Source organism: Pyrus communis, chromosome 17 (genome assembly GCF_041283825.1).
Source record: "Pyrus communis isolate YQ-2024b chromosome 17, ASM4128382v1, whole genome shotgun sequence".
NCBI lineage: Eukaryota > Viridiplantae > Streptophyta > Magnoliopsida > Rosales > Rosaceae > Pyrus > Pyrus communis.
In genome coordinates, this window is record NC_142581.1 from 14225459 (window position 1) to 14297547 (window position 72089).

General features: G+C 37.7%; 3 protein-coding genes, 1 long non-coding RNA gene and 2 pseudogenes across 15 annotated transcripts in view; 3 read left to right on the top strand and 3 right to left on the bottom strand.

The window, feature by feature from the left end:
* The first annotated feature begins 15336 nt into the window (after window positions 1-15336).
* On the top strand, window positions 15337-17508 carry LOC148689516 (multiple organellar RNA editing factor 6, mitochondrial-like). Its single transcript, XM_088688717.1, has 3 exons — window positions 15337-15550; window positions 15651-15716; window positions 16964-17508. Exons 1-3 carry the CDS (start codon window positions 15352-15354, stop codon window positions 17065-17067), a joined length of 369 nt encoding a protein of 122 aa, XP_088544843.1. The 5' UTR covers window positions 15337-15351; the 3' UTR covers window positions 17068-17508.
* Window positions 17509-20802: 3294 nt separating this feature from the next.
* On the bottom strand, window positions 20803-21624 carry LOC148689517 (uncharacterized; annotated as a pseudogene).
* Window positions 21625-23795: 2171 nt separating this feature from the next.
* LOC137708146 (uncharacterized) lies at window positions 23796-32712 on the top strand. Of its 12 annotated transcripts, none has more exons than XM_088688904.1 (11): window positions 23796-24267; window positions 25007-25062; window positions 25846-26059; window positions 28514-28649; window positions 28966-29336; window positions 29424-29540; window positions 30060-30426; window positions 30536-30803; window positions 31017-31109; window positions 31546-31992; window positions 32213-32712. In XM_088688904.1, the coding sequence occupies exons 1-11, from the start codon at window positions 24093-24095 to the stop codon at window positions 32546-32548; spliced, it is 2580 nt and encodes an 859-aa protein (XP_088545030.1). In that variant the 5' UTR covers window positions 23796-24092; the 3' UTR covers window positions 32549-32712. The 12 variants fall into 12 exon arrangements, with proteins under 12 accessions (XP_088545030.1, XP_088545031.1, XP_068303251.2 ...); XM_088688905.1 differs by having other exon boundaries at window positions 30060-30396; XM_068447150.2 differs by having other exon boundaries at window positions 30060-30396; window positions 31020-31109.
* Window positions 32713-55323: 22611 nt separating this feature from the next.
* On the bottom strand, window positions 55324-58541 carry LOC148689518 (uncharacterized; annotated as a pseudogene).
* Window positions 58542-62999: 4458 nt separating this feature from the next.
* On the bottom strand, window positions 63000-63836 carry LOC148689519 (uncharacterized). The gene is made up of 2 exons (XR_015958810.1): window positions 63445-63836; window positions 63000-63179 (listed from the first exon to the last, which is right to left on the bottom strand). It is a non-coding gene; the product is annotated as an uncharacterized LOC148689519 (long non-coding RNA).
* A 7659-nt stretch (window positions 63837-71495) lies between these two features.
* LOC137749268 (protein BIG GRAIN 1-like A) overlaps window positions 71496-72089 on the top strand; it is a 1862-nt gene continuing 1268 nt past the window's right edge. The window contains exon 1 of the mRNA XM_088688769.1: window positions 71496-72089. This exon is cut by the window's right edge and continues 1268 nt beyond it. Within this exon, the coding sequence (XP_088544895.1) occupies window positions 71891-72089 (199 nt within the window). The 5' untranslated portion in view covers window positions 71496-71890.

A 72089-nucleotide genomic window follows, 5' to 3' on the forward strand; every position in this document is an offset into this window, starting at 1 on the left:
AGAGTAGGGCACAGTCCTTCACGTGTTGTTCACCTCCCGCACCATACGCTCAGCTTGGATCAAAGTTAGGTGCATAGGCCTGTCGTACAGACCACTTTAGGTGGTTCCGACTCGTAGGTGACCCGCGATTATTCGCACAGCCTTCACGTGATCGTAGCACTAGAGCGTATATACATGTTACACCCAGGCCTGTCGTACAGACCCCTTTAGGTGGTTCCGACTCGTGGGCAGGTTTAGTTATTGAGATTGAGATTTGAGCTCTATATACAGCCGTACAGGTCACGTTAGGTGACTCCGGCTGCCAGAGGATTATGTGATGGATATGACTCATACCTGAGCACTTGCATATCATTATGAGATTTTGACATGGCATATATTGAGCATGATTGGCATACCCTTAAGCATGTTTGGTATATCTATACATACGTTTATATGTTTATTTTCTGGGAAGTATACAGGTTTTATGGCGAGGGGTTAGATTGTATTTTGCTAAATGGTTTTCAAAGAGCTTTGTTTTTGCCCACTCACGCTTTTGTTTTGCGCCCCTCCAGGTTCTAGTTGCTTAGCCGTTGCGGTGGTTTCCCTTGAGAGCTTTTCGGCGTTCTGACAGACACTCCACATTGTAGGGTCGCCTTCGGGCGTACTACTGTTGTCGTTTTATTTGGACTGCTATAGACCTGCTCTGAATTTGTATCGCACTAACTAGCACTTATTCTAGTACTTGTATGCTAGTTTTTAATTATTCGTACTTTTATATTACTACTTACTAGCTTCCGCACGTGCACATGGCTACGTCACCTTTGTGTGACGGCCAGCACGCTCCGATCTCGGTCGGGGTGTGTCACATAGGCCCATAATGTATATGTATATATTGTATATTAAATATATGTTGTTGTATTATTATTCTATATAAATGTAAAAAGATTTAAGTTTTTTTTTATTTTTTTTTATAGTATACTATAGGCAAAAAGTGAGATTACAAAATTATAAAACACATTAAAAATAAAAGTATCAAGTAATTTAAAAATACCAAACACATTAAAATAATTATAATAATTAAGGAGGGTGTATTCAATTGGAAATTTGAGAGATTTTAATGGATCTACAGATTTTTGTGGAGTTTAACTGCTTTGTAGAGATTCCATTTAAAATTTTGATTCAATTCCCTTGAAATCTCATGGGAAGAGGTGAGATTTGTGGATGCTTAAAATACACTACAAAATCTCTCTAATTCCCTCTAATTCCTCAACTTTTCCAAATTCTTTAAATTCAAATTCTAATTGAATACACCTGAAATGTTACAAACTTCTTTAAAATTCTAATTAATACACCTGGATTTCTAAGGATTTTAATAAACTATCTTAAAATCCTGATTGAATACACATTGAATTTCAAAGAATCACTTAAAATCCTGATTGAATACCTCTAGATTCATTAAAAGAATTAAAATTCCTCAAAATCCCAATTGAATACACTCCACTAATTAACAGTGCAAAAAATGTGAAAAAAAATATGCAAGGCTCTTGATCGCATCCTCTACACTATGAGTATGTGTACATTGTCATTTGAATTTTTAAAACCATACAAACCCTCATGAATAGTATTTCTAAGGGAATTCAAAATAAATAAATTTATAATCATTAATGTACAAATCTAAAAAATGTGAAAGCATATATAAACATGCAAGGTTCCTCAACCTTGAAGCACAACTTCTTTTATTTTGCATATCCTTGATCATTTGGTATTTAATAATGATGTACTAATGTTTCTTCATTAGGCTCTTATTTTGGAGTATGTAATACTTGAAAGACAAGTGATTTTTTTTTTTTTTTTTTTATGTTTTGAAGTAATATTTCTGTAATAATGTGGTATGCATATACTAATTTAGTATTATGTTTTCTATTTTTTTGGTCAAATTATGTTTTTCATTTTCATTATTTATTGATTTAAAATATATTTTCTTTAACAGTAATAGGTCAGGTCATATTACCTGATAATACTAACGGGTCAATTTCAGGTCGGGTCATATTACCCGTTTACTTTAACGAGTGTTACACGACACAACCCGTTAAGATATTGGGTATGACACGATCACAACACGAATGCATACCTTTCATGAGTTTTTAATGATTCCAAGAGAGTTTCTTCATTACTTACTTGGTCATTTGAGTCATATTTTCGAGTTGCATTGAAGGAGGTTCTGAATCCACCATAAAGATTAGTAGGAGTTTATTGAGATGCCACCATGGATAGTTGAGGCAGAGTTAATTCACCAACAACGTCCTTCAAATCAATTATAATTAATTATTACAAAAATTGAAACATAATCCATAGAAAAAGTATAGAGAAAGTATAGAGATGACAACTTACTTGCAATGGAGTAGAAGCAGATGAGTTTGGTTTTTCATGAGAGCTATTTGATCTCATTGAGTTTGAGTTTGAGTTTGAGCTTGAGGTCTTTGACTTCAATACATTTGACTTCATCACATTTGACTTCATTTAATTAAAATAAAAACATATAATAAGATCAACTCAAAATAGAAGTAGAAAAGTCATCAAACTATCAAAGTAGCACTCTATTGCAGTACACGAGCTAAACCTTACAAGAAACTATAACTAGTATCACTCTACTGCAGTATAAATGAATCACAACGCTAAAGCAAATACCAATATCAACTCATAATTGAATTGCCAAATACTGTATATCTGGAGCTCCAAACATTTTGTAACAGCTATAACATTACATAAAAGATGAGGGAGACAAAACAGAATCAAATCCTGGAGAAAAGATGGACATGACAAGTCAAAATCGAGCTTTGAAACCCTCGGGCTTGAGGCTTCGATACTGGAAGCCTTTGAGATTTCACAAAAACATACCTCTAGGATCATGTTGATATACAAATATAATATGATTGTTTTTTTCATGAGAATATCACAACAACTAAATCCTAAAGGATGCAATCATGCAAGTTCCAACTTCTTACAGGCCATTCATGCCTTCCAAATTGTATAAATATCTACTATCCTTTTAACATATTTATATATTGATGGCTAGCAATTGGATTGCACAATGATCAATGGGAAAGGCCTATTAGTTCTAAATCTCGGATGCAACTTTTTCGTTGTAGTCATGTTGAAACCAATTGTCCCACATCGGACAGAGGGAAGGAGAAAAAGTACTGTAAATAGAATTATCTCACTCTAACTAACATTGAGGCCTTTTCTGATAAAACCCCACACCTAATAGATTAGGCAAGTGGTAAAGTGGGGACAATATCGGTGTTGTTGGAGTAGCGCCTCGACTCGTTGACCTGAAAAATTCTACATGGTATCAAAGCCAGGGGACGAGCTCGTATTGCCACGTGATTGGGTGGGTCCCTATTTGGTCTCGCACGATGGGTGAGTCCCAACATGGCTCCACGTAGGCCAAATATGCCACGTGATTAGGTCCCATTTGGCCCCGCGCGATGGGTGAGCCTTGACATGGCTCCTCATGGTTGCCGATGTGTGGATCTCCATGTATGACCCATAAAATGGGGTCTCATGTGCGGGGGAGTGTTGAAACCAATTGTCCCACATCGGACAGAGAAAAGGAGAAAGAGTACTTTAAATAGAATTACCCCACTCTAACTAACACCAAGCCTTTTGTGATAAAACTCCACACCTGATGGATTGGGCAGGTGGTAAAGTAGGGATAGTATCGGTGTTGTTGGAATAGACCCTTGGCCCGTCGACCTGAAAAATTCTACAAGTCCCAACAACTAGTCATTCTATGACCTCTTGCGGGATACAGAGTATAACTTAAAAAAATATAAGAAATTAAAGTGCATAAATAGGCATAATTTTGACCAAAACATATTATATGCAATAAAATGCCTGATTAAAGTGTACAAGAAACATATCTTCTCTCAGAATTCGCAGAAAGCTAGAAATTAAAATTAAATAACTTAAAAAATTATGACAAAATTAAGGGTGGCCTCTATGAATGTGATAAGAAATTAAGTGACTTTAAAAAACAAAGATCTTGAGATTGGGAGAAAAGGATCGCATATTTTTACCTTTGCAATGGATGTCAAGTGTCGAGTCTGATTGTCAAGACGGAGAGGCGGGCATGTGCTTGACGGTGAGGCTATGAGAGGGAGACAGCGGGAGAAACACAGACAAAGAAGTAATAGTGAGGGAGATGGAGAGGGAGGCAGGGAGAAACATAGGCGGAGAAGTGAAGAAACGCCTAGGGTTAGTAACACAAACCAAAATGACATAAACTTATGAGTAAAAAATGACATCACCTATCTAAGGTGTAAAACGAAGTTGTTTAACACTAACTTCGGTTTGGTTCAATTTTTTTTTTTTTTGTTCGGTTTTTTCTTTCGATTCTGTTTTTTTTTTTGTTACAATTTCAATTTTGGTCTCCTTTTTTTAGGTTTTCGGTTTTTTCAACCTACCCCTAGTTGGAATGATGGCATGTATATGGTTATGATGAAAATATACAAATATACAAGCTAATTCTACTAAAAAGTATACAAAATTGATAATGCATGTATTTGAAATTAATTCTACAAAAATGGTCGATGACGAGTTAGATTAATAACATGTATGCAAAAATGATTCTACTAGAAGTATACAAACTGATTCTATGAAAAAGTATACAAAAATGACTCTACATGTATATGTTGATTCTGCAAAAATAGTTGAGAACGGGTTGAACTGATGGCATGTATGTAGTTTTGTTAAAAATATACAAACTGATTCTGGTAAAATTTATATAAAACTAATCCTACGTGTATTTGAAATTGATTCTGCGAAAATGGTCCATGACGGGTTGTACTAATGGCATGTATGTAGTTTTGTTGAAAATGTATAACCTGATACTACTAAAATTATACAAACTGATTCTAATAACATTATACAAATTGATTCTACTAAAAATTATATAAAACTGATTTTACATGTATTTAAAACTGATTCTGCGAAAATGGTCGAGGATGGGTCGAACTGATATCATGTATGTAGTTGTATTGAAAATTTACAAATTGATTCTACTAAAATTATACAAACTGATTATACTAAAAAAATATACAAAACTGATTCTACATGTATTTGAAAGTGAATCTGCAAAAATGGTTAAGGACAAGTTTGACCGATGGCATGTATTTTAGTAATGAAGGATAGAGATAATGACACATTAATTTTATTAAATTATGTGGAAAATGTAAAAAGGATGGACTAATTCTAATAATAAAGGATACAAGTGGAATCTGCATATAGTTTTGAAAGTGATTCCACAAAAGTGCTCGGATGAAGGGTAGAGATGATGACACATTAATTTTATTAAGTTATGTGGGCTAGGCTTTGTTAATAAATAGAATCGTTAGGAGTATGGCTATTATTTTAAAAAATTGTTTCAATGTTTCAATGTTTTTTGTTTTTTTGGTTTTTGAGTGAAAGTACGATATTCATTGATAACGAAGGAATACGTACATAACAAGGGGGTAAGGTTCTTATAATAGGCCTCGATAAAAACCTTGCCGGGGATTTCAACCCAGAGTAAGGGAAAAAGAGCATCGCGCACCAATTAGTTAGATAATATAGCTATCCTCAAATAGTAGATCAGAAATTACATTGGGGAATCCTCAAGCCAAATGCCCCGGTTAACTGAAACCATACCCATTCTCGCCAACCGATGAGCACTTTATTGGATTCTCTTGGACCATATTCAAACTTCCAATAAGGAAATGGATGCAGCATAAGATGAATATCATGCAAAAGGTGCCCAAATGGGCCATTGTTGGCAACCACATCCTGCTGCAAAGCCTTAATAACCAACAAAGCATCACTTTCAAAAATCAAATGCGTTGCCTCCAATTGTCTGCCTACTTCCACAGTTGCACAAGCTGCAAGAATCTCTACCAACATAGGTGAACCCCAGAAAACTGCACTAATTTGGCTACCACAAACTTCCCATTCTCGTCACGAACCACCACCGTACTTCCTCCGAGAGCTCTGTTTTCATCCTAAGCACCATCAAAGTTGCATTCAATCCAACCATGGCCAGGTTGATGCCATTTATGCATGGTTAGGAACCCTGCTAGACTTTTTAACTTTATGCCACCTTTTATGTTCATTCAACTAAGTATGTGTTTTGGTATGAACATCCACTGGATCCATGGTTGCACCCCTCCATAAAAGGGAGTTACTTTCTTTCCAGATATTCCATATGATAGCTAATACCATATCAAAGCTCTCCCTTAACATCGAAGTAGCTAGCTCCTTTAGCTATTCCCTCACCCCCCACATGTCTCTCCCCTCTTATACGTAGACCCAAAACACTTGAAACCATATGGATACAGACCTTGGGTAGTCCAGTAATCCATGTTCCACAGTTTTTGGGGTCCCTGCCACATAATATGCATATTTCTTCCCTTACAACCTTCCCTTTTCGCAAGTTTACCTTAGTTGGTATCACATTCCAACAACACTGCCAAACATAAATTTTTATTTTCCCCAGAACGCGGGCTCTCCAAAGTGCCTGTCATAAATATTTGATATCCACATTCATAGTACACCCACTAGGTTCATCTTTAGAAATAACTCCGCAAAACCGAGCCACATGATAAGCACTTTTTGTTGTGAAAATGCCATTTTTCTCCCTATCCAAATCAAGGTATCGAGTTGTTTAAACAAACTTAGAGGGATGCATATGATCAGAGCAGCCTCTTCCTCATAGAAAATAATATGAATTAACTCTAAATTCCAATCGGTGTTCTCATCCTCATTGAAGAGACAATTAACAGTTGTATCACGCTCCACACCTATCGAAATAGGACTTAGCACTTTATAAAAATGGTCTTTAGGCAACCAACTATCACCCCAGATTTTGATTGAAGTCATATCACTTACCCTTCATCTTGCTCCCCTACGAATAATAATTCGAGTTTCCACAATACTTCTCCAGCAATAAGAGGAACTAGCTTTCACAGGGGCTAAAAGAAAATCATGCTTGGGAAAATACCTTGCTTTAAATAATTGGGCAGCAAGGGACTTAGGCTGAGAGAGCATTCTCTAACCTTGTTTCACCAGTAGAGTGAGATTAAAAGCATAAAAGTCTTTGAAACAGAGACCTCATTCGCTTTTGGGTTTGCATAATTTGCGCCACTTCAACCAATGAATCTTCTGTTTGTCTTGTTCCCGTCCCTACCAAAATTGAGCAACCATTTGATTTAATTAATTGCAAAACGTTTTGGGCAATAAAAACGTCTGCATTGTGTATAATGGTATGGCCTAGGCCAAAGTCTTGATTAGGATCTCTTTCCCTGCATTGTTAAGCAAACTACCTTTCCACCCATTAAGCTTCTTCCATAATCGATCCTTAATATATGCAAAAGTGGCTTTCTTAGCTTTACCAATAAAGATGGGAATCCCAAGATCTCGATCATGATAGTTCACCCGTGGCATACCCAAACAATCTACTAGCAATTATCTGTTGTACTTAGTTAGATTTCCAATAAAGGCCACACAACTTTTTTGGAAATTAATCTCTTGCCAGAGGCCAATTCATAGATTTTCAGTAAGTTTTTCACTTGTACGCACGCATGAAGTGTGCTTCTAGTGAAAATAAAACTATCATTTGTGAATAACAAATGGTGCACACTTGGTGCCTCTTTGCGCACCTTTACTCCTTCAATTTGTCCTTGTCTTTCCCATGCCTCAAACATGGCTGATAATCCCTCGGCACAAATGACAAAATGGAAGGGTGAAAGGGGATCCCCTTGCCTTGTACCGCACTTTGGATGAATGTAACCTACGGGATCACCGTTTAGTTTGAACGAATAAGTAACTGTGGTAACACATATCACCAATTGAATCCATGCCTCCACAAAACCCAACTTCCTCGTCATTTGCTCAAGAAAATTCCATTCAATATGGTCATAGGCTTTACTAATATCCAATTTGAATGCCATCATCCAGTTCCACCCGCTTTTTTTCTTATGCATATAATGTGCAATCTCCAAAGCAACTAAGTTATTATCGGAAATTAATCTTCTTGGGACAAAAGCACTCTATGCTGGAGAAATAATATATGGAAGAATTATCTTTAACTTGTTGGTAAGAACCTTTGAGCAAATCTTGTAAATGATGTTACATAAGCTAATCGGCCTGAGTTAGGTCATTAACGTTGGATCTTTGTTCTTTAGGATGAGAGTAACATGAGTGAAGTTAATTTTTTGCAGTATACAACCTGAAGACAGTAGTGATCAAACCCCATTTCAAACATCTTGTCCCACAATCTCCCAATGTTTCTGATAAAAGCCAGAGGACATACCATCAGGACCCGGAGCCTTAGTCGAATGCATCTGAACCAGGACATGTTTGATTTCCTCATTCAAAAAAGGTAGGAGCAGTTCGGCATTCATCTCAGCCGACACCTTTGGTTCAACATAGCTTAAGATTTCTGAAGCATCGGTAGGTTCCGGAGAATAAAAAGATTCATAAAGTAATCCACAATCATTCTCTCCATACCATTTTTATCTTCATGCCAAGCGCCATGTTCATCAAACAACCCAACTAAACCATTTATCCATTGTCTTCTATTTGCACGTTGGTGAAAGTACTTCGTGTTTTTGTCCCCAAGCTGAATCCAATTTTCTCGTGATCTTTGCCTCCAAAATGCTTTTTCCTAAGCTAGTAAGGAATGGAGTTTAGAATATAATTCATGGCGTTGAGCAATGGTTGTTTCAATGAACAGTTGACCGAATAGACAATTTAATTTGTCCTTTGTTGCCGCTATCTCACCCAGAACGGACCTTTCAATATTTTTCACCCACTTTAACAACTGGATTCTTGTAGCCTTGATCTTTTCAGTTACTAATATTTTTCAATGTTTTTTGCTAGGCTTTAGTTGTTTTTGGATTTTGTCTCTTCATAAATGTTTAAAAACTAGTAAAGTTCCTTGAAATATACTGTATGTTTTTGTCTAATGGTAAATATTTGATATTAATTTGTGGGACGATCATAATAGTAACAAATAACTATGGTAAGTTTTTTTAAAAAAAAAATAGCATTATTTAAGTGTGAAACCCAAACCAACAAAAATTGACCGGTTTGGTTTTCTTTAGTCCAAAGTTATTATGTATATAGTAAAAATTTAACTATCCAAGTTGATATAAACGTGGCATGATTCAATGGTTCATACAATTGACTTTCATCCACCACTAAACATAAGGGACAAGTTCAAAACATGGAGACTTTCATAAAACTTATAAACCCCCACAATAACCACTCATTATTGTTGTAGGCCTATTTCATTGAACGATCTAGGGTTTGGAGAGAGAAAGGTTCGGCAATATTAAGAGAGAAGAGAGATTGATTTAATTGTGAAGTATGTTTGATTCATCTCATTGTGCATTTATTTATAGTAGTGGAAAGGGTAAAACCTTTCCCTTTAGGATTACAACATTTAATAGGTAATCTAATCCTTATAGGAATATATAATACTTTCCTAGATTCCCTAGGATTTACACAATCACATTCCTATTCTAAATATGACTGCAACACTCCCCCACGAGTGTGTCAATACTCAACAAACTATCGCATCAGATCTTCAACAGATAAGGTAGAATAGTTGATGAAGTCATCGACACAACGGGTGATCGCGAGTCTCAATTTTACTTTGAAGTATGCATTTGTAAAAACTCACAAAAACTTTGCTATGGTAAAACCCAAGGAATGGGGAAAACCCATAGACTAAGGGGAAAAGTAAGAAAATATGCATAATGTCTAAAACGCTCGTCAAACTGGACGAAGGTAGTGAACTCAACGGAGTATGATCATCCTGGGATGGGTGCCTCATTTAAATCTAGATAGGTAGCAAAAACCCAGTGGGAAAAATGCTCCTAATCGTAGGGAAAAAGAGTACATTAAGATCATGTGAGTATGTAAGATACTCCCCCTAAGTTAGACATAACTTCTAAATAAGAGAACTACAAGCGATTCAACTCAGATAATTTACGCATACCAATTCCTTGGACGAGCTTTTGAAATGTAGACTTGGGTAATGACTTGGTAAAGAGATCAGCTAAGTTATCTTGGGAACGGATTTGCTTAACTTCAATGTTCTGATGCTGCTGCTGCTGGTGTGAGTAAAAGAACTTCGACGCTATGTGCTTGGTGTTGTCTCCTTTGATGTATCCCTTCTTCAGCTACTCGATACATGTTGCATTGTCTTCAAAGATCGTCGTAGAAAGGTCAATGATGTGATAAATAATAACACTCAAATTAAACCCTCTTTTTGACAATTGTAGTAAAGATATAAGTAGGGATCGTTCTAGGCCGGAGATTAGGAGGGATTGCTAATCTAATGAAAACTTTGACTCAAAGATACAAAAATATGTTTGAGAACACTTAAACAAACTCAAAGACTCTTAACTAAACTTATATGACTCAAAACAAACTTAAAAGACTCAAAACAACACAAAACAATCCAAAAGACTCAATTTAGACTCTAGGACATAATTTGGACGAAAATAGAATTAGTTTTGACTCAAAAGACTCAAAAACACACTTTTGGACAGATTTGAAACAAGTAAGTAAAGAGGATTGGGTTTTGGACGAATTTAAGAGAAAAACAAGTAAATAAAAGACTTAAAACAGATTTTGACGAATTTGGGAAAACCAATGGATGATTAGATAGCTAAGGGATGCTTTTCCACACATGATACATTCAAACATAAATTGATTTCCAGTTGCTTTTTCGATAAACCATGAACCTCAACACCCCAGATTAACCGTGACATCACTAATTAACCCTCAGAATTTCCTTAAGTTATTGGATTGGATGACATCATACGACAACCCAAAGCATTCTTCAAAAGTTCCCTACATGACATCATAATAGAGAAACAATCAAAGATCATTACATTCAATGAAAATCATAAGTATTGACAAAGCACTCGTAACTATGACATCATGATACTCATGTTAGGAATTTACTTAACATGATTGTGAAAACAACCTTAACTACTTGTGAATATAAGTTTGTGACGATTATGTGAAACTCCCTTATATTCTAGCACCAAATTCAAGCATGAAAATTAAGTAGGCCTCCCTAATCAACATACAAGAATAAGTTATCCATCAAACGGTTAAGTAAATTGCATTCACAATTTATGAAATCACAACTGGAATTAATCAACTCATATTATAAACGTAATCATGGTTTCAAAGCCTCCCCTAGCTAAAACGAGTTTAGCCTCTCATGTTCACAACAAAACAATGGGAAATTGAATTAAACATTGAAAACAAAAGATAGATTACACCTAAAAACGCTTCAACACTCCAACTTGAATGCACAAACGTCCAAGGCTTCTTTTTCTTCTCTTCTTCCTTGCAAGGTTGCGGCACAAGAGGTCTAGGGTGATTTGTGGACAGATTTCTGGGTTTTGAATGGATTTAGGATGGTAGGGTGGTGCGGCTTCTTTTTCTTCTCTTCTTCCTTGTTATGTTGCAAGGAGAGTTTGGTTTATGTCCTAGAATGTATAGAAGTCTTTAATGTTGCTGAAACATGGAGTCTTTTAGGATTAAGAAAGGTTAAACCAAAATAGGAAACCTTGGCTTAACTTTCCTACTTCAAGTAGGAAACCTTCTTTGACTAGGAATCCTCTTGTGATTAGGAATCTTAACATCTTTAGGTCTTCAAATTCGTCCATTCCTTTTGCTCCAAGCATAAGCTATCCATTCCAAGTCCAATTTTGCTCCAAAATGCTCCAAAATGCACCTTTTTGCTTCCTTAGCCATGTGAACCTAAAAACACACGAAAATAGCTTAAACTACTAAAATAACTATGAACTAACAACATAAATGCACGAAAACAAGCTAACTAAGTCGCCTAAATATGCTTCTATCAGTCAACGACTGATGTAAGACCACTAGTGCTTCGAATATGTCCCATAACTTCTCTCAGCCAAAAACACTCACGCGATGCTTCATACAGGATGAGAATCTTAGCATAGTTAGACGAAGTTGCAACTAGCGTTTGCTTGGTAGACCTCCAAGATATAGCGGTGTCTCCAACAGTAAAGACATAGCCCGTTTGAGAACGTGCTCTATGTGGGTTAGACAGATATCCAGCATTCACGTAACCAACAAGGTAAGAATCAATCTAAGAGCTATAGAGGGCAGCAACACTCGGAGATTCGCAGGTATAGAACAAACCCAAATCCGTAGTACCTTTGAGGTAGCGGAAAATGTCTTTAACACCATTCTAGTGTTTGCATGTGGGCGCATTGCTGTATCTAGCCAATAGATTCACAGCGAAGGATATGTCTGGTCTAGTGCACTAAGCCAAGTACAATAAAGCCCCAATTGCACTTAGGTAAGGAACTTCGGGTTCCAAAATCTCTTCCTCATCCTATTTAGACGAAAGGGACCTCGTTTAGCATTTAGAGTTCGAACGACCATGGGTGCACTTGAAGGCTTCGCTTTATCCTAATTAAAACGACGCAACACCTTTTGGGTGTAGTTCGATTGATGTACTAGGATTTCATCCGAACAATGCTCGATCTTCAGGCCAAGACAATATTGAGTTTTCCCAAGATCCTTTATCTCAAATTCCGATTTCAAGTGTGTAGCAATTTCCTCAAGCTCTGCGGGAGTCCCAATAAGATTCATGTCATCGACATCAACTGCAATGAATGCAAATCTGGAATGTGACTTCTTTATGAACACGCATGGGCATAGTTCGTTGTTCACATAACCCTGACTTGTCAAATATTCACTCAGACGGTTATACCACATCCGCCCAGATTGTTTCAATCCGTAGAATGACCTCCTCAACCTAATTGAGAGAGTGTTCCATGGTCTAGAATTATTTGAACTGATCAATGGAAGTCCTTCTGGAACTTTCATATAGATTTCCGTATCTAGATCCTCATAGAGATACGCAGTTACCACGTCCATAAGCTGCATATTCAGTTTTTCGGAAACTACCAAACTGATTAGGTAGCGGAATGTTATAACGTCCATTGCGGGGGAATACGTCTCCTCGTGATCAATCCCAGGGCGCTGAGAGAAGCCTTGCGCTACGAGGCGTGCTTTGTATCGCATTATTTCATTCTTCTCATTACGCTTCCTCATGAAAATCCACTTGTAGACAACAGGCTTTACACGTGGTGGTGTAGGAACGATAGGTTCAAACACTTTATGTTTCATGAGTGAATTGAGTTCTACCTGGATTGCTTGTTTCCAGTTTGACCAATCGGTTCTACATCGACATTTATCGACGGAACGTGGTTCAATGTCATCACTAAGCATGATGTCAATAGCTACTGAGTACGTAAATGCATCGTCGACGATCATCTCATTCTTATTCCAAACCTCATCCAATACTGTGTAGTGGACCAAAATCTGGAATAACCTCATGCGTTGGAATGGATGAGTGAGCGATGGTTGGATTCAAACTAGGGTCACTAGTTGGTGCCATTTTCCTTTTTCCGGGGTTATGAATCCTTTGAACCAGAGGGCTTACCACACTTCAGGGTCGAAGAAGATGATTGGCTAGCCGCCAATGTACCTTATCGTGTGAAGGGTGCGGCCTCCCCACATTCGGGGACGATCCGGCCTTCCCAGACGGGCAATTGACGTACGTAGGGTACATTTAACCTTGTAGGTGTGTTTGTAGCGGGTATATGTGATCTTGTCACCTTTGCTAGATCATTAAAAGCATCCGGCATGCTTTGAGCAATGCTTTGAAGATTTATAATTCGTCGCACCTCATTTTCAGACTGGGCAGTGCATGGATCTAAATGAGACATGGTGGGAGCATACCGCGACAATTCGAGGCGTTCTACAGGAATGTTAGCATGCTTATCTCCCCCTAATGATAGGAAAACTGTCACATCAAAGTGATAATCCGTAAAATGTGCGATAAAGAGATCTCCTGTCAAGGGTTCTAAGTAGCAAACAATTGATGGCGAATCATAACCGACATAGATTCTCATTTTTCTCTGAAGACCCATTTTGGTACGTAGTGGCGATGATGTGAAAATTAACTTGACACACAAATTAAACCCTATTGTTGACAATTCTAGTATATATGTAAGTAGGGATCGTTCTAGACCGGGGATTAACTAGGGATGCTAATCAACACAAATAAGATTTAAAAACACTAAATTAGACTCTATAGACTCAAAACTAACTTAAAACACTCAAAACAGCAACAAACAATAAAAAAGACTCAATTCTAGACCTAACAAGTGATTTTGACGAAAATAAGACTTAACTTGACTCAAAAGACTAAAAGAAAATAGATTTTGACTCAAGTAACAAGACTAAATGAAAGGGGGATAGTTTTTGACGAATTTAAAACTTAAAATAGAAACTTTGCAAAAAATACTTTATGAAAACGAATTTGGTGAATGAAAAATGGTGAAAGGCTAGTTAGAGGGTCCTTCTCCACACATGATATATGCATACAAACATATTTCCAGTTATTATTCCTTTAGGCTATGAATGACAATGCCCCAAATTAACTTTCAGATTTTCCTTAACTCATTGAATTTGATGGAATACGCATCGTAACCAAATTATCCGTATCAAGTTCCTTAACTATGAAAAGCATGATAAAAAGACATATCAAAGGTCATTAAGTTCTTTGAAAACCATAAGTATTGACAAGTATTCGTAACTATGAAAAGCATGATACTCATACCAAGGATTTACTTAACACAATCATGACTAGTGACTTCCACTATTTGTGAATATAAGTTCATAACGATTAGGTGAAACTCCCTTATACTCTAGCATCAAATTCATGCATGCAAATTAAGGGCCTGTTTGGGATTGAGGTGCTTAAAAAAAAAGCTACTATGAAAAAAAGCTATGAAAATTTTTGGTGTTTGGTAAACTTTGAAAAGCAGCTTTGTTTTAAAGTTGAGGGTGAAAAAAAGCCCAAAACCAAGAGATGACAAGAAGCTGCAATTTGCAGCTTCCAAAAGCAGCTTATTTTCACCCACACACGGGTGAACAGTGTCCAGTTTAATGAAATATACCATAACCCAAAACTGCCCTCGGCTTTCCCTTCACCGACGCTCTCGCCTTTCTCCAGAACTCTCTCGCACGCTCTTCACCTCAGAGCTCTCTCGCATAACCCGAACCTCAGGCTCTCTCTCGTTCTCTCGTTCTCTCGTTCCGTCGTTCCAAAAACTAGCGAACTCGTTCTCTCGTTCTCCAGGTTTCTCCAGGTAAGCTTCTCATTTATTTGTTTGGATTTTTCAAATTAGGGATGGGGAGATTAGGGAAAGAGGGGTGGGAAGAGCAAAGGGATGAGGGTATGGGTGTCGGGAAAAACAATTGGGGATGGAGGGTGGGGAAAAATTAATTGGGGAAGGGCGATATGGTTTGTGGAAAAAATTAATTGGGAAAAAATTAATTGGGGAAAAAATTAGGGTTTGTGGCAGTGAGGAAGAAGCAAAGAAGAAGATATACAATGTGTCATGCGAGAGGTATTTCGGTTTTGGTTGTGAGATTGATGAGGAGACCTCAAATAAGCTTGAAGGTTTGTGCTGTTAAATTGCAGCTATGTTATAATTTCTAAGTATAATTAGTAGATTATGCATACTGTTTATGCATGTTTATGATTCTTTTCTTGTTATCAGGCTTGCCCGGTGTTCTTTTTATTCTTCCAAATTCTTATGTTGATCCTAAATACAAAGACTATGGTGGTAAGTGTTTAAGGATCTAAAGTTTAAGCACTGTGATTTCAGATCTCGTGTGTTCTAATTTTAATCCGCATGCACCCACATTTCAACATAGAAGTTGCTTGAAGAGACATGGTGTCGGTTTTGAGCTCAAAGCTGTAGTTTTACTTTTTCAACTATCCAATTGAATGATGGAAGACTATCTGTTTTCCTTTTTTATTTGTATAGGTTACTATAGGTTACAGTTCGCCTGCATTCTTTTCAAGATTCGTCATCCATCTTGGAGAAGTTAAATAGGCCATATAGGCATTATTTAACTTTGAATCCTAATGGACTTATATCAAATGTCTCTCTCGACTCTCCTGTACTTCTTATACTATGTGGAAATGCAGATCAGTGGAGATGAAACATTCTATAAGATTTTTTTAGTGTCGTGCAATTTTGATGCCATTCATCTTTCTTTGGGTTTGTGTTTATGAAGTTGCAGCCTCCAATATGTTGGTTATTGACTAACATTAATTTTTCAAAAATTGGAAAGACATCGTTTTTAGAAGTTTGTTTAGTTAACATTTATATTTCTTTTTGTTTAACTCCCAGTCCATCTTGGCAAAGCTAGTAGCCCTCAGTTGGCGATGCCTAGCTTTGAATGCTAATGGACTTATAATGATTCACTTCATCCTGTTCTGTTGCTTCGTGAGTGTTGTGGAGTTTCGGAATCATTGGAGTTGATACATTTCATGACCTTTATCCTTGAAAAGACAACCTTGCTGATACTGTAACTTGCAGTCCATCTTGGCAAAGCTAATAGCCCTCAGTTGGCAATGCCTAGCTTTGAATGCTAATGGACTTATAATGATTCACTTCATCCTGTTCTGTTGCTTCTTGAACGTTGTGGTGTTTCGGAATCATTGGAGTAGATACATTTTATTAGAATTTGTCACGTGAAAGTTCATTCACCTCAGACTTGTAACTCCTGTGCGGTTCCATTTTCTCTCATTCATTCGTGTTATTTCGGAGCTGTTAACTTTGATTTCTTTTAGATTATACAAAATTCCTTGTTAAAAAAAGGTATAACTTTTTATTTAGAAACAAGTATGTACATATCTACATTGTATACTGTTCTCCTGCTAAAAGGTTTGCCACTATTGCATGTTCACCGCTGTTTTAAATGGATGCTTGTTCTGCAATTTGTTCATTCTCTCTCAATTATTTTCAAACTTCTAAATGCAACCTATTCTTGTAACTCATGATTGTAACTTTCTTTAATGCAGCTGAGTTGTTTGTGAATGGAGAAATTGTTCAAAGGTCGCCTGAAAGGCAAGAGGAGGGTGGAGCCACAGCCGTCAAGAGCTCAGGACAGACCAAGGTACAATGATAGAACCCGTTACGTGCGCCGGAGGGAAAATGCCCGGTGAAATAAATGGAAGGCTAGCTATGTAAATATCTTGGTGAAAATGGGAGCTAGCTTTCTGAAAGCTTGTGGAGCCTAAAATCCTATGCTCATCTGGGTCACGATTAGTCCAAAGTTTGCTTAGTAGTTGAACGATTGAAGTTGTAACTGCGGATTTGTTGATCGTTGTCCGCTCTTGTTAAACCCTTGAGTTCACGGTGAACTTGCACCGAACCTTCAAAGCCATGAGCTATTCTATAAGTTGAACAACATTAGTAGTTTTGTGCGATTTGAGACTTTGTTAGTGGCCTCAGGCCATTTTCTTGACTGCGTTTTGGATGATTCAATTTGAGGCTCAAGGCCCTCTCCTAGGGCAACCGTCCTCTTGAGCCCGGCGTACGAGCCGGGTTCTCTTTCATGTCTTTATATTGCCGTGTTTTGGAGAAGAGAAGGAGATTAAGGTGATTCCACTAAAAAATTGAGCTAGAATGCTGCTGCCTTGGGCTTTGTCCAGCAAGGGAGCAATTGAATCTCATCATATCTAGGGTAAGAGTTCAATTCTTAGCCCTAAAGGAGAAAGGACAATCGTGTTTTGCACCCATGTGGTTTCGTAGGGGTGCCGAACCAACGGGTCACAAAGAGGTATTCAACCACAGGCATTCTTCTCTTAGGAGCATCATTGAACGAACTTTTGGGGTATGGAAGAAAAGATGGGCAATTTTAAGGGATATGCCTAATTACCCGTTCAATAAGCAAGTGAAGATTGTCATCGCTACAATGGCTCTTCATAACTACATACAGAGGTATTCTGAACGTGATCGTCATTTTGATGACCCCAGGGACTTTTGTGAAGAAAGCGATAGTAGTGATGATGATGATGATGAATATCAAAATTATCAAGTTGAAGGATCACATGAGATAGAGGCATTAAGAAATAGAATAGCAACAAGTTTGATGAATGCATCTAATTAGACTACTTTCAAGTACATTAACAATATTGTACTAATGAATCCTAGCTATTCACTCTAAAATATTTCTATTAAAGTAGTTTGTCATACTAATTAATATTTAAGATAAAGTTTATAAATATTTTTCTTCTAAAAATAAAATATATTTAGTAATTCACTTTTATTTGTTAAGAAAATTAAATTAATAGCACATCTAGTAATATACCCTTTTTGGTCATTTCACACAGTCACAGCTGTTTTACAAAAAAGTTTACCAAACACTATGATACTGCTTTTTGTTTCCAAAAGCACTTTTACAAAAACGTTTACCAAACACTTTGCTGGCTTTATTTCACAGCCGCTTATTCTCAAAGCACAGCCGCTTATTCTCACAGCAGCTTTTTTTCAAAGCACAGCAATACCAAACCAGCCCTAAGTGTCGACCCTCAACCAACATACATAAACAAGTTTTTATAACTCAGATAAGCAAATCACATTCAAGACTTAAGAAACAATAACTAGATGTAATCAATTCATATAAAGCATATAATCATGGCTTTGAATTCACCTCCAACTATAAAGAAATTAGTTCCATATGTTCATCATAATTGAAAACCAAATTAACACAAACATTGAACTAAAACTAAGGATAGAAAGAACCCAGAAACACTCCACACTCCAATGGCAAGCTTGCGGCACTCCCTTTGGATGGTGGCAGATTGCACAAGTCCTCTTCTCATTCCTTCTTTGCTTGTGGCACTAGGGTGATGTGGTGTGAATTATGGTGTTTGATGGCTGAATGTATGAATGAATGAATGAGTGAATGGATGGATGATTTCTGCAGCATAAGGATGTATATATATATGTAATGCACGGTTGAAACCATAGGGAAATCAGATTAGGGTGTCGTAGAAATCAGGTGGGAAAATGTTTGCACAACCCTAGAGGAAAATGACTAGGGTTCCAAGGCAAAGACCAAGGAGGAAAGAGAAAAAGATTGCAGGTTCTAGAGCTTCTAGAAGAGGGAAAGGCACCACCTTTCTAGGGATTTTAGAAACAATGTGCTTTGTGGCAGAAATTGGACTTCTAGAAGGGATAAAGGGTGCGGCACCTATGTAGGAGTAGATAGGGTGTTCTAGAACCATATATCTAGTTGTTCTAATGTGAAATTAAGTCCTTTTTGCAGTTGGAATTAAGGTAGCAAAAGATTAGGATAGGATAAGATAGGATAAGGTTTGGATAAGATAAGGTTGTTTGGATAATGTTCTATGTTTCTTGCTCTTTCCTTATCTCCTTTGTCTTGAACTTGTTTCTCCAGATTTGTAGCATGTTCCTAGCCTTTTTTGACTTGAAATTCATCCATCCACCTTGCTCCATATGCAAGCTATCCATTCCATGCCCAAAACTGCTCCAAATGGCTCCAAAATGCACTTTCTTGCCTACGTTCCACATCAATCCCTACTGACATGCAATAATCGTCAAAAGTCTGTGACGTAAACTCTCAAGTGTTATCTAGTTGAATCGACTTAATCAGATAATCAGGGTGGTGAACCCTTCGCTTAATGATTTGAGCTAGGAGTTTAGTAAATGCGGTGTTGCGTGTGGACAACAAGCAAACATGTGACCATCTTGTCGATGCATTAACCAACACCATAAAATATTTAAATGGTCCGTAAGTTGGTTGGATAGGTCCACAAATGCCCCCTTGAATCCTCTGAAGAAATTTAGGGGGGTCCTGAATAATCTTTGTATGGGAAGGTTGAGTATTCAATTTCTATAAAGAACACGCTTTGCATGACGAAAATCCAACATAGGGATGTAACTTATGCTCGTGAGAAGATTTGAGGATACGGCGCATCATGTCACGTCCAGGATGTCCAAAACGATCATTCTAAAGTAACAAAGTGTCCTGGAACTCAGGCATAGGGCCGGCCACATCGTGGGCTTCTGTGTCGCGAATGGTTGTGATGCACAACCCACTCGGCAGACGTTCTAACTTCTTGTGAATATGTTTCTGGGCATATTCATATGAAATGATACAAAGAAATTCAGAATCATGATCTTCAGTGGCTTTAAGATGATATTTATTATCTCGAATATCTCTAAAACTTAGTAACGTTCTGCTGGAACGTGGATAATAGATTGCCTCTTTAATGGTCAAGATTGTACCATTAGACAACATGATACGTGCCTTTCCGTATCCTTCAATCTGGTTGGATGGGCCTGAGACAGTTGTCAAATAAGCTTTCTTGGGTATTAAGTTAGTAAAATAGTGTCGTTCACGCAAGATGGTGTGCGTGGTTGCACTATCTGCGAGACAACTAGCTTCCCCACTAGCCATACCTAGAAATAAATTGATTGAATTGGTCAAATGCAAAAATATAAGTCCATTCATTCAATTAAGCAAATCGAGAGAATAATATCCATTCAAATAACAATCCATAATTCAAAACAAACCAAAACCAAACAAATTATTCCAAATACATAGAAAAGTTGTTCAAAATTAAACCATAAACCTAACAAAAAGGGGGGTAGGGCCAACCACTCCTAGTGGGTTCGGCCATTAGGGGTAAAACACCCTAAAAACATGTCTAATTTATTCATCCATAGGTGCTGATGCCTCTTGAAAGTCCGATATCTCCATGGATGTAGTTGCATCTTCCGGATGATCCACATGTGCAAAGTTAGACTCACGACGGGAATGATACTTGGCAATAGCCTCAGGGGAAGCTCGACATACGTGTGACCAATGATCCTTGGATCCACAATGATATCAGATGTCCAGTTCAGTACAAGCAGCCTGAAAGGTAGCTTTGCCCTTGTTCTTGAAGTTTGGGGCCTTAGGGGCGAGTGGTGGACGCTGTTGGATCACATTTTTTCCCTTAGGTGAGGCACTCTGTTGACCTTGAGCCTGTGGTTGGGCTTGCCACCCATTGCCACGGCCAGGACGATTTTTTCGTCGTCTATGGCTATTAGAATTGGTCGCATGCGCTTCAAGCGCGGCGTTCGAGCCAATTGGTCAAGCTTGATGATTCTTCATCAAAAGTTGGTTCTGATTTTCAACGAGAAGTAAAACAGAGATCAAATTCAAGAACTTGGTGAATTTCTGTGCCCGATATTGTTGCTGCAGGATAATATTGGTGGCATGGAAGGTCGAATAGATCTTCTCCAGGAGATCTGATTCGGTTAGTTCCACTTTGCAGAATTTCAACAAAGAACGGATTCTACAAACTTCAGAATTGTATTCATTCACGGACTTAAAGTCTTAGAATCGAAGATGCTACCAGTCGTGTCTTGCTTCAGGCAAGTATTTGTCTTTCTGGTGATTGAAACGATCAGCCAGAGCAAGCCAGAGAGTGCGTGGGTCCTCCTCAGTGAGATACTCAGTTTGCAGTGCATCATGGATGTGTCTTCGAATGAAGATCATTGCAGTAGCCTTCTGAGCTTCGTCAATAGGTTTGTTGGCGATAGGTGCCTCAATGGTGGCTATAATGCCCTTTGCAGTGAGATGGAGCTTCACGTCTTGAACCCACTTCAGATAGTTTCTTCCAGATACTTCTAGAGTGGAGAAATCGAGCTTGTTCAAGTTCGACATGTCCCTAAAATGGAGGGAGAAAACGTGATTAATCATATGGTAAGCCATATACATATATCGTAGAACATACAGGTTCTATAGACATGTAGTGGTTTAATTTATGCATGAAAACTACGGGTTTCATGTGGTATGTTTTGAATGAAAACTTCAAGTTTCAAAGACACTAAATTTGAAACTACAGGTTCAATTTAGTTTTTATGAACAATTAGTTCATAATGAAAGGTTCCTGCAAGAAACACAGAATGCAATATGCTGATTTAAGTATAGTGGATTTGAGTTTCTTCGGGAACTCAAGTGTGAGAGCTTCATTACTACGAAAGTATGTGATGGTTCAAAGTATAAAAATAAATTATTGAATCCTTAATGTCCAAAAGTGATCTTCAGGTCAATAATTTTGGATTCATTATCAGATTAATGGACTGCAGGTCACTTTTAATTAATTCAATAAATCGGGCCATACCGGGTCGATTGTAGAAACAAAATAATATTATTGGATCGAAAATGTAGCCCTAAAATAATATTGGGCTTGGTGTTGTGGGTTAAGTGGCACGGGTTTGGGTGCCTTAAGTATAAGGCAAGGCCGAAAAGACCTCGGGGGTGGGCTACATGCACATAGGTGAGGGAGAAGCCCCAGCCGCAGTTGGGTTTCAGTTTGGGCTGAAGGGGGTGCATGAGACAAGGCCCAGTAGGTGCTGGCCTTGTAGGTGATGCATGGGGGAACAAAACCCAACCCTAGGGGCTGGCGTGTGGGTTCAAATGGGAGCCCAGCCACATAGGCTGGCTTCTTGTGATGTGAGCCGCAAGGAAACAAGGCCCAATCGAGTGGGCTGGCACCAAAGAGAGCAGGTTTGCGGGCCTGGATGCACACGGGACAAGGACCTAGTAATCAAGGCTTGCCCCATGAAGGCTGCAGGCCTCCTCAGTGATAAAACTAGGGCTGCAGGCCTATTCTAATCAATCAGGCTGAAGGCCTGGGGGTCCAAGTAGGTGCAGCAAAGCCCAGATGGCTGCTATCGATGTTGTGTCGCAAGGGTGATGCCATCCAATGTCCAATTTCCTTTTTTTTTTTTTTTTCAAAAAAATACCCTTAGGGTTTAGGAAACCCTAAATATGCTTCTAATTTATTTTATATAATTTGACTCATAAATTCCACATAACAATTTAATTGTGCGATGCATGAAACAAATATATATATATATATATATATATATATATATTGAAAAATATATGAACATATACAATATATATATCGGAAGGAAAATGTAAACATAGGGGGATTCATGCATCATAGGGAATGTTTTCATGCTTCGTGGACGTTTCAAATATCTTTCTTTATTTTAAGCGTACCAGATTAGCAGAAAACGAATAAGCCTTTTAATGTGGTGGATGATAGCCTCCTCGTACGATGCGTAAATTCCTTAGCTTTTGGCAAGAACGTGCTGATAACGTGTTGTAGGCCTATTTGATTGAACGATCTAAGGTTTAGAGGGAGAGAGAGGGTTCGGCAATATTGAGAGAGAAGAGAGATTGATTTAATTGCAAAGTATGTTTGATTCACCCCACTGTGCCTTTATTTATAGTAGTGGAAATGGTAAAACCTTTCCCTTTAGGATTACAACATTTAATATGTAATCTAATCCTAATAGGAATATATAATACTTTCCCAGATTCCCTAGGATTTACACAATCACATTCCTATTCTAAATATGACTGCAATAATTACTACGTTTTGGTGATATTTCTCCTTATTTAAAAGTGAGAGGTTTTAGGTTCGAATCTCGTGCATGACGAATTTGATACCAAGTTAAGCTGTCCATTGTGTGGTTTAGTCGAACTCCCATCTCCTTAGTGTAAAAATATTAATGTACTGCAGAAAAAACCCAAAATAATAGTGAATTAATTAATGCAAAATAAAATTTTAAAATTAGTTAGGCTTTTTTTGTTGAAAAAACGATTGTATCAACACTAAAAGGATAGAGGAGTGGATTAAGCCTTATAATAAGCTTACCATAATAATATGATTCAACTTCGTTTTTGGCATTATTATTGAATTATTAAATTAAATTTTAAATTATGCTAGAAAACTAAAATTTTAAATTAAATTTACAAACTAAATAATGTGATTGATAATTGAATTATTATTTAATATTTGATTAACATTATTATTTTCTATTGCGAAACCGAAATGGCCAAATAATTTCCCGAATTCTGAAACCGAGGTCCATGAGTGGTAAAACGTTTTCAAAACCCTTTCTCTCTCTCTCTTTCGTGCCTTTCTCTCACCGGATGCTCGCAAAACCCTAGCCCTCGCTCCCTCTCTCCCGCCCTCTGCAACATTAGGGCTTTGATTCCGCTATATATATAAATATTGCCCTAGAACGTCTATCTATCGTATAATATTTGGGTTTTTCCGTTATCTTTTATTGTTTTTGAATTTTGAATTCGAGGCCGAAGGTAGAGTGAGAGAGATGGTCGCCGGGTCGCGAATTGAAGGTGGGACTCAGATAATCTCAGCAGGAGTGAGAAAAACGATTCAATCCATTAAAGAAATAGTGGGTAATTACTCGGATTTTGATATCTATTATGCTCTCAAAGAAACCGACATGGATCCTAATGAAACCGCCCAGAAATTGCTCAACCAAGGTCTCTGCCTTTCCCTCTGTTTTGCATAGTTCTGTGGTTCTATAGCTTTGTTTGGTGATTTTTTTTGTTGTTATTCTGTTTTGGGTAATGAATGTTTCTTTTTAATTTTCGATTTGGGGTTATCTTTGTGGTTACTGAGTCCATTGTTCGGTGTTCTAATTGTTATTGCGTTTGGTTATTTTAGTTAGTTATTGATTTTAGGGTTGTTTTGTGGAATGTGGCACGCGTGCTTTTATTATTGAGGTTTTGTCATTGTAAAGATTCTGTCCTTGGTTCGTTTTTAGGAGCTAATTGATTGAACTTGTTTTCGGGTGAGTTTGTGACTGTGAGTGGTGAACCAAGTTTGATTGTGTTAGAGTAGTATTTTATGGTTGCCTTGGCGATTATTCCCTCATTGTACTTACCTCTAAGTAGTTGAACTTTTGGGAGTTGGTACATGGGTTTGGTGAAACCCTATAGATAGAACTGATATTTTGATTTTTGGTAACCTCGTGTTGTTTTACTTTTTTGTGTATCTCCTTCCATTAGAATTTCCTTTTTGAGCAATATTTTCACATATGTACATATTACATGCTTCCGTAGAACTTTTGAAGCTATATTAGGGAAATTGTATTTGCTTTATTTTCTCGAGACCTATCAACACAATTTCTCATTGTAGATTGTGTAATACCATTATCTGTCATTTTTCATGTACCAGTTCAGTTTCTTACTGTGAATATTCTCGTTTGTTTTTACCCAGAACCATTTCATATTGTGAAGAGAAAAAGAGACAAAAGGAAGGAGGTATCCTCTAATGTAAGTTTTGGTTTGCCTTTGAATTACTCTTCATTTTTCTTGTGGCTTAATTTCCCACCTTTAGCTTTATATATTTTAGCATGGTACATGTGACTAAGATCAAGTGAACAGTAGTTCATATGCAGAATTTATGTTCTGCATGAAGATCTTAACTCTTTTATGAACTGGTGTAATGATGCATGGTTAAATACTTTTGAGGTTGTGGCTTCCTGTACCGTACAAGTCATTGGTCAATACTCAATAGTGACAGGCATACTTTAGTGTACCGCTAATCTACCGGTTCTTGTTTGACCAATCAAATTCATGATCTTTTTGGCAAAGTGACCCAGAAAAGTGGTAATTAACATTGTGCTGCTACCAAGGATTTTATGTTTCTATGAAATGAATGCCTCCCATGAAAATGAATACTGCTATCAATTAGTCTATTTGGATATGAAAGGCCTTTGGCACTCAATTAATGATCTGCAGAGTAATTCTGTGTCATGTGTTTCATTTCGTCAGTAATTGGTGGCTCTTCTAACTAAGCTTGTTACGACTTCTGTCAACTTTGAAGACATTGTAACTGCTTTCGAATGACCACATTGTGAAATTGTTATTATTATTTATTATTGGTTAGTTGTTTGGGAGATAGTCGTGGTGTTGAGGGTCTCACTAAGTTTATATTTATTTACCACAATCGTAATTTTTTTATTTTTATTTTTATGTTGAATCACATTTCAAATAGTTCTAAAGGGAATTTGTTGCAATGCAAAAGTTTTACTGGTTTACTGTTCGTGGCTTTAGAGTAATGGGCTGGTTCCTGTGGATGCAAGGAGACATTTTGAGAGTGCAGGCCAAGGACCCAAATCAAATACATCCTCTGATCGTCCCCCTTCTCAAAATACAACTTCTGATCGTCCTTCATCTCACAGTACATTTTCTGAGCGTCCCTCATCTCACAATACATTTTCTGATCGTAATGTTAGAAGAGGAGGTTATGCTCGTGGCGGTTCAACTGGTAATTCATATATGTCCTGATTTATTACAAGCTTTTTAATTCTTCTTCTGGAATATTCCTTTTGGTTAATTTTACTGTAAACAAAGCCTCATGATTCTTAATTATTGTCTTTTTTCAACTAGCTCTTTTGTTCGTGTGCCTAGTTGTTGAAATCATGAAAGGAATAGAGATTTTTCAAATGTCTCTGATAAATACCTTCTTAGTGTTAACTAGGTTGACTGCATAGAAAAAGATATATGTAGGCTTATGTTTCATTGTTCATTGAGAAACATTGTAGTGGTTGCTTGATTTGCTAATTTGCTCTAGTTGGATTTTTTTTTTTTTTTTTTTTTTTGCAAAACCACCGTATCACTTTTATTGTATATTTAATTAATCTAGTACTACGATGTTTAGGGATTTCCTGTACAAAAAAAAAGTAGTATTGATGAAAGTGGATGCATTATAGATGAGTGCTCTTTTATATTGCTGAAAGGAAACCAGTATCTAGATTTAGGAAGTGCAGGGTATATTTCACTCGGGTTCATGCTTCTTTGTTACCAAAGTTTAGGGGATGAGGGAACCACAGACTATACAGAGACTGACACAAATGTTTTATGATAAAACATAAGGTTTTCATGTTGCAAATGGATCAAGAATCGTTAGGAGTGGGTGATGAGATTAGTGAATAAGTGGATTGCACATTTTTCAAGCAAGGGTAGATTTAAGAAGGGTTACAGGTTAATGGGAAGGGTAGATTTAAGGACGGCTTACTGATTAATGGGAAGTTGGAGATAAGTGGTGTGATGGATTAAAAGAGCTTCAAGTCAAATTTGACAATATGACTGAGAATAGACTTTAGTAAAAGAGGTCCTGTGCCTGGAACCAGTGATGAGTGGTCAGACAACTTAGTAGCTTTGAAACTAATGAATGAAATCCTCTGCCGGTGAATATAATACATTATGACAATCTCAGGGTAACATATTCAAAGATATTACCAAGAAAAGAAGGTAAACTAGAAAAATTTGAGAACTATTGTGCTGTCTCCTATTCAACGTTAGTTGGTCAAGGCTTGAAAACGGAGCATATAAAAGATGTCCTGTATGATATGGCAGTGGTTTCGTTGAATCTTTCAAAGCTGGAGAAAGTGTTCATGGGAGCGTGACATATGGAACTGTATGCTGGTCTCTGAGAATTAAGACATGGTTCATGACAAAGAATTTGGAGGTTCCTTCGGACATAACTGAGGGAAGCTAATCCTTTATCCCTTCTAATAGTTCAAGCACTGTTATTCTGTAAGAGCAAGCTGGAGCTAACTGAGATCGGTGAATGTGGTGTTGCTTTATTGAACACCCTGCTCGCAATCTCTCAAGTTGGAGTCTATTTATATATGTAATGAATGCTAAGATGTCAACTATGGTGGCTAGATTGTGATTTTTGTGCTCCTCAATTTCTAGTGATTCAGAACATTTGAGAAAATAGGCGATGCTTGTTTAGAATATTTAATACCAGTAGAGAACAATACCTTTTTTCATTTTCAACTGAAGCTAGGATTAAGGTATAGAGGTGTGAAACAGGTTACGGTCAGTTTCAATCAATGTGGTGATAAGAGAAAACTACTTTCTAGTTAATATTAGACTTCTGTTGGTGGCAAGAAATTTAGCTATAAAGCTGAAGTGGGTAGCACTGCAGCATGGGGAAGTATGTCGGTGTCATGAAGTTGGTGCTATAAGCTCAAGATGATGAAGAAAGTGGTGGAAGAGGATAATGAGGAACCTGAACTGTTGATTCTGGTAAGAGCTCCATAAAGTCCAACTTTGTAATACTTGCTGCACCCGAAGGAGTTGTTGGAAGAAAAAAGTGCTTTTCCTTTTACGGAAAAGCATTTGAAATGGCACTTTGGGCACTTGTGTGATTGTGCAATTCGGATCTTTAGGCCTAGAGGGTTAAAGGCAATTAGAGGGCCAATCTGAAACTGATTTTGTTTTCAAGTCAATGACAAGGGCAAATACATGTCTTTTGTCAACCTGGCTGCTGTTTTGTTAATATAATATCTTCTAAAGAAAGATTCTGAAAATTGTTTCTAATAGAAGCATTGAACTGGTGTTTTGGTAATTTAATACAAAAGCTACTGAAAATAAGGGGTGGTTGAGTGGTAGGGAAATTATATAGTTTTGTAGTTTTTATAATAGAAGTGTTGCCAAATTAACAAAGGTAATTTAGAAATGGAAGATGATTATTTTGTTGTATTATAAAGAAGTTGAGGGTAAATATCCAATAAAGATCAAAACCATCAATAGCTTTTAAAAAGAATCTCCCAGGCCTAGATCAGGCTTTGTATGGCCATGTTCTACTGCCATGTTCATTTAGATAACCTTTTGCAACTTGTGTTTTCAAGGAAATTTTTCTGTAGTGTTTCTGGCTACTTTACCTCTGTAATGTTCCTTTGAATTACAGCTAATGATAGACACTGACTAGGTACAGGAATCAGCAGAGAATTCCGTGTTGTGAGAGACAACCGAATTAACGGTAATGTCAATAAAGAAATGAAGCCTGCTTCACCACAGTGTACAACTTCCACCAATGAGCAAGCATCAAATGATTCTGAAAAGGGGTATTTTTTTTATCCTTTTATCTTGTGTGTCTTTATGTGTGTAGCCACGTATTGTTCTTGGCTATATGTCTATGCCTTGCCATAGAATGCCACAAGTTATTGTTGTATAAACCTAGAGGAAACTGAGTTTTGTTAAGTAACATTTGGGGTTGCTGTTTATGAAGACCCTTAGTTTCAGGGTTATTTGTATTTAGGACTTTTGGTATTTATACAAATTTTCCTGCTTTTATTTTTCTATAGTGTTGAAAGGTATGTATTTGTCTTTGCTGTGTTATTGCTGCATTAACTTATGATGATTGTTGTACTGTGCTTTCAGCCAAACAGCAAGTTCAAATAGTCAAAAGCCATCTAGCAGACAAAATTCGTCTCATGGATTGAATGGGCAAACTCGAATTAGAAGCAGTGGTGCTAATTCAACTGGTAATGTTAGAACAGAGACATTAGTGGAGAAGCGAGTCACTCTTCCAAATGCAGCTTCCCGGGTGCAAGCTGGGAAGCCAAACAATTCCCAACCACACTCTCCAGTGGTGGTATCGAGCAACTCTGTTGTTGGGGTGTATTCATCTTCCACAGATCCTGTTCACGTGCCATCTCCTGATTCCAGACCAGCTGCTTCTGTTGGTGCTATTAAACGAGAAGTTGGTATTAGGAGGCAAGCTTCTGGCAACTCCAAGCCATCTGCTCCAGGTATCTCTGTGACTTCTGTCTCAAATTCACTTTTGGGAAAAGAGGGTTCTACTGAGTCATTTCGACCTTTCACTGGAATCTCTAAAGCTGATCAAGTGAGCCAAACTTCTGAGTCTGTGATACCTAGCATGTTGGGCAACAGACCGTTGTTAAGTAATCAGCACAACGTCAGGCCACACCCACCACCTGTGGGACATCAGAAAGGTAATACTTGCTTTAATTATGGACTTTAAATTCACTCCTCTTAAAATAAAATAATCTGCATACAAATTCTATAATAACAGAGTTAAAGCATATATTGTCTGTTCATGTTAGAAAAGCTCACTAATTGGAATGGTCTGTTAGTTTGTTTTGTGGAGTTTTCATTTAGATTCTAAGTTTCAGGGTGATTTTTCTGTTTATCCTGTTTCTGTTTTTACTTTGTGGACGTCTTGTCCACCCTTGTATTTTTATTGTTCTGTGCAAAGTGCAATAAAAATTTGTCTCTCTTTTCAAATAAATAAATTAAATATTTTTGTGCTTTTGTTTGAAATGTTTTGTCTTCACTTCCTTGTATTTTTATTGTTCTGTGCAAAGTGCAATAAAAATTTGTCTCTCTTTTCAAATAAATAAATTAAATATTTTTGTGCTTTTGTTTGAAATGTTTTGTCTTCACTTTTGAAGCCTGTGAGTCATGTGTTATTGAAAATTTTGCAAGTGTAATAATCATGTTTCCGGATGCAGCTTCCCAGACTAATAAGGAGTGGAAACCTAAATCAAGCCAAAAGCCAAGTTCTAGCAGTCCTGGAGTCATCGGAACACCAACAATGTCTATTTCACCTGCTTCTGGTGATTCTAAGGTTTCAGAGTCAGAAGCTGCTAAGTTGCAAGATAAGCTCGCGCTAGTAAATGTATATGATAACTGTAATGTTGTCATAGCACAGAGTATTAGGGTCCCAGACAGTGATCGTTTTCAATTAACGTTTGGAAGCTTGGGGACAGAGCTTGATTCAACAGGGAATATAGTTAATGGATTTCAAGCTGGAGATACAGAGGAGTCAAACAGGGAAGCTGCAGCAAGGTGGTGTTATCTAATTATAACAAGTGATGAGTTAACTTTGCTGTGACATACCCCTCATGCAGTTTTTGAGAAATTTGTTTGCAGTTAACATCTGTTGGCATCCTAGCTTGTCTGACTTATAAATGATTCTATTATGCAGTTTGTCAGTATCAGCTCCAGAGTTGTGCAGTGATGAGGCTTCTGGCATCAAGCCGGTGGATTTATTAGATCACCAAGTTCAAAGTTCTGGCTCTGAATCCCCAGTATCAGGTGCAATTGCTGAGCATCAATTGCCTGAGAAAAAAGAAACTTCTAGTCCCCAGAATTTGGGCAATTATGCAGATATTGGTTTGGTTCAAGACAACAGTTCATCCTATGCACCTTCTGATTCACAGCAGCAAGATCCATCAGAGTTACAAGGTTTTTCGGTGAGTACACTAGTCAGACTACTGTCGCCTTTGTTGGATGCAATTTCATTTGCCAACCATTGTTTCTGATAGTTTTTTAATGTGATTAATGGAGTTTTCTGGAGCTTTATTTTTTTATATAATAATAAAAGCCCTTCATTGGGTAGAAGTGATTGCATGTTGTGACATATATTGACATGTTCTTGAATGTTCATTCTGTCTTCTGTTTGGAAGCAGGCATTTGATTCTCAGACTGGTTATGACATACCTTATTTCAGACCAAATATGGAGGAAAGTCATGGACAGGGTCTACCTCCTCCTCAAGAGGTAAAGTTAAGTGCTTGCGGTATTGTAATGTGTTACAGTTACTGTCTACATAACTAGGCATGTCATAGGATGCATAGAACTGCTGCGTGGTAATGTTGGATGCCCTGAACCTGCTGCTTTATACCTTTGTGAGCATTTTGTGTGCACAATCTATCTATGTTTTCCACGATAAAAAATGATATTCCTGCCATTTTTAAGACAAATACTGCAACTTTTTCTTTTTCCTAACTTGTAGATTATCTTTAGAACTTCTATGCATCATTCAATCAGTTTTTGCTTTCATAAACTGCTTTTAAAAATATTCTGTGTTAGACATTATGGGTGTAATTGAGGCCATCTCTCTCTCTCTCTCTCTCAAGTTTACAATATGTACTACCTTAATTAAACCCATTTATAGTGAATTGGATTTAACAGATGCTATCTTCTCTGGTTACAGGCCTTGAGCTCGCATACCGTCAACAGCATGGCTGCATCAACAGTTGCCATGGTACAACAGCAACCACCCCCAGTGGCACAGATGTACCCACAAGTTCATGTTTCACATTATGCTAATCTCATGCCATATCGCCAGTTTCTCTCACCAGTTTATGTTCCACCAATGGCTGTTCCCGGCTATTCTAACAACCCTGCGTATCCTCACCTGTCTAATGGCAACAGCTACTTGCTGATGCCTGGAGGCGGTTCGCACCTAAATGCAAACAGCCTCAAGTATGGAGTGCAGCAGTTTAAGCCTGTCCCTGCTGGAAGTCCGACAGGGTTTGGGAATTTTACTAATCCTAACGGGTATGCAATCAACTCCCCTGGTGTTGGAGGTGCCACCGGGCTAGAAGATTCATCTCGAATCAAGTACAAAGATGGCAATCTATACGTCCCAAATCCTCAGGTAAAGTCTACCGTTTTATGTAGGTACTTACATTGCTAAAATTATAATGCTCTCCAGTGGGCGATTTGCTGATAAAGAAGTTGATTTTAATCGTTGAAACAAATTGCCTTGTATGAATGTGGGAGAGACGGACAGGCTTTGATGATCTCGTTTTTACTATCCACTATTAATTACAATAACACGTGGTGTTAATTTATGTTTTTAATGATTGACATGGCAGGCTGAGACATCAGAGATTTGGATTCAGAGTGCAAGGGAGCACCCAGGCATGCAATCCACTCCGTACTACAACATGCCTGCACAATCGCCGCACGGTGCTTATATGCCATCTCACGGTGCTCATGCTTCGTTCAATGCTGCAGCTCAATCTTCTCACATGCAGTTCCCAGGTTTGTACCATCCTCCTCAGCCCAGTACAATTCCGAACCCGCACCATATGGGCCCTGCTATGGGCGGTAATGTCGGTGTTGGGGTGGGCGCAGTGGCTCCTGGGGCACAAGTTGGTGCATATCAGCAACCCCAACTGAACCACCTGAATTGGCAATCGAACTTCTGAATAAAAGAAAAGGAAAAAGAAAAATGTGAATCTAACTCCTTGGTTGTAAGGGCTGAAGCAGTGGAGGGTATAGAGAAGGGTTTCTCTCTTGTCAAATGAAGTAGAACCCATAATCTTTTGTTATTTAATGAATCAAGGCATCATGCGGTGTTCCATTTTCAAAATTTCATGCGTCAACCCGAAGAGTGAAACATACATTACGCAACTATTACACCAATGTGGCGGTATCCTAAGCCTATCTCGTGCCACTGGCTTTTATTTTGTGTATTTGACATTACTCGTTAATTTGGGATATTGCCACCTTTGTGTTCCAGTTGCAAATAATTTCATATCCAACTGGAAGGTGCTTCTTGCTCCATCAACGTAAAGCATTGTATCGAATCAGACCCAACCCGAAAACTCTCATAAAGCTGGGTCTGGTGTGTTGGTATTTAAGGGCAATTCCGTAACGAATGTGGTGTTCTTAGAAAAAGTTCCGACTTCAACATTTTTTCGAAGAGGGTGTAGGTTGAGATTTGCTTGAACTTCGATAGGTAGTGGTGTTTAAATAGAATAACCCTTTCTTTTTTTGAAAAAAGATTCACCTCTCGTATACGAAATTTTCATCTTCTAGCCATTGGGATAACAAATCGATAAAAAAAAAAAATCAAAACTAAGAGGCGCAAAATGCAAAAATATTGGGCATAAATCCTTTTATTTTTATTTTTCTCTACATAAAAAATTACGGTAATAGTGGATTGGCCCGGTAGTTAGCATCTTATTCTTTAACTTATTATGTCTTGGTTTAAATTCTCTCTCAATTTTCTTAAAATTTAGTGTAAATATTGTTTGTATGGGAGGGAAAGAGGGAAAGATTGTTGATAATTTTGTATGGCTTTTTGTCATTGTTCACTTTAAAGATCTTTTTTTTAGGGGAGAGATCCTCTTCGAATCTTTCCAACCAAATCTTAGGGATCTGGAGATCCGGACTCTTGAAATTTGATACAACGACTATAATTATTATAATTTTTAGAGAGATCCTCTATTTGTAATTGTTGAATCAAATTTTAAGAATCCTAATCTCCGAATCCCTATGATTTGGTCCCCTCGTCTCAGCCCACGCCTCAGCCCACGCCAGCAGTTGTGTTGCTGGGCTTAGCCACGACCCGCATTCCAATCAGCCAGCCCATGAGGCTGGGCTTACCCTTGTGGCCCAAAATTGAAACCCAGCCTTGGCTGAGGTTTCCTCACAAGACTTGTAAGCCAGCCCATTGGGCTGGACTTGTTTCCGTATTGGTCTCGGTCCAAATCCTAGTAGCCCTACTGCTGGGCTCATTTGTCTTTGGCCCGTGGCTTGTAGCCAACCCGAGCCCAAAATGTCTATAGGGCCTTGACTTACTCACGACACCCATGCCCATCGTGTTTGGGCTACGGATTTTTGAATCCAATGCTAATTTTTAGCATTCTAAATCATTTTAACCTGAATCTTATAATTATTTTTGCTTCTATGATCAACCCTGAAGGGTCTTAATCTATTGAATTAATTAAAGTGACCAGCAGTCCACTAATCTGACAATTAATCCAAAATTATTGGCCTAAAGCTCACTTTTTGGCATTAACAATTCAATAAATTATTTCGTCACTTTGATTCGTTGACTCTCTTTCGTAGTCCCGAAGCACTCACACTTAGGTTCCTAAAGCAATCCACAAATCCACTACACTTTATTGTATATTGTATTATGTGTTCTTGTAGGTACCCCTATATATGAACTAAACATTCATAACTAAATCGAACCTGTAGTTTCAAATTTAGTGCCTTTGAAACCCAAAATTTTCATTCAAAACTTACCACATGAAACCTGTTGTTTCATGCATAAATTAAACCAATACATGTCTATACAACCCGAACGTTCTACAATGTATGGCTTTCCTTATGACTACCCACGTTTTGTTGTACCCTCTGTTTACGGACATGTCGAACTTGAACAAGCTTAATTTCACCGTTCTGGAAGTCTCTGAAAGAAACTACCTGAAGTGGGTTCAAGATGTGACGCTCCACCACACTACAAAGAGTCTTAGAGTTACCATCAAGGAACCAATTGACGATGCATTCGTCGATGAAGCTCAGAAAGCTACTTCTATGATCTTCATCCGAAGACATATCCATGATGCATTGCAGACAGAGTACCTTGCAGAGGAGGATCCCCGTACCCTCTAGCTCACTCTGGCGGATCGCTTTGATCACCAGAAAAACATTTTCTTGCTTGAAGCAAGACACGACTGGCAGCATTTACACTTCCAAGACTTTAAGTCTATGAATGAATACAACTTTGAAGTTGTAAAATCCGATCACTGCTTAAGTTTTGTAACAATGACTTAACTGAACATGATTTTCTGGAGAAGAACTATTCAACCTTCAATGCCACCAATATTGTTCTACAGCAATAATATAGGGCACAGAAGTTCACCGAAATTTCAGATTGGATATCTGTTCTACTTCTTGCTGAAAAGCAGAACCATCTTTTGAAGAAGAATCATCAAGCTCAACCTATCGGCTCGAATGCCGCGCCTGAAGTGCACGCGACAACTTTGAACAGCCATAACCGACGAAGATACCGTCATGGCCATGAGAAAAGGAGGCAAGCCCGACCTCGGGCCCAAGGTCCACTGAACAGAGGCTCATCCAAGGGAGGAAACTTGACCCAGAAGCGCCAACCCTTTGCCTTGAAGGCCCTAAACTTCAAGAACAAAGGAAAAGCTACCGTTCAATCGGATTGCACTGAACTGGATATGTGTTACTACTACAGATCAAGGGATCATTGGTCACATGTATGCCGAGCTACGCTCGAGGCCATTGCCAAGTATCATTCCCGTCGTGAGTCCAACTTTGCGCATGTAGAAATCCCCGAAACGGCTACTACATCTTTGGAGGTTTCATATTTTTTGGAGGCATCCGCTCATATGGAAGAATAAATTTAGACATATTTTTAGGGCATTTAACCCCTAGTGGCCGAACCCATTAGAAGTGGCTAAACCCCCCTCTCTAATTTCTAGGTTTATGGTTTAATTTTGAACAATTTTTCTAAGTCTTCGGAATTATTTGTTTGGTTTGGTTTGTTTTGAACTTTGGATATTATTTCTCGAATTGATTAATTGAATGAATGGAATTATATTTATGCATGTGACCGATTCACTTAATTTATTTCTAGGTATGACTAATGGGGAAGTTAGTTGTCTGGTTGATAGTGCAACCACACACACCATATTGCATGAGAAACACTATTTTACTAACTTCGTACCTAAGAATGCACCTCTGACAACCCTCTCAGGTCCATCCAACATGATAGACGGATACAAAAATGCCCGTATAATGTTGTCTAATAGTACTGAATTAACCATTAAAGAGACACTCTATTCTCCCCGTTCTGGAAGAACATTGCTAAGTTTTAGAGACGTTTGAGATAATCAATATCATGTTGAAACCACTAAAGATAATGGTTCTGAATTTCTTTGTATCACTTCTTACGAATATGGCTGGAAGCATATTCACGAGAAGCAGGAACGTCTCTCGAGTGGGTTGTACATAACAACCATTTGAGCCATAGAGACACACCATGTGGCCGGCCCTAATACTGGGTTCCAAGAAACTTTGTTGCTTTGGTATGATCAAATGGGACACCTCGGATGAGATATGATGCGCTGTATCCTCAAAGCATCTCATGGGCATCACTTGAAATCTTATCCCGGCCATCCGCTTTGCAAAGCATGTTCCTTGGGGAAGTTGAACATTCAAACCTCAATTACAAAGATTATTCACCACCCCCCTAAGTTTCTTCAGAGGAGTCAAGGGGATATTTGATAGGAGCATATTTATGTGACTTAGTTAGCTTCTTTTCTTGCATTTACATAGTTAGTTTCTATTTATTATAGTGATTTAAGCTATTTTCGTGTGTTTGTAGGTTTAAATGGCAAAAGAGGCAAGAAAGTGCATTTTGGTGCATTTTAGAGCAGTTTTGGGCTTGGAATGGATAGCTTGCATATGGAGCAAGGTGGATGGACAAATTTGAAGTCAAAAAAGGCTAGGAACGTGCTACAAATCTGGAGAGTTCAAGACAAAGAAGATAAGGAAAGAGTAAGAAACATGGAACATTATCCAAACAACCTTATCTTATCCAAACCTTATCCAACCTTATCTTATCTTATCCTATCCTAATCTTTTGCTACCTTAATTCCTGTTGTAAAGAGGACTTAATTTCACATTAGAACACCTAGCTATATGGTTTTAGAAGGTCATATCTGTCCCAAGATTGGTGCCGCACCTATTCCTTTCTAGAAGGCCCAAATCCATGCCGTGTACACTTTATTCCTGATCTAAGAAGGCTGTCATAACTTCCCTTCTAGAAGGCCTAATTCCTTGTCGCGTGTTCCTAACCTTTTCCCCCTTGGTTTCTGCTAAACCCTAGTCCTTTTCCCCTAGGATTGTGCAATCTATTTCCCTTCAGAAATTGTGCAAAACCCTAGCATATAAATACATGTTTCTCCCGCAGAAAAGGAGCCATCCATTCACTCATTCAATCATTCATTCATTCAACCACTATATCCCATACATTCAGACCATAATTCGCACCACACACAAGAGCCATAAACTTAGAAAATCCCCATTGTGCCGCAACTGTGCAAGGAAGGAGAAGAAGAAGCCACCTGGAGCCATGCTTGCCATTTAAGACGTTGGATTGTTGGAGCGTTTCTAGGTGTATTCTATCTTAGTCTTCAATGTTTAAATTTAATTGCCTTTGTTTAATTGCAAACATGAGGAACTAATTTATTTTTAGCTAGAGGTGGATTCAAAGCCATGAACATATATGTGATATGAATTGATTTCCTCCAGTTATTGTTTCGTAAAACATGAATGCGATTTACTTATCTGTTTGATTGATAACTTATTCTTGTATGTTGATTAAGGATGCCTACTTAGTTTGTATGCATGAATTTGATGCTAAAATATAAGGGAATTTCACCTAATAGCTATGAACTTATATTTACAAGTAGTCGAGGTTGCTAGTCACAATCGTGTTAAGTAAATCCATGGCAGGAGCATCATGGAGTTCATAGTTACGAATGTCATGTCAATGCTTATGATTTTCATAGAACTTAATGATCTTTGATTGTATCTCTATTATGATGTTCATGTAGGGAACTATTGAAGAATAATTTGGTTGCCAATGCATTGTCCATCCAATTCAATGAAATTAGGAAAATCTAAGAGTTAATTTGTGCAGTTCTCGGTTAATTTGGGGCATTGTCATTCATGGTTTATAGGAATAATAACTGGAAATCGATTTATATGCATATGTGTCATGTGTAGAGATGAACCCTCTAGCTAGCCATTCACCCATATTTCACCCAATTTCGTCCAAGTTGTTTAAGAGTCTTTAATCTACTTGTCTTTATTTTAAATTCATCAAAAAACCCAATCCCCTTTACTTTGTTGTGTCAAATTAGTTAGAATCTGTCTAAACTTGTGTTTTTAAGTGTTTTGAGTCAAGTTAAAAGTAATTTTCGTCCAAATCACCCTTTAGTGTCTAGTTTAAGTCTATTTGATTATTTTGTGCTGTTTTGAGTCCCCTTTAGTTTGTTTTGAGTTCCTTGACTCCAGTTAAGTGTTTTTAAGCTTAGTTTTGTATTTTTGAGTCAGTTTTAAGTAGATTAGCAATCTCTCCTAATCCCCGGCCTAGAACGATCCCTACTTATCCATACTACAATTGTCAACAAGAGGGTTTAATTTGAGTGCTATCTTTTATGACATCAAATTTTGGCGCCGTTGCCGAGGATTAGCAAAATTGCTAATCCTTCTTTGTTTTTGTCCGTGTCTTTTTGCGTTACTTTCTAATTTTGTTTGTTTTGTTTTCTTTGTTTTAGGTACTAGTTTATGACCTAATGTTCTTAACCTGTTTGTGCAAATATATTGGAGTTTGACGACGATTTTGAACGAACTTTGAGAAGGAAAAGGAAGCAACCAGAACCCAATCCACCTAGCTCTAGCTTTAAATCCGAATTTGAAAAAGAGGAAGAGGAAAAACAAGACATGGTGGTGGACAATCGAACAATCAAGGAACTTTTAGCCTCGGGGCTGGATAATGCCGTGCCTATTTGCATTCAATACCCTAGGGCAACTCCGGACAAGACTGATGAGTTTGAATTGAAGTCAAGCTTGCTGCATCATATTCCCAAATACCATGGGCTGTCCATGGAAGATCCAAACAAGCATTTGAAGGAATTTGAAGTAGTATGTTTGAGCATGACACCAATCAACGTGGATGGCAATATTTTGAAGATGAAAGCTTTTCCATTCTCTCTTTTGGAAAAGGCTAAGGATTGGCTCTTTGAATTAGCACCTGGAACCGTCACTTCTTGGGAAAGCATGAAAAGAGCATTCTTGGAGAAATTCTTCCAAACTTCGAGAGTCATTCTTTTGAGGAAGAGGATTAACGGAATTCAACAAAACCAAGGGAGTCTTTTCCAGCATATTATGAGCATTTCAAGACTCTAGTTGCATCATGCCCTCAACATCAAATGAAAGAAGAGCTTCTAATTTAATATTTCTACGAAGGACTTCTTCCCATTGAGAGGCAAATGCTAGATGCCTTGGCAGGTGGTGCTTTGGTTGACAAAACCCCAGTTGCTACCAAGATCTTAATTACAAATCGCGCATTGGATGCATAACAATACGAAGGAGTTGGACAAAGGGACCCCCCATGGCAACACCAAGTCAATGAGGTAAGTGCAATTTCCGAAATTCAATCTCAATTGGTTAATCTCACTGTTCTTGTGTCACAGGTTGTTAATGGATCCAAAGTGCAAAGATCAAATGTTTGTGGCGTGTGCACTATGCAAAGATATTCCAATGATCAATGCCCTCAATTGATAGAGAATAGGGGATGGGAAATTGCCAATGCCGTGGGTTTTCAAGGCCAAAATCAACCAAGGCATGATCCATATGCCAACACTTACAATCTAGGATGGAGAGATCATCCAAACTTGAAGTGGAGGGAGCCTCAACAACCTCAACATCAAGGAGGATTTCGGCAACCACCCCTGGGATATTTCAAAGGCCATTCACACCAATGCAACCTCAACCACCCCCGGTTCAACCAAATTCAGGTATGTTTTTGGATAATGATAAAATTATTCAATTACTCACCTCTTTGACGTAGAGAGTACAAAATCAAGCCAAAGAGATGCAAAATCAAGCTAAAGAGGTGGATGAATTGAAGAAACAAATGGGGCAGATGGCGGAATTCATGGGATAATTTAGAGACCAAGGCAAATTGCCTAGTTCAACTATTGTGAATCCAAGGGGAGGATTTGAAACCGCCAATGCCATCACTTTGAGAAGTGGCAAGGAGGTTGGAACCAACCCACAACTACCCAAATCAAGTAAAAAAGAGGATGAAAAACTGCTACTTGAAGAAGAAGAAGTAGACAAAGCCACGGCAAGGGTAGAACAACCCTTGCCGCAACCCCCTAATGCCTATAAGCCGTCCAATTCAGGTAAGGGTGGTTCACATTCAATTCATTCTAACCCTATTCCACCAAATGTGCCTTTCCCTCGCAGGTTTATGCAATCTAAGAAAGAGGAGGATGAAAAAGACATTCTGGAGACGTTTAGGAAGGTGCATGTCAATATCCCGCCCCTTGATGCTATAAAGCAAATCCTGAAGTACGCTAAGTTTTTGAAGAAGCTTTATACAACAAGGAAGTGGATTCAGGAGAAAGAGGTGGTACATGTAAGTGAGAATGTCTCTGCAATGTTGCAAAGAAAGCTGCCACCTAAATGCACAGATCCAGGTAGTTTCACATCCCTTGTGTAATTGGTAATACAAGGTTTGAACATGCTATGCTAGATTTAGGTGCATCAATTAATGTCATGCCATATTCTGTTTATGCATCTATGAATATAGGAGAACTTAAAAATGATGGTGTTATTATTCAATTAGCCGATCGATCTAATGCATACCTGAAAGGAGTTTTGGAAGATGTTTTGGTGCAGGTAGACCACTTGATTTTTCCTGTAGATTTCTATGTGCTTGACATGGAAGACTCAACCCACTTTCCACCATCGTCAATCTTACTTGGATGACCTTTCATGAAAACAGCCCACACCAAGATTGACGTGGCCAATAGAGCCTTAACTATGGAGTTTAGTGGCGATACGATTAATTTTAAAGTTTCTGAATCTAGTGAGAATCCTATTGATGTTCGTTCTTGTTTTGCCATTGATGTAATTAAAAATATAGGGCAGGAATGTTCAACACCAATTAAGAATGATGCGTTTCGGACCACCAACAAACAAGGAATTGGAATAAAGGACAAGGGACACGCCCCTGCCATCAAGAAACCCAATCTGGCCGAAAGCACCCCTAGTGATTTTGTTAACAATGCTACTGCTTTTGAGCCTTCACTGCAATATATTGGTGAGCCACCTATTCCAATTCCAATTCCCATTTCAACTAATAGGTTGTTACCTTCTTTGGTGCAGGTTCCCAATCGAATCCAAGGTGGTGAGAGAGTTTACATGGACTTTAGGAAGCTCAACGCCACAATCAGGAACGATCACTATCCCCTTCCATTCATTGAGCCTTATTATGAGTATTTTGAGGAGCATGTCGTGGAGGATGTACCCCTCCATGTCGTGGGCACTAATGGAGCTTAAAGCTTAAAAGGAGGTATCGTCCGGCTGGAAGACATTAAAGCAATCGCTTTTTGGGAAGCAACCCATGCATTGAAATAAAGAGGACCTAGGAATCTCCATCAATCCACAACCAGATTTGCGTTCCTTAACCCTTCTCTTTATTGCTTTTACTTTGTCATAATTGTCATGTTTGTTTGTTTGTGAGTCTATGTTTGAAACATTGAGGACAATGTTTGGTTAAGTGTTGGGGCGAGGGGGGTAAACAAATGAGTTTTCATTGATTTTCGTGGGATTTTATCACCTATCACTTCTAAAGTTGTTACTCACTGTTTTTAAGTGTTTTATTGTGTTTTAATGTGTTTAGAAAGGAAAATCCGAAAATTTGAAAAAATTCGAAAAAGAGTGTTTGAAAAACCCAAAAAGAGTCATTTGTGTGTGTTTATTTATGTCTTAGGGTACCTTCCAACACAATGATGAGGATTTGGTTTTTAATTGCATGACTGTTAAAGAAAGTTACAAACATGGATGGAAGTTTGATATGCTCTTTGGTTTATGCTTAGTTGTAGTTGTCATTTACGAATTCGTATGTAATCACAAAGGAAAAAAAATCAGTTTTTGTAACATGCTTGAAGGAAGGAACTCAAACTAACGCTACAACCTTGAGAGACTTGAGCCTAAACTTTGTTTGGAGAGTTATTAATCTTGATATTTTTGTTTTCTAAAGTCGTTGCATGATCTCATTATTTCTTTGCTTGGTTGCTACTTAGAATGCATTTTCATCACTATAGATCCAAATACTAAAACTCATACCCGTTTCATTCAAAGCATAAAATTGATTGCATAACAAATAACAAGATGAAGTTGTTTAGTTAAACCAGAGCCAAAAAAACCTTATTCCTTTGCATATATGTATTGTGGGTTTAACCCCTTTGAGCCTTAGTTAGCCTAATTTTCTTTGGTAACCACATTATCCTTACCTAGCCTAGAACAGGACTATCCATACCCTTGTTCTTAAAGAATAGTGGAGCATGACTTAGAGGGAATTCTGTTTGATCTACAAATTGCAGAAAACCAAGTGTGGGGGAAGGTTTTTCGTTGGAATTCTATGAGGTTGTACGTTTAGTGTGCCAAAGAAAGAAAGAATAGGGCACCGAAAAAAAAAAAAAAAAAAAAAGAAAGGTTGAGAAAATAGAGAAAAAGAGTTGAGAAAAAGGGTCCAAAAGTTTGAATCTGACCCTAATTGTTGTGTGAAGTTTCCCTTTGTCTTCAAAGTTGATTTCTGCATTCAAAAGTGAATTCTAAGTGTTTATTTCATTACTTTGCTTACTATCGCTTTAAGAACTTTTGTTTATCCTTACCTTTCTTTGTTAACCAATACCCTAGCCCCGTTACAACCCTTAGACTTCTATCTTGATTGTTATGTGTTTCAATATGTGGAGTTTAAAATTGGTATGAGTATCTGGTATCCCTGGTTCTCACGTCTAAGTAGTGGCATTCCTTTCATGAGATCATATACACGTTAATAATTGCAGAAAGTGCCATCTTTGATTATATATATGTGAGTGCTAGTCTACATGTTTACATCAATCTTCTGACATATACCTAGTGTAGGGAGTGTAGTCAGAAAATCTGTGTGAAAATAGAGAGTATATCCAATGAGGAATTCAGGGAATTCTCTAAGGCATGTTACTACATTCAAAATGTTGTTTTAATTGATTAAATGCGAGCTAGTGAGTGGTGACTGCGGTTAAGTGTATGCTCAAGAGTAAGGATAACTAAAATCTGTGGGAGTAGTGATTTTTAACATGTGATGTGTTAGTTTCTATTTGTTATAGTGATTTAAGCTATTTTCGTGTGTTTGTAGGTTTAAATGGCAAAAGAGGCAAGAAAGTGCATTTTGGTGCATTTTAGAGCAGTTTTGGGCTTGGAATGGATAGCTTGCATATGGAGCAAGGTGGATGGATGAATTTGAAGTCAAAAGAGGCTAGGAACATGCTACAAATCTGGAGAGTTCAAGACAAAGAAGATAAGGAAAGAGCAAGAAACATGGAACATTATCCAAACAACCTTATCTTATCCAAACCTTATCCAACCTTATCTTATCTTATCCTATCCTAATCTTTTGCTACCTTAATTCCTGCTGCAAAGAGGACTTAATTTCACATTAGAACACCTAGACATATGCTTCTAGAAGGTCCTATCTGTCCGTAGATTGGTGTCGTACCTATTCCTTTCTAGAAGGCCCAAATCTATGCTGTGTACACCCTATTCCTGATCCAAGAAGGCTGTCACAACTTCCCTTCTAGAAGGCCTAATTCCTTGCCGCAGGTTCCTAACCTTTTCCCCCTTGGTTTCTACCAAACCCTAGTCATTTTCCCCTAGGATTGTGCAATCCTTTTCCCTTCAGAAATTGTGCAAAACCCTAGCATATAAATACATGTTTCTGCCGCAGAAAATGAGCCATCCATTCCCTCATTCAATCATTCATTCATTCAACCACCACACACAATAGCCATAAACTCAGAAAATCCCCATCGTGCCATAACTGTGCAAGGAAGGAGAACAAGAAGCCACCTGGAGCCGTGCTTGCCATTTAAGACGTCGGATTGTTGGAACGTTTCTAGGTGTATTCTATCTTAGTTTTCAATGTTTAAATTTAATTGTCTTTGTTTAATTGCGAACATGAGGAACTAATTTATTTTTAGCTATAGGTGGATTCAAAGCCATGAACATATATGTGATATGAATTGATTTCCTCCAGTTATTGTTTCGTAAAACATGAATGCGATTTACTTATCTGTTTGATTGATAACTTATTCTTGTATGTTGATTAAGGATGCCTACTTAGTTTGCATGCATGAATTTGATGCTAAAATATAAGGGAATTTCACCTAATAGCTATGAACTTATATTTACAAGTAGTCAAGGTTGCTAGTCACAATCGTGTTAAGTAAATCCATGGCAGGAGTATCATGCAGTTAATAGTTACGAATGTCATGTCAATGCTTATGATTTGCATAGAACTTAATGATCTTTGATTGTATCTCTATTATGCTGTTCATGCAAGGAACTATTGAAGAATAATTTGGTTGCAGATGCGTTGTCCATCCAATTCAATGAAATTAGGAAAATCTGAAAGTTAATTTGTGCAGTTCACAGTTAATTTGGGGCATTGTCATTCATAGTTTATAGGAATAATAACTGGAAATCAATTTATATGCATATGTGTCATGTGTAGAGATGAACCCTCTATCTAGCCATTCATCCATATTTCACCTAATTTCGTCCAAGTTGTTTAAGAGTCTTTAATCTACTTGTCTTTACTTTAAATTCGTCAAAAAACCGAATCCCCTTTACTTTGTTGTGTCAAATTAGTTAGAATCTATCCAAACTTGTGTTTTTAAGTGTTTTGAGTCAAGTTAAAAGCAATTTTCGTCCAAATCACCGTTTAGTGTCTAGTTTGAGTCTATTTGATTATTTTGTGCTATTTTGAGTCTCTTTAGTTTGTTTTGAGTTCCTTGAGTCTAGTTAAGTATTTTTAAGCCTAGTTTTGTATTTTTGAGTCAGTTTTAAGTAGATTAGCAATCCCTCATAATCTCCGGCCTAGAACGATCCCTACTTATCCATACTACAATTGTCAACAAGAAGGTTTAATTTGAGTGCTATCTTTTATCACATCAATATTTGGGGACCTATCCAACAAACATGCGAACCATTTAAATACTTCATGGTGTTGGTTGATGCATCAACACGATGGTCACATGTCTGCTTATTATCCACACACAACGCTACATTTACAAAACTCCTTGCACAAATTATTAAGCTTAAGGCTCACCACCCTGATTATCCAATTAAGTCGATTCGATTGGATAATGCTGGAGAGTTTAGGTCACAAACTTTTGACGATTATTGCATGTTTGTTGGGATTGAAGTTGAACATCTTGTACCCCATGTTCACACCCAAAATGACCTGGCAGAAGCTTTCATAAAGCGCATTCAAATAATAGTTCAGACTTTGGTTACGAGAACCAATTTGCTGGTATCTGCTTGGGGTCACGCAATATTGCACATAGCTATGTTGGTCCGCCTGAGGCCCACCGCTACCCAACCTCATTCATCGTTATAGTTGGTTACTAGATACGAGCCTAGCGTATCACTTTTACATGTGTTTGGGTGCGCAGTCTATGTGCCAATAGCGCCGCCATTACATACCAAATTGGGTCCTCAGAGAAAAATGGGAATCTATGCTAGTTATGATTCACCATCCATTTTTCCCTACTTAGAGCCCTTGACATGAGATCTTTTTACTTGACGTTTTGTGGATTGTCACTTCGATGAGACTGTCTTCCCGTTGTTAGATCCCCGCACCATTACGAATTGTTGTGGATTACTCCTACTATGTCTCATTTAGATCCCCGCACGCCTCAATCTGAAACTGAAGTGTGACATATTCTAGATCTTCAAAGCATTGCTTAAAGCGTGCCAAATGCTTTTACTGATCTAGCAAAGGTGACAAGATCACATATACCCACTGCAAACGCACCTGCAATGATGGACGTACCGATCGTATGTCGTAACACCGCCGTGGAAGGATTCATAACCCCGGAAGAGGAAGACGGCATAAACTAGTGAACCTAGTATGAATTCGACCATTGCTTACTCATCCGCTCCAATGTATGAGGTTATTCTAGATTACGGTGATGCTTCAGATGAAACATGTCGGGCGCCTGAGAATCGTGAGATTTCAGTCCATTACGCCATATTGGATGAGGTTTGGAATCGGAATGGGATAATTGTCGATGATGCATTCGCTTATGTCATTGCTTCCGACATCGTGCTTAACGATGACATTGAACCACGCTCCATTGATGAATGTTGACGTAGAACAGATTGGTCAAACTGGAAGCAAGTAATCTAGTTCGAACTTAATTTGGTCGCGAAACGAAAGGTGTTTAGGCCTGTAGCTCCTACTCTACCACATGTGAAGCCCATGGGCTACAAGTGGGTTTTCGTGGGGAAGCGTAATGAGAAGAATGAAATATTGCAATACAAAGCATGCCTCGTAGCGCAAGGCTTCTCTCAGTGCTCTGGGATTGATTACTAGGAGATGTATTCCCCCGTAATGGACGTCATAACGTTCTGCTACCTTATCGGTTTGGTAGTTTCCAACAAATTGAATATGCAGCTTATAGACCTGGTAACTGTGTATCTTTATGGGGATTTAGATACGAAAATGTACATGAAAGTTCCAGAAGGACTTCCACTAGTTGGTTCAAATAGTTCTACACCATGGAACACTCTCTCGATTAGATTGAGGAGGTCACTCTACGGATTGAAACAATCTGGGCGAATGTGGTATAACCATCTAAGCGAATATTTGACAAGTCAAGGTTATGTGAACAACAAACTATGCCCATGCATGTTCATTAAGAAGTCACATTCCAGATTTGTGATCGTTGCAGTTTATGTTGGTGACATGAACCTTATTAGAACTCCCACAGAGCTTGAGGAAATTGCCATGCACTTGAAATCAAAATTTGAGATGGAAGATCTTGGGAAAACTCGATATTATCTATGCTTGAAGATCGAGCATTGTTCGGATGGAATCCTAGTACATCAATCAAACTACACCTAGAAGGTGTTGGGATGCTTTAATAAGGATAAAGCAAAGCCTTCGAGTACTCATATGGTCGTTTGGACTCTAGATGCTAAACGAGATCCATTCTGTCTAAAGGAGGATAAGGAAGAGATTTGGAAGCCTGAAGTTCCATACCTAAATGCAATTGGTGCTTTATAGTACTTGGCTCAATGCACTAGACCTGACATCTCCTTCGTTGTTAATCTGTTGTCTAGATACAGCAATGCACCTGCACGTAGACACTGGAATGGTGTTATAGACATTTTCCACTACCTTAAAGGTATGACGGATTTGGGGTTGTTCTACACCTACAAATCCGCAAGAGGAGCCGTGGCCCTCTCGGTCCTCAAGTTGATTCTTGCCTCATTGGTTATGTAGATGTTGGTTATCTGTCTGACCCTCATAGGGTACGTTCTCAAACAGGTTATGTCTTTACCATTGGAGACACCACTATATCTTGGAGGTCTACCAAGCAAACGCTAGTTGCGACTTCTTCGAACTATGCTCAGATTTTCGCCTTGCATAAAGCCTCGCGAGAGTGCTTTAGGTTAAGAACAGTTATGGAACATATTCGAAGAACTAGTGGTCTTTCTTCCATCGTTGACCTTTTTACGACGATCTTAGAAGACAATGCAGCATGTATCGAGCAGTTAAAGAAGGGATACATCAAGGGAAACAACACCAAGCACATAGCACCGGAATTCTTTTACTCTCACCAGCAACAACAACATCAAAACATTGAAGTGAAGCAAATTTGTTCCCATGACAACCTTGCCGACCTCTTCACGAAGTCGCTACCTAAGTCTACTTTTCAGAAGCTCGTCCAAGGAATCAGTATGCGTAAATTATCTGAGTTGAATCGCTTGTAGTCTTATTCGTAAGTTATGTCTAACTGAGGTGGAGTATCATGAAGCATACTCACTTGATTTTAATGTACTCTTTTTCCTATGATTAGGAGCATTTTCCCCACTGGGTTTTTGCTACCTAACGAGGTTTTAACAAGGCACCCATCCTGGGATGAACATACTCCGTTGAGTTCACTACTTACATCCTGTTTGACGTTTTTTTTAGACATTATGCATACTTCTCACTTTTCTCCTTAGTCTATGGGTTTTCCACATGCCTTGGGTTTTACCATAACAAAGTTTTGTGAGTTTTACTACCAATGCATACTTACGTTACTTGTGTTTGAGCCTCACGTTCACCCTTTATGCCGACAACTTCATCAACTGTTCTACCTCACCTGCTGAAGATCTGATGCAATATTTTGTTTGAGTATTTACACACTCAAGAGGGAGTGTTGCAGTCCTCTTAGATTAGGAATGTGATTGTGTAAATCCTAGTATATCTAGGAGCATCTTGTAGTTACCTATTAGGAGTTGATTACCTATTGAGAGATGTAATACTAGAAGGGTAAGGATTCTACCATTCCTACTACTATAAATAAAGGCATAAGGGGGTGATACAACACACACCTTAGAATTAAATCTCTCTCTTTCTCTCTTATTGCCGCCAACCCTTTCTCTCTCTATTCCTTAGATCGCTCAGCTAATTAGGCCTACAACACAAATAATATTATCTACACTAAGGGGAGGAAGTAGGCTTAGCCTCACAATGGGCTAGCAATAATATGGTTCAAATTCGTCTTTGACAAAAATCGAATCTAAGACCTCTCATTTACAAGTAAAGAAGAATACCAAGCCTAAATTAGTTTTAAACACCTAAAATTTAAAGTTCGTTTGTTAAACATCTGTGCCTATTAGTATTTTCGTTAAGGCTCTTCGTACATTAGACCATATCAACATTTCTCTATTTATCAAATTAAAATTTATTATTGTAATTTTTTAGATTAAAATATCAGAAATTGATTTCTTAATTTGTCCTTTTATTAGTTGAGCGATTTTTTTTTCTGCCAATTTTTTTTAAAGTAATTTAGAAATTGTGGAGTATTTCTTTAGGAGATAATCTTGGTTTTTCATTCAAAATATTTATCCAACTATTTCTTTGTTATATTTTATCTTCAAGATAACAAAAATGGTGGATGTGTATATTTTTTAAATGATTATGTATACACTTTATTGAGAGAATTATTTTGTAAACATACACGTATGTTTATTATTGGTTCTCATAATATTTGGTTCATATTATCGATCAGTGCGTTTAGTTTTGTACATCTCGTTAATTGGTACCATTAGTTTTAGTGTTTGGTACGTTTGATTTTAGTTTTTTGGTACATTTAATTTTAATTTTGTACATATCATTGATTGATAACTTAATAATTATCTCTCTTTGTTTTGGATTAATAATAATAACTTTGGTTTAAAGAATGCTAGATTTGTCACTTACTACTACGGTCTAGTGCTACTCCTCATCACATGTAAGTGATAGGTCTTAGGTCCAATTCTTGCAAAAGGTGAGTTTGAACCACATTATTGCTAGCCAATTTTGAGGTTAAGCCCACTTTCTCCTCCTTAGTGTAAATAATATCATTTATTCAAAAAAGAAAAAGAAAAGAAGAAGCTAGATTTAGAAGTCTTGGATATTATTTTTGTAATAAAATGGTGGATTAATGGCAGTTCATGTAATTTTGAATTTTAGAAAGAGTACAAATTAAAAAATATGGTACCAAAATTGTAGAAAGTAGTTTAAGAAAAAGTCTAAAAGCTAAAGGATGTTCGGATATCATAAGCTGCAAAATTATCCATTTAAATGGAAAGAAAATTTAGAAATTAAAAAGAAAAGAAAATTCTCTAAAATTATCGAGAATCAGAAATCCCATCAAATAGAAAAAATCACAAATTGAAAGATACAATATAGGGAGAGAAAGAGAGAAAGAAAATAAAAACTTGAAAAATTGCAGGAAGTGGAAGATGATAAGTATGAAACGAGAAAACACACATAAGGAAGATGATGCAACCAGTTGCAATTTAGGTCTGAATCTCCAGCAGCAAATGCGAGACAACGGAGCAAATGTAAGATGGATGCGAGATGTGTTTTTTAGTTTTGAGCCCTACTAAAATTATACCAAATTTTTTTAGCGTACTTACTAGTGAGTGTAGAGCGTATTAATCAACTTGGACTGGATTCGTTAATCCCGCGACTATTAATACGTAAGTGCTCCAAACAATTGATTTTGTAATAAAATACTCCAATCCGGTACTTAATATGGTGTGTCAAACAAGTTCATGATACACAACTACAACCCCACAAGGTTAAAGCTAGCTGAAGCCCCCACTTTCCAAATTTTCACCATGACATTTGCATCCATTGGCTATGGCCTGTGATTGTTTATCCAACATTTGGAAATCCAGTTGCCTTATCTATGTTAAGATTTCTGGTTAGTAGTATTATACAATTTTTTTGAACCACTAGTTCGATAACAAGTATTCTCCTCTCAGTATTGTGCCTCACTCTTTTATAATCTAGTGATACTACTGTACTCACGCCTTAATCTGACCTGACCAATCATAAATTAATCTATTGAGTAACGATACTTCTCTTTCTAATGTCAAGAAACGTTCAAATTCAAATATTTACTCCTGCATTAGTAATCTCATAGACTAGACGAGAGGGGGAGAATTCAGTCCTCAAACTCTTTATTTAGTAGTTAAAGTTAAAAATAAGGGGTTTAGGGTAAATTTAGAATTCTATACAATCTCACAATTTTAAAATACTACTTCAATTCTTTATTCTTTCCCATAAGGAGGTATTCATAAGATTATGAAAGAGCAATACTAGGAAATAAATCAAAACGATCATTTGTCAACAAGGCAAGGAAACCTAGACCAAATCAAATAATATCAAAATCCTAATTAAATCATATAAAATCACTAATTAAATCAAATCCTAAAATACTTTCCTTTTTATTTTCCAACACCCTCCCTCAAATTCATAGTGTGAAATCATGAGTTTGCCAAGAAGGAAATCTTCATTGATATGTTGTAAGTAATGCCAATCCTTTTGAAAGCTCAGTAAATCACAATCCGTCAGAACTAACGCCTCTTTTTGAATGTCCAGTTGGGACTAGCGCCAATCTTTTGGGAAGCCTAACTAGAACAAATTCGAAAGCCCAACTCACAAATCATAATCATCAGAACTAATGCCTCTTTTCGAATGCCCAACCAACAAATCATAATCATCAGAACCAATGCCTCTTTTCGAAAGCCTAACTGGAACTAATGCTAATCTTTTCGAAAGCCCAATTGAAACTAATGTATTTTTTCGAAAGCCCGACAAATAAATCTCTTGATATGTTGGAACCAATACCTCTTTTCGAAAATTCAGTTGAAACAAACGCTAATCTTTCCGAAAGCTCAACTGACACTAACGTCTTTTTTCAGAAGCCTTAACCTCCAACCTTCTCTTTTTTATATATATTTTTCACATCTTTTTTTTTTCATCCTTTTTTTTCTCTTCTTCAAACTCAAAATCAAACTAAGTTAAAAATAAAAAAGAAAACAAAACCCAAAATTGACACACCCCGACCGGAGTCGAGGCATGTTGGCTAACACCCGAAGGTGACGTAACCAAAAAGGAAAGTGAAGCATAAAAATAATATGGATAAAATTAAACCCAAGCTAACATTTATTTAATCTAAAGTAGAGAGTGCGCAGTAGTGGGATAAAACATAAGTGTGTAGAGCATAGATGACAATATTTAAAGTACTTATTACACAACTGGGAGAAGCTCCTACATTTATTTAGGGGTATGTTAGAACCGACTGAGATTCCTCATATACCACAGAGAATTAAGCTATCTAAGCCCTAGAGGGCTAAAAACAGAAGGGTGAGTTCGCAAAAACAAAGGTTTATAAAACACATTTATTTTCTAAACATACTAACCCCTCACCGTAAAACATGTATAGTTTCTAAAAAATCATACTACCTATAAGTATGAAATCATCTGTAAATCAACAATAAATCCAGAAATATGCCAAATCACAATATCTCAAGAATAGCATAATAAAATTAGGTGATCATCAATCTATGCTAACACACGAGTTCATGCAGAGGGAATCTGACATGAACATGACTGGGTGTAATCATAATATACGCTCTAGTACTACAATCACGTGAAGACTAGCGCTAGGCACATCACATATGAGTCAAAGTTGCCTATTACAACCTGTAGAACAGGACTGGCACCTACAATGGATCCAAGGTGAGCGTGTGGTGCAATGTGAACATACACGTGAAGCCTGGCCCTAGCCTGGGCGAGTACTACATCGGTGCAAGCATGCATAATGAGCAAATAATATGAATAAGAGCATGCCATGGCAATATATATATAAATCTCAACGTCATAATATTATTTTTAAAATTAAATAAATCATGGCATATCGGCATAATATAAATCTCAAGGCATTTGCGGAAACTATAAAGCTTTATATATATATATATATATATATATATATATATATATATATATATATAAACAAATGCCTACTCATTGATACGTCAATGGATCGTAACCTCCTAACCTTGTTTGTCCTCGTACCTCCTCGGGGTAAGTCTCACCTATATATGAAATAACTTTACTAATTAATTAATTAGGACATAAACTAAAAGGCTAGGAAAATCCCCCATAGTTAGCTCAAACGGAGGGTTTAAGTATACGAAAACATGCTACTTGATGTCACGGACTCGTACACATCAAGCAGGCGCCGTCCGGAGCCCGGACACACCCTTATGCATTGCCACGCACCGCTAGGTTGCTGCCACATGCGTAGGCCACGCGCCTGACATGCTAGCAGATGACAGAGGAATATTCCATTAAATATTAACGACGTTATTTAAAGGCATCAGAATATTCTGTTAACTTTAACAGAGTATTCTCCTTATTCTTGGGTTGCCCTCCGCCGCCGTCTAGTTCACCGGAAACTAGAGAATTTTCACCGGATTCTGGAAAAACTTTAAAACTTGATATCTTCTTCATTTCTTAACCATTTTTGACGTACTTTATATGGAAATGAAGCTTATGAAGAGTAGAACAAGTCTATACCTTTTAAAGTCCAAAAAGTGGACGGAATAGGAATGAAAAAGCTCGAAAGTCTCAGACCTATTTTCAACTCCTTGAAAATGCGTGTTTCGAAGTTGGCTCCTCTCCCAACTTAGGTTAGTGACCATGGGGAGTTGTGTAGTGGCTTCTAAGCTTCGCAGAAACTTGTAATTCAAACTAGAAATAGTCAAAGAATCCACACCCGAGTCGGATCTCTGAGTTGCTCCGAGTTGGAGGTTCAAAACTCGATCATTTCATGATCGGTTCGTACAGATGGGTTCGTGAGGATGAGAGCAGCATGATGGTAGTGATTTTAGGTTTGATCTATGAAGTTTTATGAGGGGTCTTAGTTGTTGCAGAAGGGAGAGACACGGCTAGAGAGAAAAAGAAGAAGAAAGAGAGAGAGAGAGAGAGAGAGAGAGAGAGAGAGAGAGAGAGAGAATGGAAAGTCTCTGATTGGCCAAAAGAGAGAAAAGTTGTCTCATTGGCGAGAGAAATGAGGAGAGTGATTGGTTGATGGGTGAAACAAGTCACAAAACTGGGTTTTTGAAATGAAAAGAGATCAGATTGCACAATATAAAAGGTACACAAAATTTGTCTCCTTATAAAAAAACAGTGTCTCTAACATTAAATAAATAACACACACGTGTACAATTCTACCCGCTTTTAACTCACTTTAACTAAGCGCAATTTCTTCATTACAAGTCTGTCTCAGGTCTAACTCACGCTCGCTTTTGTCTCAGGTCTAACTCACGCTCGCGCACTCATAATAACGAGTACTGTTTAATTACGATAACGAGAAAAATAATTTAAGGCCGAATAACTACGTCCACGTTAGGTTCCACTTTTGCCAAAAACAACATAAATGTCATTTTACACACTCGGGAAGAAAATTACATGGAAAATTAGGGACGGGTCGTCATAACCTACCACCTTAAGAAAATTTTGTCCTCGAAATTTCAGCACTACTAAAGATGATAGTTAAAGAACAAACGTGGATAAAGATCTCTCATACGCTCCTCTTTCTCCCTGGTAGCTTCCTTAACAAAGTGGTTTTTCCATAAGATTTTCACCATACGAACGGTTTTGTTTATGAGAACTTTGTTTTTCTAGTTAAGAATCGTCACTAAACCTCATCATAAGTCAAATCTGGTTTAATCTCTAACAGCTAAGGAGGAATCGCATGTGACAGATCAGAGACGTATCTCCTTAGCATGGACACGTGGAACACATTATGCACTTTTGACAATTCTGGAGATAGATCAAGTCAGTAGGCAACTTCACCAACTCGCTCAATGATTTGATATGGTTTGATGTAACGAGGACTTAGCTTTCCTTTCTTCCCGAAACGTACAACACCTTTCTAGGGTGACAACTTTAAGAATACCTAATCTCTAACCTTATATACTTTGTCTATCGAATGTCTGTCTGCTATACTCTTTTGTCAATCCTGTGCTGCTTTCAGATTGCCCTTTATCACTTGGATATTCTGTGTCGTCTCATCTATGATTTCAGGACCCACCAAAACTCTTTTGCCTACCTTGAACCACGACAAGGTTTCCCATAAAATGCCTCAAATGGTGACATACCAATACTGGAGTGAAAGTTGTTGTTGTAGGCAAATTCTATCAAGGGTAAGCTCTTGTGCCATACGCCTATGAACTGTAGGACTGAAGATCTCAGCATGTCTTTTAGCGACAGAATAGTTCTCTTTTATTGTCCCTTAGTCTGAGGATGATAGGCGATGCTATAGAGTACTTTCGAACATAGAGCTTCTTGAAAAGCTACCCAAAATTTTGAAGTAAATCTGGGGTCCCGATCAGAAATAATACTAACTGGAACACCATGATACTTGACAATTTCATAAACGAAAAGTTCAGCTAACCGACTCAATGGGTAGTTCTCAAAAATAGGTAGGAAATGTGCTGACTTGATAAGCTGATCTATAATCACCCAGATACCATCATAGCCATTACGTGTATGAGGTAGCTTGTACACAAAATCCATTATGATATTTTTCCCATTTCCACTAAGGTATAGGAAGTGGTTGTAGTAACCTGAATGGTTTCTTTCTTTCCGCTTTGACCTGCTGACAGACCGGACAACAACTTACGTATTCCGTAATTTCTCTTTTCATTCCTGGCCAGTAGTAGAAAGGTCGGATAGCATGATACATTTTAGTACTCTCAGGATGCATTGCATAAGCTGAGAATATGCGCCTCATCGAGCATTTCTTTCTTCAGTTCTTCCACATTCGGTACATACATTTTCCCTATTGCTGTTCAACACTGCTTGCTTTAACTCCTGAGATTCTGAGTTATTCGTCTGAGCCTCGAGAACATGATCCAATAAAACTGGTCTTACTTGAAAATTAGCAAGTAGAGCTCCCTGGTGATTCATTCTTAAAACTGCTCTAGTAGATCTTAGGTCAGTTAGAAGAGGAACATGACATGCATAAAGAGCATTAAGTCAATTGTGAGATTTCCTGTTGAGAGCATCTGCTACAATATTCACACGACCAGGGTGATATTCAATAGTGCAGTCATAATCGCTGATCAATTCCATCCATCTACGTTGCCGGAGATTAAGTTTTTTCTGAGTAAAGATATACTTGAGGCTTTTATGGTCAGTGAAGATTTGACACGTTTTCTCATAAAGATAATGCTGCCAAAATTTCAAAGCGAAAACAATAGCTGCCAATTCGAGATCATGAGTAAGGTAATTCATCTCATGATGCTTTAATTGTCGTGAAGCATATGCAATCACCTTTCCATACTGCATCAATACGTAGCCTAAACCATTAAGAGAAGCATCACTATAGATCTCGAAATTCCCATCGTCATCGGGAATTGCCAAAACAGATGCATAAGTGAGACAGTACTTCAACTATTGAAAACTCCGATCACAATCATCACTTCATTCAAAATTAACTCCTTTACTGGTCAACCTTGTCAGAGGAAGTGCTATGGCCGAGAAGTCTTTCACAAAATGGCGATAGTAGTCAGCAAAACCAAGAGAACTTCGTACTTCAGTGACAATTTGAGGTTGTTCCCAATTTCCATTGCTGCTACTTTTTTATGATCCACAAGAACACCCTGAGCTGATATTATGTGTCCGAGAATGACAACTGATCCAGCCAAAACTGGCATTCACTGAATCTAGCATACAATTGATCTTAGCTTCTTCAAAACCAGACGTAAACGTCTAGCATGGTCAGCCTCGCTCTTAGAATACACCAGAATGTCATCGATGAAGACAATTACCAACCTTTCAAGATACGGACGAAATACCCAATTCATCAGGTTTATAAAAGCTATTGGAGTATTAGTTAACCTGAATGACATCACAAGAAACTCATAATGACCATAGTGAGTTTATAAGGCTATTTTTAGAACATCATCACCTTTGATCTTTAACTGATAATAACCGGACCTTAGATCAATTTTCGAGAAAACATAAACACCATGAAGCTGATAAAAAGGATCATCGATATGAGGCAGCGGGTAACGGTTTTTAATTGTCACCCGATTTAACTATCTATAATCAATACATAGCCTTAAAGTTCTGTCTTTCTTCCTCACAAATAAGACTGGAGCTCCCCAAGGAGAAGTGCTCGGTTGAATAAACCCATTATTAACAAGTTCTTGCAACTGGGTTTTTAATTCCCTTAACTTTGTAGGAGCCATACGATAAGGAGTTAAAGAAATAGGGTCGGTAGTTGGAATTAGGTCAATAGTGAACTCTACTTCACAATCCAGTGGTAGGCCAGGTAAATCGTCAGGAAAAACATCAAGAAAATGTCTAACTACCTGAACGTCTTCCTCACGAGCAGGAATGTCTTCAGTCACCACTACATGAGCTAAGTAGCCTTGACAACCATTCCTCAACATCCTCTTCATCCTCATGGTAGAGATAACTTTGTGTTTTAGACCACTACATTCGCCGACAAAAGTTACTATAGGCATGCCCGGTCGATGGAAAGTAACAATTTTCTGGTGACAATTCAACATGGCACGATTGTAATCTAACCAATCCATGCCTAGGATAATAACGAAATCAACGATGTCCAAGGGAACAAGATTAGCTGGTATTCCGACATCCTCGATACTCCCAACTAACATAACAAGTTTCACCTCTAGGCATTGAGAACTTCAAATCATAATCGAGGGGAGTGGGGTGAGGTTGAGTCTTTTGAGAAAATATATGGGAAATAACCGAATAAGTAGCACTCAAGTCAATTAAAATTCTAGCAAGATGGCCAAGAACATTCAACGTACCCATGATCAAGTTAAGGTTACCCTGAGCATCCTGTAAGGTGATGTTGTTGACATGACCCTGCATTTGTTGTCTGTCTCCACGACCGCTGTTTGCCTGATTGCCGTATCCCTGATTACGTCGACCATGGTTGGTTTGATTAGTCTGCGTAGTCGAACCGCCACTGCTAAAAGCTACATCAAGATTTTGGTACTATCCTCTAGCATACCACTATGCTCTGTTGTCCTGATGCGGCGTATAACCCCCTGGTACTGTGGATAGCTGCCCTGGTAAAAGGGAACATCAGGTGGGTACTGATACACTCTTTCTGGATAAAGGGATATGTCGCCCTGGTAGTGGTAAGCACCACCATAACTTGTCTGTGGGTAAGTACCAGAACCTGAAATCTGTTGAAGAGGAACCACAAGTGGTAGAGTATAAGGTTGAGTTTTCTGATTCTAGGGGCATTGATTAGCTCTGTGCCCCATCTGACCGCATGTGTAGCATCCACTACTTCCCCTCTTATATTCACCATAATGACGACTATTGCACCTGTGGCAGAACTGAGCACCAGAATTGCTAGCGTTCCTTTGACCCTGAAAATGTGAACTGTCATTGGACTTGATGCCCCTTCAAGATGTATTGGAACTTGAACCACTACTCGACGGTCCAAAACTATTACTGCTTCTCTTGAAATTCTAAGTCTTCCGAAAGCCAAAGGATGACTACCCCCTATTATTATTCTTTTGAGCATTACTATTATCCTCTTCATCATCCTTACCATCAGGACCATTATCGGAATCTTCAACATAAAGCAGAACCTCAAAGAATTCTTGGTAGGTAGAGCATGGAGTAGAAGTAGCCAAAGAACGCAGTCGTTTACGAGTCCCCATCTTAAAATAACGGAGCATTTCTCTGGGATTCTCAACGATGGAGGGACAATAACGGAATAAGTCAATGAACTTTCGGTGCTACTCTGTGACTGACATTTTACCTTGCTTCAACTTTGTGAATTCATTTCTCTTCCAATCCTTGTATTCCGGAGGTGTGAATTTAGCCTCAAATAGGCACCTGAAAACATCCCAATTCATGGCATCTTGAGCAGACAATGGGCGTGACTCCTAAGCCTACCATGATTTCGCTCCCAGATGAAAAAACCAAGTCGTTGTCTCAACCTATCTCTCAGCTGGAAGATTCCCTTGTCGCTACATAATGCGAAAAGTCTTGTCAACATGGTCGATCTAAGCCTTGGATTTCTTGGGCCCCTCATTGCCAAAGAAATTATTTATTTGAAGATATGATACAGTCTCTAAGGTAGTCCTTTAGGGAGGATGAAGTGTGGATTGAATGGCGCTAGTGATAGCCTCATCGAGTTGCCCAAAATTAGGAAAGTTTGTCTTAGAAGGGACATGTTGCACTCTACGAGGTGGCATGATTCTGACATAAGAGATCAAATATTATTAGGACCTATAACACATACGAGGAATGCAAGACTACCAAACCTATGATCTGATACCAAACTGACACACCCTGACCAGAGTCGAGGTATGCTGGCCGACACCCGAATGTGGCGTAACCAAAAAGGAAAGTGAAGCATAAAAATAATATGGATAAATTTAAACCCAAGCTAACATTTATTTAATCTAAAGTAGAGAGTGCGCAATAATGGGAAAAACCCATAAAACATAAGTGTGCAGAGTATAGATGACAATACGACATAAGTAGTGTAGTCGAAACTAGTTAAAGTACTTATTACATAACCGGGAAAAGCTCCTACATTTATTTAGGGGTATGTTAGAACCGCCTGAGATTCCCCGTATGCCATAGAGAATTCACTATCTAAGTCTTGGAGGGGCAAAAAACAAAAAGCTGAGTTGGCAAAAACAAAGGTTTATAAAACACATTTATTTTCTAAACATACTAACCCCTTGCCGTAAAACATGTATAGTTTCCAAAAAATCATACTACATATAAGTATGAAATAATTTGTAAATCATCAATAAATCCAGAAATACGCCAAATCACAATATCTCAGCAGTAGCATAATAAAATTAGGTGCTCATCAATCTATACTAACACACGAGTTCATGCAGAGGGAATTTGACATGAATAGGACTGCGTGTAATCATAATATACACTATAGTACTACAATCATGTGAAGACTGACGCTAGGCGCATCACACATGAGTCGGAATTGCCTATTGTAACCTGTATGACAGGACTGGCACCTACAATGGATCCAAGGTGAGCGTGCGGTGCGATGAGAACATACACGTGAAGCTTGGCCCTGGCCCAGTACTACACCGGTGCAAGCATGCATGATGAGCAAGTAATATGTATAAAAGCATGCCATGACAATATATATAAATCTCAACGTCATAATAGCATTTTTAAAATTAAATAAATCATGGCATATCGGCATAATATAAATCTCAAAGCATTTGCGGAAACTATAAAGCTTTATATGATATATATATATATATATATATATATATATGTATAAACAAATGCCCACTCACTAATACATAGATGCAATGTAGCCTCCTAGCCTTGTTTGTCCTCGTACCTCCGCAGGGTAAGTCTCACCTATATGTGAAATAACTTTACTAATTGATTAATTAGGACATAAACTAAAAGGCTAGAAAAATCCCCCATAGTTTGCTTAAACGGAGGGTTTAAGTATACGAAAACATTTTACTCGATGTCACGGACCCGTAAACATCAAGCACGCGCCGCGCTAGAGGCCAGATGTGTCCTCACGCGCCGCCAAGTCACGACCACACGCACGTCCACTCGCAGGCCATGCGCCTTACACGCTGGCATATGACAGAGGAATATTCCGTTAGATTGGATAGAATATTCCGTTAAATATTAACGGCGTTACCTAATGGCGTCATAATATTTCGTTAACTTTAACTGGAGAATTTTCACCGGATTTTGGAAATTTTTTAAAACTTCATATCTTCTTCATTTCTCTACCATTTTTTATGTACTTTATATGGAAATGAAACTTATGAAGAGTAGAACAAGTCTATACCTTTTAAAAGTCCAAAAAGTTGATGGAATAAGACTGAAAAAGCTCGAAAGTCTTGGACCTATTTTCAACTTCTTGAAACTGCGTGTTTCGACATTGGCTCCTCTCCTAACTTAGGTTAATGGCCACGGGGAGTTGTGTAGCGGCTTCTAAGCTTCCCAAAAACTTGTAACTCGAATTGGAAATCATCGGAAAATCCACACCCGAGTCGAAGCTCCGAGTTGCTCCGATTTGGAGGTTCAAAACTCGATCATTTCCTGATTAGTTCGTATGGATGGGTTCGTGAGGATGAAAAGAGCACGATGGTGGTGATTTTAGGTTCGATCTATGAAGTTTTATGATGGGTCTTAGTTGTTGCAGAGGGGAGAGACACGACTAGAGAGTAGAAGAAGAAGAAGAAGAAGAAGAAGAAGAAGAAAGAAAGAAAGAGAGAGAGAGGGGAGGGAAAGCCTCTGATTGGCCAAAAGAGAGAAAGAGAAGTTATCTGATTGGTGAGAGAAATGATGAGAGTGATTGATTGGTGGGTGAAACAAGTCACGGAACTGGGTTTTTAAAATGAAAAGAGATTAGATTGCTCAATATAAGAGGTACACAAAATCTGTCTCCTTATAAAAAACAATGTCTTTAACATTAAATAAGTAAGAGACATGTGTACAATTCTACTGTTGTTAACGCATTTTAACTAAGCGTAATTTCTTCGTTACAAGTCCGTCTCGGGTCTAACTCACGCTCGCACACTCGTAATAATGAGTACTATTTAATTACGATAACGAGAAAAATAATTTAAGGACGAATAACTACGTCCACGTAAGGTTCCACTTTTTCCAAAAAGGGATATAAACGTCATTTTACACACTCGAGGAGAAAATTACATGGAAAATTACAAAAAGCCTTCATGATTGGAAATGTATCTTACCTTGACAATTTTTTTTTCAATCTTCTAATCTCCTCTCCAAGGCAGTGAAAACCACAACCCTTTTCTTTCGTCTTTTTTCTTCATGGCAGTGGAATTTATCTTCTCTTAACAATTGTAGACAATCTTCACCCTTATGTTCATGGCCTATGGATGCATGGAGAAAATAAGCTTCGTACACCCAAAGGGAAGTGCTCTACTCTGATACCAAGTTGAAAATAAAGGGTTTAATGATAAATTTAGAATTGTTTACAATCTCACAATTCTCAAATACTACTTCAATTCTTTATTCTTCCCCATAATGAGGTATTTATAAGATTACAAAAGAGCAATACTAGGAAATAAATCAAAACAATCATTTGTCAACAAGACAAAGAAACCTAGACCAAATCAAATAATATCAAAATCATAAATTTTTTTTAACAAACGAATTATCTACACTAATGGGAAGGAGATGAGCATGGCCTCACAATGAGCTAACAATAATGTGATTCAAATTCTTCTTTGACAAGAATCGAACTTTAGATCTCTCACTTACAAATGAACAAGAATACAATCACTTATTAAATCAAATCCTAAAATAATTTCCTTTTTATTTTTTTAACAGTTAATTAATTATAGTTAAATTGGTTTAGATTTGTAGGTTAGGTCAACTTCTATATAATAAAAAATCCTACATGGTTTATAGTCTTTAAGAAATAATGCACGTGTAGGTCTCTAACTCATTGTCAGCAATCGTTGGTGGTCCAAGCTTATGAGCAGGAGGGAACAAGGTTATGCTTGTCTTTCTTCAGTCTAACGGTCCGTTCAAATCCTAACGTTAACCAGCACTTCTTGTGTGTTGATAGTTTATTATTGTGTTTATAGTTAAAATGAAGTCATTCTGGCCACGTAGAATATATGGACGGTGATATTTATTTTCACTTGTAAGTAAGAAATTTTATATTTGAATCTTGTTGATGGCGAGTTCAAAATCAATCTATTCTTTCAACCCTTAATTTTAATATATCATTGTATTAAAAAAATGAAGTCGTTCTGAAAACTCTTCCTCGCTTGTGAAAAACGAAAAGAACTAGCCGCTAGTGGAGTGGGAGAAGAGGTAGGTGCCTCTGATTCCTCCCCTCTCCTCTTAAATTTCATATTTAATTTTCCTTTCCGTTAGTGTCATCTTTTGGGTGAATAATATTTTTGAACAATTAGTAGGAATGGTCACTTTTTGACATTTGGTTGCAAAAATAATAAGTTTTTACCATGTCATCATTATATCATCGTTGTGTGGTCGTTATGTCATCGATAGATGATCAATATGTCGTCAATACTAAAAACTTATTATTTCTATAGCTAAATGTCAAAAACTAATCATCCCAGCTAATGGCCTTAAAATCTTCTTATAGAGATTTGAGACGTGGCACGGATTGAGTTTCCCACTATTGCTTTAATACTCCTCCTTCATACAAAGTCCATTCCCGTATATCCTTTTTCCAAGATTTACCTTCTCTAAACCTAAATTCATCGTTGATTTGAAAGACTTCAATGCGAATGCTTATATGTTTTTGGCATACTAAATCAAATGGAGATTTATGTTCGCTTTTATGACATGATCTTATAGATTTGAGTAGTATCTTTGATGTACAGTTGAATTTTTTTCAATAAATTTAGTTTCCTATAATAAAAATTAATGTCATTCTTTGATTAAAGATTAATTAGCCATTTGTATTAGGGCTGGGCACAGGCAGGACCCAAAATTGAAGGGGTCGGACTGGACCAGACTAGGGTTGAAAAAAAATGGGTGGGCCAGGGCGGGCAAAACAAATTAGATTACAGGAACCAGACCTAACTCGGCTCGTTTCAAACAAGCCGATTCGGATTGGGTCCACGGGTCTTTTTTTTTTTTTTTTTTTTTATGGAGAACAATATTGTACAGCAGCATAGCAGTTGCACAGATTGAAGAAAAAAATTTATGATCTAAACAAACCCCATCAACAGCAATATTCTTCAACAATGTAAAAAAATATATTATGTTTTATAGCAGCACATCAGCTCCATAGATTGGAGAAAAAAACAGATTTTTTTTTTTTTTACAGCACCTGTACAGCAGCACATCAGCTGCACATTGATGAAAATCTGGAAGAAAACCCACATCATAATTAATTACCTCAAATAATACAAGTAATCAAACGAAATTTTGAACAATTAAGTGAGCAAGCAAGTAAACCCAGATAAGAATTAGCTCAAGAACTACAGTCCAATTCAAATCGAAAACCAACATTACATACATCCCAATAGATCAAACTACAAACATACAAGAAATTATGCAAATTATGTGAAGGACTAGGTTTAGATTTGGCAGGTTTAACTATCAAGTAACATCAAAGGTTAAAGAATTCACCTGAACTGGAGGCGGCAATGGAGTGTTGGTGGTCACGACGGCGGTGATGTCGTTGGGAGGAGACAAAGAGAATCGAGAAGATGGTTGGCGTGGGTGCCTAGGTTCTCTAAGTTTTGGGATGTCATCGAAGAGAACAATCGAGAAGATCGGCCATTGTGGTAGTCACCACGGCCCAGACTTGTGACGGCGGTGAAGTCGGGGTGGTGGAGAAGATGACTGATGGGAAGTGACAGAGTGTGGGCAGAACCATGGAAGGGAGGGGACAACGCACACGAGAGAGTCGAGGACTGGAGTCTGTAATCAGATAGGAAACCTAGGGTAAAAACTAATAGTGAAGATTGGATGGTATGTTACTTTTCAATCTCGTCCATCCATTGCAATTACAAACGAGCTGGTCCCGGGCCCCCTTTTTCTATACATTTGGAATTGGCCTGCCCCTAAAATGCCATCGCCCCGCCCTGCCTCGTTTCCCCTATTAAAAAATTAGAACTGACCCGTACCCGACCCGACCCGCGGTTCCTCTACCTATTTGCCCACCCCTAATTTGTATAAGAGATTTTTTTTATTATTATTATTTTTAATTTATTTTTATTTTTTTTTTTACAAATGATATTATCTATACTAGAGAGAGGGGGTGGGGGTGAGCTAGCCTCGCAATGGGCTAATAATAATGTGGTTCAAATTTGTCTTTGGCGAGAATTGAACCTAACACCTCTCACTTACAAATATAGAGAAATACTCTTAGACCGTAGTACTAAGTGGCTTGTATAAGGGAAAATTAAATGGAGGTTTATTGCAATGACGGTTTTAATCATGATGATACGGGTACATAAACATAATTAACTATCAAGGACCCATCTTTTTAAAGAAGGATGTAAGCATTGTTACAAGGATTTGAATCATGGCAATAGTGCAGGCGAGGAATTTTATATGGTTGTGCGTTTGTTTATGCAGTTGTGAGTTGTATTAATTTGCTTTACAATGGCATGATTGAGGTGGGGGTAAATCAATCTACGGTTTTAATGTAATTAGGGTTTGGGTGACCCATGCATGGTTGAAAACAAGATTGAGAGGAATGATGGAAGCATGGACAAATTAATTAATAAAAATAAATTTCCAACCATCCTTTCCAAGTAGGCAGGATGGTGGATGGTGCTGTAGCATCGAGGTGTTAACATCATTTCATTTAGATCAAAATTATGATTAATTGGTTACTTAATATTACGATATTCCTTTTCACTTGTAAAAGTGATAATATCGTTTGTTAAAAAAAATTATGATTAATAGTAAATAATAACGAAAAAAGGGAAAAAAAAACAAGGAAGAGTCTAATTTGATTGATTTTTCTCATCGAGTGTGGATCCACTATAACACCACTTGGGGTACATACACCAGTTGCATATGCATGCAATTCAAGATGCCAAAATATTAAATCGAGGAATACATGCTCATATTTTTAGTGCGCAATCTTCCTTATCAATGACTATATTTCCAATATATAGTAATTTATGCTTGTATAGTTGTAGAACAAATTAATTAAAGTGTTATCAACAGAAGACACAAAAATCTTTAAATAATAACATATAAGGCTTTTGTTGTTATTAATTTCAGTTATGTACTAGCAAACAAATTGATCTAATTTGCTTCCCAAATCCCAAAAATTGGGGGTTGTTCTTGTACAATTTTATTATTTAGGGATCAAATATGCTAACCTAATACCTACAAGTTCATAAACTATTATGATTAAGAGAATTTTTCTTTTTATAAGTTAAGCTCTTGCTCCAATCTTGTTGTTCATGTGTAGGATATCTATTTCACCACTCGAGGTAAAAGCTTTCATCTATTAATAAGTGTAATTCTGATGTATGTATGTAATCTAATATCTTAGTGGATAGAGTTAAGATTTTACGCAAATGTCCTGGTTTGAAACTTCTCCATCTCCTAAATTATCGCAATAGTTTCGAACTCTCTCTCTCTCGTTCCCTTCCCTAATAGTAAAACTTCTGGAGTTACAGTTAAGATATGGATAATTTTGGTTGATAACTATTATTTAGTAACATATTTGCATGGTACCACTTAGTACTACGGTTTAATGGTATTTTTCTTTATTGTAAGTGAGAGATCTTAGGTATGATTCTCGTCAAAGACGAATTTAAACCACATTATTGCTAATCTATAATGAAGCTTAACCCATATCTCTCCCTCCTAGTATACATAATATCGATCGTTTAAAAAAACATACAAGCATGGCATGTGATGTGATGTGTCTAAGTAATCGAGTCAATTGGAGTGGATGGCGGTGGAAACTGAAGTCTACATCCACCAAGAGTATGATTTCCATACGTAAATTCTTATATATGGACGTGCGATGATGGTGTTGGTGGGTGGGAAATTGGGAATATTATTATTGCGGTGCAGACAGAGATAACTTTTTTCTAGGTTAGGGCATGTCAATGTAACATTGAATGGTTTTTGGGTCCCCAAATCCCTGAACTGAATGGAATCTTCATCTTCTTTCATATCTCTCACGCAGCAGCCTCCTTATACCCGTGACATGAATGGAATCTTTAACCTTATCATCGCAACCCTACTCCTTATGGTGTACCTCGTAGTCAAGATAGGTATTCCACCAAGGCATGCACCACCACCTTGCGGTGCAATTGCATGTGATGGAGTTTGGAAGCTCAAAATTTTTATATTTATAATTTTATGTGATGAGCATTGATCAAACTTTCACTTTAGCTAGCTAGTTTAAGTTGATTTTCTATTGTTTTGCCGAAATTTAGATGTCAGTCCTCCAATTCATAACAAAGAGTTCGACTTTCGTTAAATTTTCATATTTTTATATTGTTTCAATAACAACAACAATAAAGTCTTATCTCACAAAGTAGGGTCGACCATATAAATCATAGAAAACCATTGCGCACGGTTATGTGTCATGTATCTGTTATATCCAAGTGTCGTCTTTTCTTAGAGTCTTTTTCCAAGTCTTTCTAGGTCTTTCCCTACTTCTTTGACCCTGAGCCTTAGTCTCGTAATTGCATCTTTTAACTGGAGCGTCTATAGGTCTTCATTTCAAATGTCCAAACCACTTTAACCAATTTTCTCTTATATTATCTTCAATTGCATTTTCTATACTATTTCAACTAACTAATAAAAATTAGTATTCCCTCGTCTTGAAATTAATTGTAGCTTTCTCTTATGTCTTTGCCTTTATCAACTAACCTTGAAAAAATGTTACCTCCTCGTCTCTCTAACTTAATGTAACTAGAACATAAATAAAAAAAAGGATAATTTTGGTCACATTTTTTTTTTTTTGTTAGTCTAGTGTGTACATCTTTACCCACCATTTTCTTTTTGTTCACGAGTATGTTCAAACTCGACGGCCACCACATTAATTAGTTGGTTAATTTACGTTTAACTTTTGGCATGGAACTTGCCTACTAAATGGGATTTCATGGCTAGCTACATAGCTTGATGAGTTTGAGCAAAGAAGTGGGGTTTTGCGGATTATTAAATACATGAAATCGAGAATATATACAATGATGGGGAATTTTCTTGAGCTTGAAGGGAATACATGTGAGGAAAGGGAAGGGAAGAAGAGCCAACGGCACACACGCACATTGCTTTAATTTATTGGAGGCCTTTTGTTTGTTTAGTGTATTAGCTTAATCTTACTTTTGCGCTTTTTTCTATACACACATTCTCTCCTTGTCCTACTTTGATAGATTATTCAAATCTCATCTAACTAGCTTTGGAGTTTCAAGCTTTGTTATTCGTTTTGGTGTTTTATATCTATATCTCCAGCTCACCACTCTAGCCAGAAAGTTTAGGAGCTAATAAACCCATTTTTTTTTGAAATATCTCACATCGACCGTATTTCTGAGAAAAAAAAAGAGTTTAAATAACCTAACAACACTCCAACTAATATCGAGGCCTTTTGTGATAAAACCTCACACCTGACAAATTGTGCAAGTGGTAATTAACAAGTTAGGGACAATATTGGTGTTGTTGGAAGTTGGCATTTGGCTAGTCTCTCGGATAATTCGATATGTTATCAGAGCCAGGGAGCAAGCCCGTACTGCCACGTGATATGTGAGTCCCCTTGGCCCCGCACAATGATGGTGGGTCCCTTGGCTTCGCATGTACGGTGAGTCCCCTTGGCTCCACGTGGGTACCGATGTGTGGATCTCCCAAGTGTGACCCACCAATTGGGTCCCACATGAGGGGGCGTATGAAATATTCTACATCAACCGTATCTCTGGGAAAATAAGAGTTTAAATATCTCAACCCCACTTCTACTAATACCGACGTCTTTTGTGATAAAACCCCACGTTCGACGAATCGTGCAGGTGGTAATGTGATGATAAAACCCCACACCTAACGAATTGTGCAGGTGGTAATTAATAAGTTGGGACAATATCAGTGTTGTTAGAAGTAGGCCTTTGACCTGTCTCTCTAATAATTTGATCCCTTAACCCCTTCTCCCACAAATAAAGCTAAGAGCACATTTACATTTTGTTCAAAAAAAAAAAAATTAAATAAATAATGCGCACATGTGCATGCAACTAGACATAGGTGACGAGTATATGATCCCATTGGCCTTAAAAATTACCAAGCCTATGTGGCACCAGGACGAATAGCTAATGAGCTAACTACGTTATTCGGTTGAATGCAAAGCGTGCCAACTTGACGACTGAGCTTGGTCTATAAGTGAATGAATGTGGTGATGCTGTCGAATGTGATGCTAACTTATGTATCTTGCGATTGCGGCAGAGGAAGGAACTCGTCTCGGCTTTGGGTTTTAGAACCTAAAGGCAATGTTGTTAGTTACTGCGAAGTTCACAAACTGTCTGCATCGGTCTCGACTGCTTCAATTATATTTGTGCAAATATAAGTGCATTGAATTAGTACTAGACAGTATGGACACAAATATTCAAAGGAGACAAGTGTCCTGATCGTAAATGTGGTTCGATCATCGGAATGATGAACTCTAAACTGTACTTGTGAATATCCAATCATAAAATAGGTTCGGCTTTCAATCTGCTGAACAATGTAGCCTGGTAACAAGGACTCAAAGAACCCTTGTTGATAAAGACTTGGATAGGTAGTCCACCAAACTTGGAGTAGTGTTGTCCATTAAAAACTTTAAGATGCTCCACGTTCGTCTAACTCTAGAGCTGCAGTGTTATCCAATACAAAATGTAAGATGTCGCCGGTTGTCAAGTACAGTGTTGTCCAATACAAATTGTAAGATGTGCTTGACGGAGATAGGGGAGTTAGGGTTTTCCTCAAAGATGTGAGGGTTTTGCGTAGAGCAAGAAATTGCGTAGGGCAGATTTGTGTGTTGTGTTGAAGGTCCTTTGAATGTTGCAAACCCTCTTCTATTTATAGGAGTGATTTTCAACTAGTGCCAAAGCAAAATCTTACTCGGATTGTATCTCCTCGACATATCTTGATCCAATAACAAATCATCTTGTCATCTGGATCAAACTCGACCACTCCTACCAGACTTAGACCTTTGAACCTAGTCTTTCCTTTGTATTTAATCAATTCATTCATTGTTCTAATCAGATACTTGGAATATTATGAATGCTACTATGCCATCCTGATCTTTGAAGACTCTTGACTAAATCAAAAGTTAACTTAATTCAATTTTGATTCTCAAGAAATCCATCATTAATTCAAACTTGGCTAACCCAAGGGCTGGGCTTTTATCTAAACAGGCCTGGGACATATGAGCCTGTCTAAATCGGGCCGAGCCCATAATCATACTCGGCCCAAATCTGTTATTTTGGGTCCAAACAAATCCATAACTGTCTATTTTTTAGTTCTTTCATTCAAATATTATACTCACAAAAAATGAGACAAATCCAAAACTACTAAGATATGTACTTGTAATCAAGAATATAGACGAGCATGGTACTTTAAAGGACACACTAAGAAGATAAGAACGAGGGGACATCAATGTATGTGGTACTCAAAATATAAGGCAGTATAACTAGTTCACCTGATATCCAACATGGTCGTGTTCACACAAATTATTGTCATATGCACGAGTAGCTGGTTTTCAATGGTAGTTGGGGAGTAATTTACCATCATGTATACAGAATGTTAACCCTTATATATCATTTTCTTGCTGTGCGTTTATGTTTTGTGATTTTTTCCAGTTTGGATTGAGCATGGCCGGACCATCTTGGCTTAATGATGAGCTTATTTCCATTATATGAAGCCGCGGATCCTCATTGAATAAAAATTCTCAGTTTGTGTAAAAAAATACAAGAGCTTTGATAAATAAAATGATTTATTTGTTTAGCAAAAAGTAAAGAAATTAATTTGTCAACGTAGGGTAGTTTATGTTCTTGGAGTTTGAAGTTTAATTATCGGCGAGCCGCATTAGTTGACTGCTGAAGGCCAAGCATGCAAAACAGCTAGGGCAGGGCAATAATAATGCTCTCAAATACTACTCTACTCTACTGCTTAGTGCTTAATGATATTCCTGTTCACGCCCAGTTCCACCTTCCAAGCTCTCATCATCTTCCTCCAACCTCACAACTCCCAAAGCCCCGCCACCTGTGTCTGTTCTCACTCGATCCACACTAAATCTTAGTAAGATTATCGATGCATGCGGTAAGTAGTTTTTACCAACGAGCTCTTAGTCTAAGGAATTTATTTATTCTGATGGCACAATATAACACAAGTTCGAATCTCCAATTTTTACTTTTTCAAATTTGAGAAAATACATGAATTTCTAGCCATTTGCTTCGGCTTGATTTGTATCGAATTGAGGAGTTGGCTGGAAATTTGATTTCGAGCATTGTGCCGTGCAAGAGGGCTTGTAACTCCTGGTATAGTAAGTATTTAGTCGAACATCTTCTGCCAAAGTTCGATTCTCTATTCTCTTTTCGTTTCATTTGATAACCTCCAAGAAAGAAAGGAAACATTTTCTTATGAATTTACATATAACACATGGTGCCTGTAAGACCTCACTGGATATAAAAATTCATTGCACAATACGAAGAAAATAATATATGACAAGACTACCGTAATATTCTAGATCATAATACACGATCATGATATACGACATAACTATAGTAATATAGCATCATGTTATGTGAGTTGTTCTACCTCAATTATTACAAACTTAAACGGTTTTTGAAAAAATAATCAAAGAGCTTGTCGTACACATACAAAAACCAAAAACCTCAAAAAGTAAAAAGAAAAGAAAAAATTTCATTGAACCATACAAAGAAAATAATACATGACATGACTACGGTAATATTCTAGATGATTCATGACCATGTTACAAGATATAACTATGGTAATATTATATCGCGTCATGTGAGTTATTCTGCCTCAATTAGTACAATCTTAAACTGTCTTTGAGAAAATAATCAAGAATTTATCGTACACATGCAAAAAACAAAAATCTTAAAAAATAAATAAATAAAAGAAGAAAAGAACTTGATAAAGCAAAATATCCACTACTGGAATGTCCTTAAGTAATCAATAAAGGTTACAGTAGACAATTAATTAACTCTAATTACGATCAACAGCTACTATTTATATACTACAATACACATTAATTAATAGTTCAATATAAATCCTTTTGTTTCTTTTATTTTTGTGTTATGGATTAATTAAAGGCAAATCTTGGGAGTGTGATGTATGCTCACCATCTTATTTATCATCATTAGATCAGTTTGAATTTTGAGATTTGTACTTATCTACTACACGAATCTCGAAATTCAAACTCATCTAACGATAATAAATATGATGGTGAGTATACACCACATTAAATGGTGGTAAGCAAAAATACTTTCCCAAATCTTGGGGTCACCTCGAACTGAATTCAGCAGTTTCAGGCAAACTAATTAATCCAATAATGGCAGAAATTATATGTCCTTCAAATTAATAATTAATGTTAATTAACAATATACCACGTCATCATTGTCACGGTGGCCCCCTCTCCAGCTTGAACTTTGCATGCACGCGCTACCCTTCCCTCCCCTTGTTATTTATAAGACCGTGTGAAAAAGGAGACAGACTCACTCAGTTCCTCTCTCTCTCTCTCTCTCTCTCTCGCATCTTTGCTTTGCTTTGTGCTGTGTTTTCTCTGTTTCTAGCAGCAGGCGTGGCCTCTGGTCTTCATTACTCTCTCTATAACCCATGCTTTGTTTCTTTCTTCTTTTATTCTCTGACACAGAGACACACAGACACAGCGATCGTCACCATCATGAGAGAGCAAAAGCAGACCAAAGCTCGACTCTCTGTCTTCAAATTCTCGTCCCATTAATCATCTCAATCCCCGCCCCCCCCCCCTCTCTCTCTCTCTCTCTCTACCCAGCAGACAGAACCGAGAGAGCTCCATAATTAAACATCATTGAAAACCCAGTACAACTGTTCCCCAATTCTGTACTTTGAACCACTATAAAACTAGACAAAAATGGAGAGGTGGGATATCAAATCACTCCCGAAAAACAGAGAAGGCCGCTCCAACCGACACAGCAGAGACAACCCATCTTTCTCTTCCACCCTCCTCGACTCCATTTACCGTTCCATCGACGAACCCACTGTCGGCGGCGATGAAGTGGTTTCGATGAGAGAAGAACAGCGCCACCTCATTTTCTACAAAGAAACCATGA

Bases quoted from the DNA above. Each gene is read 5' to 3' on its own strand.
- LOC148689516 (XM_088688717.1), top strand. From the start codon at position 15,352: ATGGAGGGTGGGGAAAAATTAATTGGGGAAGGGCGATATGGTTTGTGG. The intron at 15,551-15,650 runs GTTTGTGCTGTT...TCTTGTTATCAG, and splicing joins GACCTCAAATAAGCTTGAAG to GCTTGCCCGGTGTTCTTTTT. The intron at 15,717-16,963 runs GTAAGTGTTTAA...TCTTTAATGCAG, and splicing joins TAAATACAAAGACTATGGTG to CTGAGTTGTTTGTGAATGGA.
- LOC137708146 (XM_088688898.1), top strand. From the start codon at position 24,093: ATGGTCGCCGGGTCGCGAATTGAAGGTGGGACTCAGATAATCTCAGCA. The intron at 28,650-28,965 runs GTATTTTTTTTA...CTGTGCTTTCAG, and splicing joins TCAAATGATTCTGAAAAGGG to CCAAACAGCAAGTTCAAATA. The intron at 31,110-31,545 runs GTAAAGTTAAGT...CTCTGGTTACAG, and splicing joins GTCTACCTCCTCCTCAAGAG to GCCTTGAGCTCGCATACCGT.